Raw genomic sequence first — 72089 nt, forward strand, 5'->3', positions numbered from 1 at the left:
CTCATGGACCCTGCTCTCCATATTTAATATACAATTATTTTTTATATATATTTTTAAATAAACAAAACAAAACAATTGCCCTCCTCCATCACCATTTGTTGAATCCAAATTTCAATTGAAAATTTTAGAAAAAATAACTATATTAATATGTATATATAAGATTATTATAGTAAATTTATTTACTGTGGTAATTATATATATAATTTTCCATTAAGAAAACCTTGTAAAGCATCTCGGATTAAACAATTAAACTTATAAACAAATCATGTTTTCTCTTCCTGATTTTAACAAATCTAAATACAAATCCCCGAATACATCAAAGAAGGTTTCCAATCTCAAATCTATTTACAGATATTTTCTAAACGAAAACAATAGATTCACAGTAAGGGTTTTAGATTAAATAACAGACAATTCAATAATGTAAATTGATTTTTCACAAACAAGGGTTTCAACCCAAATGAATTCTGAAATAGATCCATTAATCATGAAGAAGTCAGAATGATTTCACAGAGGAAACTACTGCGCAAAACTCACGAAATCCTACTTGGATATGATGCTAAACAACAAACGCACAGGGCTCACAAACAATTTCCCCTTCTTTTGAAAACCCTCTTCTCTGAAATTGGCTCCTCCAAATTTGTTTATGAAGAAATGAGCTCTAATTTCTTAATAAAGAGCTTTCCCCAAATTAGGGCTTCAATTTTGCAATCATGTGAAACCCTTTTCTTAATTATGTTATTATATTTTAATTTTCATGCTCAAACGTTTGCATTTTAAATAAAATTAATTTTATTAAATCAATTCCTTTCTCTCTTTTATTAAATCATGAGACATTTTTAATAATATATTTATTAATTTAACTAATAATATTATTTTGAGGTTATTATAAAAATGAAACTCCTAAATAAATTATTATTAAATTAAATAAATCTGATTATGCCAAATTAAAACTTTAACTATATCTTTAAATTTAATTATTTTATTTAATTAATTAAATATAATTAAATATTTAATTTTCTTTATAAATTTTTTATTAAATTAAATCATTAAATTATCTTTTAATTTGATTTCATTATAATTGAAAAATCACAATAGACCTACAAGACTTAAATACAAAAACCCATTATAAAGTACAAAATACTAAATCAAACTCATGGGTCAAAATCATGAATTCACGTTACTTGAAAAATTTACAAGGGTAAACAACTCAAATACTTGTCCTACTTTCTAAGATAATTGGCTTAAGGTTAGGATTTGGACTCAAGGGTTATCTCCCATCTTTTACCATTGAGATACTGAGATAGGGCACACTCATCTTGGCAATTCAGGAAAGTCAATGCTCAGTACCTACAATCTACATAAAATTTGAGCATGTACATACACATATAATCTAAACTAAATAGGCAATGTCGAGGAGTGGTGCATCATGTAGATTCTAATTAGTAGGTGACTACGACTCCCTCCCTCAACCATATCAAAAACATCATACATAAAGCAAAACATACATGTACACCATACACATGCAAGTATAGGGTAAGTATCCATAGAAACTGCATATAAATAATCCATCTAACTATCATCATGAAATAATTGAAATCACTATATGAACATACATGTATCATCATTGAAATAATCATGAACACATGAATAATTAACTCAACACATATATCAACTAAATATGAAATACATCTAATCAAATTCGGTAACCAAGTGTCACTAATCTTAAAATATAATCATAAAATAGACCTAAAAGAATTCAAAAATACTACATAAAAAGTCAACTAGGCGTAGGCATTACACAAAATCCATTCATTTTGTATCTGTTAAATTATTATGATTATAATGTAATTTAAATAATATTTTTTTACATGATCTTGATTGATGTGTATAAAGTGTTATATTAGAGTTATGTGGAAAATTAATCAAAAAATGAAAACATTATTTGATGTTTCCTTGAACATTATGGTTTAGACTGATTATTGTTGTTTTTTTAATGCAATTTTTGTGATTGGTAGATTTGGTATTGGTTTAGTGCAAAATTAATATCTTTTTTGATGATGCTTAAAGATTTAATGATAATTTAATGATGTTGACTAAATGTTGAATGATAGATCTAAAGAAGTTGTTTAAAGATTGAATGATAAATTTAAAGAAGTCTTGAAGATAAGATAATCTCACTTCCTTACCAAAATCATTCCTACTTTTTAGTAGGTCAAATCCAAATCACACAACAATTTATAAATCTCAATTGTTTTTAAAAGGTGATGATTCATTTTGTAACATATTTTGTAAGTTTAAAAGAACTAATTAAGCCGATTGACTTATTGTGGGAGCTTTGCTCCTGGGTTTTTTATTTAATGTTGATCATGTGACAACTCATCAATCTATGATGCAAGGTCTTGTTATTCCCAAGTTTATTATCTTCAACTACTCCTAAACTACAAAAAAGGAATTAAGCTACAAACAAGGAGCTTCATTGACACAGGAAAGATTTCTTTCGTATATATATAAAGTATAATCAACATGATACAGTCATTATATCTATGTTAGTATTATACACTCAACTTCTTTTCTCAACTTTGTTTTTCAATCATGCATCATGCATATTAATAATAAACTATAGTCTTGAATTACATAATAATTAGTCTTGTTTGATTCTTCTATATGTGCAACTATTTAAAGACGATTCTATGTGACCACCATTTCTTTTCTATATATAAATTATAATCAATATGATACGATAATTATTTCTATGTTACTATTATACACTCAACTTCTTTTCTCAATTCTATTTTTTAATCATGCATCATGCATATTAATAATAAACTATAGTCTTGAATTACACAATAACTAGTCTTGTTTGATTCTTCTAAATGTGCAGTTATTTAAAGACAATTTTATGTGACCACCATACCTTAAAAGTATGAACTAGTTAAGTTATTTTATTGAATAGGTAAATGGTTTTATATAATGACAAATTGTCAATTTGTTGCCTTTGTCATTAAATGAATCTCCTCAAATAATGTTTATTTCTGCTAGGTTTTGTATGACTTCTGTCTGAGCCCTTGCTGGTTTGTCACCTACCATACCACATTTACTACGGGATTAGTATTCATTTATAATGGCCTCAGCCTTCTCTAGCTCAGAAGTTGATGCTAGTGTTGGAGTTGTTGCTATTGGAGAGAATGGCATCATTAGATAAGTGACCATGCAAGTTTGTCCCCAATGTGTTCCATGAGGTAATTCTTCTCCTAATATTATTTTGAATGTCAAGGACTTTGATAGTGCATGCACTTGGTTAGAACATCAAACCATCATTGGGTATTTTGTGGGTCACACTCCTTTTGAAGGCATGCTGTGGGAATGGGTTTCCAAGGTTTGGACACCTTAGGAAGCTCTCCTTGAAGGCATTCAAAGCCTTACCAAAGACTTTTTCCTTTTTCTCTTTGGCACCCTAGGCCAAGTTGAACATGTGTTTGTTTGAGGTCCCTAGACTGTTAGGTCCTCCCTCTTGGTTTATCAACATTGGTATTGCAATTTTTTTGTTTCTGATAATAGCAAGCTTAAGGTGCCTATTTGGGTGGAGTTCCCTAGACTACCTATCCCATGTTGGTCCTTTTTGTCAGCCATTATGCAAACTGTTGGCACGGTTGTTTGCCTTGAACTAGACAAGTTTTTCAATGCTTGGCCCTAGCATAGGGTATGTGTTGAGGTCAACCTATCTAGGGACCACAAAGACTCCATGGATATCTAGATTGATGGTACCACCTTCACCCAGAAGGTGCTTTACCTAAACCTTCTGAATACTTATTATTGATGCTAGTCTACTAAGCACAAGATTAGGGATTGTCCTTTGTTGGACCACAACCATCCACCCATTTCAAAAGCCAACCCAACTATGACTACCAAGAAAAATGAATAAACTATAGCGGTGAGAAAAGGAAAGGGTTCATCTACAGCTAAGGCGAGCTCTTTGCCTATGGATAATGGTAGACCTAGCTCAAGCCTAGTTCAACTAGAGCTTTCAGTCCATTTGTTTCCTTTTCCTCTTGTTTCAAACCCTAGAGTGTAGGGGAAAATGTGTGTTCATACTCCTAATCCTTGTCCTTTATGGATTCATGCACCACAAGTGGTGCTAATGATTACATAGCAAATGCTATGTCAATCTCACATACTAGATGACCGTGATGTGTATGTTGATAATAGGGAGAAGAGTAAGAGGGTCATCTCTCTTGATGACTCCTCATTTGATGCTCCCACATTTTTGTAAAACAATGTCTCCTCTCTTGGAGATGAGGATGACATGTAAGTTGGTTTACCATGAATTTCCTCTCATGGAATGTGTTGTGTTTTCTTCCCAACATGAGGCTGGGCAAGGTGGAGTTGCTACTCTTCTATCTCCTTGTTTACTTTCTTCTGTTATTTTGCATGGGTTTAACCCTCTACACATGGTGGTTTGGATTTTGTTGTCTTTTTAGAATCATTTTTTGGTATTGTTAACATTTATGCCCCTAATGATGATGTTGAGTGTTCACACTTGTGGCATTGGTTGGCAGATCATTTGCCACCTGCGACCTAGGTTTTTTGTGGGGACTTCAACATGGTTGAGTTGGCCACTAACAAGGAAGGACTTCTGCCTTTTCAATGGGCAGCTGGGGAAAAAGAGGCTTGGTTTCACATGTGAAACAAGCTAGGTCTTTTTGATTTCAATGCTAGTTGCTACCGCCCAAATGGGGTTTGGCATACATGGTCCAACTTTTGAGCTGGGTCTAACATATTCTTAATGAGACTTGATAGGGCTATGATTTCTGCACAATCCTTTTTTTTCCTTCTCTCACAAGTATGCCCTACCTATCACACCTTATGTGACATTGTCAAATAATTCCCCCATTATCTTTTCTATCACTTGGCAAACAACTCGACCTCATCCTTGTAAAATCCATTTTTATCTCAATACTTCTTTGCTATCCCATCCATCGACTATTACCCACATACTTTGAGTTTGTAGTCTTGAGTCTCGACCCCACACCCAAGTTGGGTGGAATCAATGGCAAAATAATGACATCCTCCATACTATGAGTTTCTTCAAATTTACAGTAGACTGTTGGCTAAGTACCATAGAAGATCTTATGAAGCCACAACTAAAGATCTACATGTGGCCTTAATAGCCCTCGCCATGAATCTGTTTGATGTGGATCTTCAAGTTTGGCTTGCCAATATTTGACACTAAAAGAAAGTTGTAGATAGTTATGCTACTAGAGAAGCTTAGATCAAGGCTCGTCTCCATTGGTTGGAGGTCGACAATCAGGCTTCTAAAGAATTTTTAAATGTTGTGCAGGTTTGTCACTCTGTAGTTGGCATCAAACACATGAAAGAAAAACAACAGGTTCTTAATAACCTGCCAGACATTCTCTAGGCTTTTGTGTGCCACAATGAGTAGGCTTTCATGGCTTAAGGGCCCTATGTTGTGTGTGACTAAGATTTACAAGCTTTCCTTGCTATCACTCCCAATAGGCTTGCTCCTGAGCAATATGCCTTTTGTGAGAAAAATTTAATACTTGCAAACCTGAAGGAAGTTGTCATTTTCGTGGTTAATGACAAAGCCTCTAGTTGTGATGGTTTTCCTTGTGAATTCTACAAAATCCTATGGGATTATATTGGCCCTGATTTGCTTCAAGTGTATCATGAAGCTTACAATTCTAATTCCCTAGGCAACATTATCAACAAGGGTAATATTAAATTCATACCTAAAGTTGGTGATCCCAAGGAAATATGCAACTGGAGCCCTATCACTTTGCTAAATGTCTCCTACAAGATCATTGCCAAAGCCCTCTCTCTTAAAATTTGACACTTTCTCCCTCACATTGTTCAAACTAAAAAAACTAGTTTCATCAAGTCCCAATATATCTTGGATAACATCATTGTTGTTTGGGAAGGTATGGAATGAGCCTAATAATCCAAGTAGCAGGCTTTATTTTTGGAGATTGATTTTGTCAAAGCTTATGATCGGATTGAGTGGTCGTTTATCCCAGCCATGCTTCAAGCTTTGGGGTTTGGTCCAATCTTTCTGTAGTCTGTGTAGATGCTTTTTGGTGATGCCTCTGCTTGCATTATCATAAATGGGAGGCAATCAGAAGCTTTTGGGCTCTTCAAATCTATTTGTTAAGGTTTTCCTCTTGCACCTTCACTTTATGTGCTGGCGGCTAAAGGTTTTGGCTATCTTCTTGCCAACGCCATCTCTGAGGGTCCAATGCATGGCATTTCTCTTCTAGGGTCTTCCATGCAACTTGTTAATGGCAATTTTGTAGAAAATTCCTTCCTTACTTTGGTGGAAGACAAAGACAATATTTCCAATGCCTTGCAGTGCTTGGATACTTTTTGCCTTGCCTCTAGTCTACTATCCAATGTCACAAAACCATTTGTTACAAATAGTCTTTCTTTCTAGTCCCTCAGTGTTTGCAATAGTATGGGTGGAAATGAGTCCAACATGGATAAATTTTTAAGAAATTTGGACATTCCCTTTTCTTTTCAAACCTCCCCCGTGGAGTTGTGGAATGTCGTCCTCACATGGATTGAGAAGAAGTTGGAATATTAGATCACTAAGCCACACTCCCTTGCGAGAAATTTTTAACTTTGTTCTAAAGTGCTTGCTACTACACATGTGTACTACTCTTCCTATTAGGCCCCTTCCAAAGCTTCATACCTCAAGCTTGAGCATCTCCTCCGACTTTCTCTGGGCCTATGATGTTGTGCATCATGATTTTCATAGAGTGGCCTAGGATTAAATTGTTGCTTGTCCAAAGACTCTGGTGGGCTTGGGTTTATCTCTACTCGTAAGTAGGGGATTTCCCTTTGTGCCAAGTGGGTCAGTTGGGCCCTCATTAGAGATGAGGTTTGAAAAATTTTGTTACGACATTACATTTCTTTAGGCTTTCTAGTTAACTGACCTACCTAGAACAGGATTGGCTTTCAGACCCTTCTTGTGACTCCTAAATCTATTTAGATTTAGGGCATTTTTGTTGTTAAGAGCATTTGGAAAGCCTAGGAAGCCCTCAAACCATGGGGTAAAAGCATAGATCTGTGTCACTGTTTAGGATACTAAAACCTATTTTGGTCAAATCTCATTTCTCTATCAAAACTCAATTTTTTTTAAAAACTAAAAAATACCCTTTTATAGATCTCAGATTCAATATCATCATTATATAAATTTTTGAGTGTTTTGATTAGTTATAATATGTTATAATTCCAAAATATTATAAGTCAATATTTCAACATTTCAAAAGATACTCCCTCAAAAAAGGAAACAAAATAGTAAATAATATCAAAAAAAAATTAAAAATATATTTATCTCTAGAGGAGAGACTCCTCTTCATGAATATGTAAATTTTTTTCAAGAAGGTGTGGATTTGATAGGGAAGTTTTGACGGGAGGAAAAAAACTCTTGGGTTCTAACAAGGTCGAGCTTGAGTACTTATAACAAAGAAAGTATATGTAAAAAATATTTATTTATTTATTTATTCCCTAGCTATACATATTATCTATAAGATATTTCTAAATCATAACAGAAAAGGATCATTTGCATATACTTGTTTGACAAGAACTATACCCTATATTTTTTACCATTAAAAAAGCAACTTCAAAATAAAAGAAAATGAATAAATTCTTACTCAAAATATATATAAAAATTTTAGGCATAATATTCATCCAATTCTACACATTTCATCAATTTACATCATCTTCAAATTCTAAACACAAATACAATTTTTTTTGTCATTACTGTGGAACTGTCGCATTTTGATATCTTGTTTCTTTATAATCGGTGACACGAGTTTGTGCTTTTACCCCATGGCTTTGCTAGGCTAGTAATGGGTTCAGAGATGGACTCTCAATGAACCGACAAAATCTTTGGTGGTCTCCCTTGTTTGTTGCTCAAGACGTTTCTTTAGCTAAGATTCAAGGAGCCAGCACTCTGTGCTTATTTTGAAGGGGTATCAAAACTCTCAAGGATTTATTTTCCAGGGTTACTATGAGCCTTCACTCATGTGAGGATCTACAGGTGTAGTTCAAGCTTATCCATGCAGATTGATAGACAATTAATCTTCTAGTTTTTGTGGTGCCTCCCAATTTTTGACAAAAGCTTGGTATTTACTCATCTTGCCCATGGTGGAAAGATTGGAAGTGGTATCCTACCACTCTTATGACTAGTTACAAGCCCAAGTTGGGTTATTGGTGGCTAGTGCTCCATCTTTCAATGGTTGATACTCTCAATCAACGTTGGCATTTGCATTCTTCTTATAAGACTTCTCTAGCACACCATTACGGAGCCAAGGATTGCTCACTTTTCTAGGTGCCTTCTCTTCTAAGGCTTGCCTCTGGGCTCTTGGATTCAGCATCTAGGAGTCCCAGATCCTAGATGCCCTTTTTGTGGTAAGCCCAAAAGCTTTGTACACATTTTTTGGTTTTGCAGGAGAGCCCAAAAGTATTGGCTTTGGACCCATGAATTTTTCAAGGCTTTCCATCCAAAGGATTTCACTTGGCATATGGTTGTGCTAGGAGATCTACCCAGGATTCCTTTTAGATATGTTCAGATTTGGCATGCTTTCAAAATGGAGATTTTGTTTACTATTTGGAAGGACCACAATGTTATTTCATTCTCTCACAACTTTCTTGATATACATGTTGCTATGTACTCTAGAGCACATATTTGTAATAATATCATGATGCAGATTCAAGTACAAACTAACAAAGTTGTGTTGGAGGTGGTTCACCTGCAGGAGTTATTAGCTCATTGGAGAAATGCACCTTGTACAGTTGCCCACATGCCTCTGGATGTTTTTTCGGTGACTGCACTCCTCCTCTTGGTCATCGGCAATGCTGAAGTAGGTCTACATGCTATTTGCACACTCCCTGGTCATAACCTCATCTTTGCTCTCCTAGTGGTGGTGTAGTGCCTACACCTAGTTCACATTTCTATTATCATTACTGAACTCTTTTAGGCTAGTTTATGCTTATGATTAGTGGCATTGTTTTAAGATTATTAGATATTGTTTTAGATTCAGTTGATTATATGATGAGATTACTTGGTACTCCTTACTTCATGTATGTATGATGATTATTACAGTGTTTTCATTTATTGATGATAATTAGTTAGATGGTTTATCATATGTGTTTTCTTATGGATACTTGCCCCATACTACATGTGTATGGTGTGCATGTTTGTTTTCTTTATGTATGGCATTTATGATATGGTTAAGGAAGGGAGTCATAGTCACCTGCTAGTCAGGATCTACACAATGCACCACTTCTTGCCATTGCCTATTTAGCTTAGAATATTGTGTCTGTACATGCATGGATTTTATGCAGGTTGTAGGTACTAGGTATCAACTTCCTTGAATTGCCAGGATGTGCATACCCTATCGCATTATCTCAATGGTAAGAGAGGGGAGATAAATTCTCAAGTCCAAATCCTAAACCTTTAAGCCATTTGTTCTAATTGATAATTAGGACAAGTATCTAAGTCGTGTACCTTCTGAATGTGTCAAATGACATTAATTCGTGATTATAACCCTTTAGTGTGATTTTGTATGTGTTTTTCTTTGATGGGTTTTTGTAATTTATTTTATGAGTCTTTGGTGTATTTTCTATTAATTAAGTCTAATTAAAAGATTAAATTAATGATTTAATTTAATAAAAAATTGTTATGATATTTTAATATTTAATTATATTTAATTAATTGGAAAATTAATTAAATAAAGGAATTAAATTTGAAGATAAAAGTTATAAGAATAAATTTAGAACGTGATAATATTTATTTAATTTAATAATAATATATTTAGAGTTTATTTTTAAATAAATGCTAAATAATATTATTATTTAAGTTAATAAATATTTTATCAATTAAGTTTCGAAAATAAATTTAAAAGTGAAAATATATTAATTTATTAAAAGTTTCGAGTTTGCATGATGTATGCATGAGGTTAAAATATGAGAAGTTAATTTAAAAAAATAAAACAAGTATATTTAATAAAGATATTCTAATTGCATGAAGTACACATGGGATTAGATTTAATAAATTAATTAAAAAGAAGTCAAGTGAAAATGTAATAAAGTTATCTAATAATGCAATTAACATGCATGGGAAAGATTAAAGAAAAGATAAAATAAAAGTTAATTATGAGTTAAAGGTTGTGAGTAAGGAGTTCTCCCGGGCGAATACACAATTAGTGCCCCAATTTAAGGAGAGAACTTTTTATCACAATTAGAGGGTTCATTTTGGGGGAGGGATTTGGGACACGAATTTTAGGAGCAAATTTGGAAGCAAATTTTGGAAGGGAATTTTTGGAAAAAGTTTCAAAGAGAAGTTTTTGGGTGGAAGCAAACTCTCACAATTTTTGGGTGGTCGCATATTAGCATCAGGCTCAAGTAGGGTTTTGTATTTTGATCACTAAATGAATTATGTAATTTAATATGTTTTGTCCACTTTGTGCTTGTAGAAAAAATTGTTTTCTCAAATTTTGTTGCATGAATCTTGCAACCCTTCCCTCTGAGTCTTTTGCTATTCGATTTCATCTATAAATCTAGTTTGAAAAACTATTTAGAAAACCTCGTTCAACAATTAAAAGAAATTAGAATTAAATCAAGAATTGGGTTTGAATTAAAAAGGAATTGAGAAATTTAAATTTGGAAAGGGTTTGATTTTGGAAATGAAAATCTTAGATTGAAAAATTCAAATAGTTCAACTTATTTTTCCTATCAGATTAAATGGCAATCATTTATTTTTAAAAATTATATTTAAATGTTTAATGTGCTTATGGGGAGAAATTGTTTAAAACTATTTTTTATAAAATTGAATATATTTAAAAGAATAAATTTAAATTTAAAAAAATAAATTTTTAATGAAATTAAAATTTTAAAAAAATACATTAATGAGGGTGGAGTCACCACACCCCCACCGCCCACCTTTTATTAGTGGTTGTGGTTGCTTAAGCAGACCACGTATATATTTATGGGAGGCGATTTATTTATTTTTAATTATATTAAATTTTAAAATTGTTAAATTTAAATTATATTAATTTTTTTAATTATATTGAATTTATATTATTTATTAATAATTTTATTATTAAACTATATTAATTCAATTAATATTAAATTTTGTTTAAGTTGTTAATTAATAATGTTATTAAATTTAAGTTATTTTAAATTATTAAATATACTTAAATATAGTTATTTAAAAATTATTAATTTATTAATAGTTTTGTTAAACATTAATAAATTGATAGTTAATAAGATATTAAAATGAGTGCTTAGTCAGATAATTATTAATTAATTAAATTAAAATTAGTTTAATTAAATTTAGTTAATAATGAATATTGTTTAATAAAATTGTAGATTTATATAGGATTGATTTAAATTAAATTGAAATTTCTTATTTAAAAATATGGGTTATTATTTTAATAATTAAATAAATAAATACCCTTTAAGTATATTGATTAATTGACTTGAAATTAAAAGTAGGATAATTGTATATTTTTATTCGAATATATAAATGGGATAAATTTATATGTTATTTAAAGAGACGAATAGGTTAACGTGTAGGGTAAACTATGAAACTTATTTACTTGAAAACATATGTTAAATTAGAAACATAAATATTACACTTAACTCAATTGCATGTTTTCAAATCAAACCAGCTATGAGACTATGATGTGTTCTATGTACTGTCTATGTTTTTGGGTTGACCTAGTTTGACCAGTCATAGGATGTTACCAGAGGCTTGGGGTTTCTATGAATGTGATGTTATGATGATTTGTTCTCAATCTTTTTTAACCCAATCATGGAATGTGATGGTATGCTCTATGATATGGTTGTATTTATTGTTGTTATTGTTAGAATCTGATAAGATTAATAACCCAGAAAACTAGTGCAAAGAATAAATATCTAAACTATGAATGCAAATGATACAAAATCAAAATAGCATCATAGAGTTAGTCTCCAAGAGAGTAATGCAAATGCTAGAAGAAAAATAACATTAAGAGGATGCAAAAATAAGAGATGCAAATACAAGCCAGGTAGCATGCTTATATAGGCTAAGAAGAGGGAGGAGGTGGCAACACCAACCAATGAGGAGCAACCATCTATCGGACTAAAGATAGCAAAGTATCTTCCCAAGATAGCTAATGGATGCTCACATGTAGGAAGGTGACACCTCACAACCATTCACCTAATAAGACATGCTTTATTAACCTAAGCAAGATTATTAAAAGTGTAGGAAAAACCTAGCAAAATAGGAAAAATAAAAAACTACACTATCACCCCCCCCATAAGCGAAGCTTAGGTGGATGTAGAAATGGGTCCTGACAAGTCAAGCCTAATGAGGTACCCATGTACATAAAATTCCCCCAAAAGAGAGAGAAAAGAGACTCCCCAAAGAAAATTAGGACTCCAAGTGAGAGGAAGAGGCCCCCCCAAAAGATAAAGCATCCCGCACCTCTAGCAAAGCTTGCAAATTTTGTCCGATAGATCCACTTACATCGAACAATTTTTCTTCCCTTAGAAAAAAGGGACAAGATCCCAAGTGTGGTTTCTCATCAAGGAACTATACTCCTCCTGCATCGATGTATCCCACTCAAAAATACCAGAAGCCTCATGAAAGGATTGTGTATTTGAGGCAGTAGCAATGAAGATATGTAGAGCATCCTGGAATTGTGAACGAGTCTGCTTGTGTCTGATGGATCCCCAACCCAATCACCTACAAACTACAAGGTCTGTCTAGCCCAAAGTGGACCAGAAGATGGAGAATCTAGAGGAGAATCATCAACCTGTAAATGATGACTAGGAGAGGAAGGAGGTGAGTCCTCTGAATCACTCTCTGCATCATAAGTGGAGGTAGAAGACTGCTCAAGTGAATCTGACCCATTAGAAGATCTATCATGTATTCCAAGTGACTCCAATGTCAAAGTAGAAGGCAACCCTGTGACCATGCTCTGCTGGTTAAGTTGATGCAAGTAGTGGAAGTTAAGATGGCCAAACCGCTCATGCCATAATCTTCTCACATCATTAGAGTGAGTGAGTGAAATAGTCAAAGGAGGATCAGGAACAAAGTGAGAAAACATATAGAGTCGTGACTGATGATCTGCTCTCCCAACTGCAACTGTAGAATCATTGTCCAACTCATGTATCTCCACTGAATTAGGAGTGAACTCAACCCGCTTGCCTAAACCTGTGTGAGTGATCTGGTGTATCGATAGGAGATTAGTTGACAATGATGGTACACAAGGAACATCATGGAATGTGCCATCCCCCACATCAACACACCCTCTCCCAAACACCTCAACAAGAGTGTTATCACCCATCAAAATAGAAGGCATAGTACACAGCTCCAAGGATGCAAGTTCTTCCTTAGATGAAGCCATGTGGTGCGAAGCACCCGAATCAAGAACCCAAGTGGATGGTGAGGAAGCAACTGCAACAAGAGCCTTGCCCTTTCCTTTCCCCTTGTTGTTTTCTTTTGCCTTGTTAGACCCTTCATTAGAACTTTGTTTGATAGACTCAAGAACACTAATATTATTCTTCTCAAGAATGTATGTCAAGTGATCAATTTGTTTCTTCAAACATTTATATTCATCATGACCGAGTCTTTTACAATAGGCACATTTAACCTTTTCTTTCTTAGGCTTATTGCCCTTGGAAGATGGTGTATCAATAGTTGCTTTTGAAGAAATCGATATCTGATCCTTCTTCTCCTCGCTATTCTATTGTTTCTTGTCCTTACTATTGTTGTTACTACTTTGTCCTTGTTGTTCTTTTGTGCCTTGGTTGGCTGCTAAGGCATGTCACTTAGAGGACGTAAGAGTGCCCATCTGGATAAGCTTGTCATGTTCTCAAGTGAGATTGACAGCAAAATCATCTAAAGATGGCATGGTGAATTGAGTACCAAGTGCACCCTTAGTAGCATAGAAGGTAGAGACAAACATAGAATATTCTGAACTTAACTTAGAGAGAATACTAAGAATCAGTTGTTCATCTTTCTTTTCAATTCCACATTGTTTTAATTGCAGCCTTAGTGATTTTAATTTGGTGAAAAAATCTTGGATTGTGTTGAAATTTCCTGGACGTAAACTAATTAATTCATTTTCCAACATATGACCCCTCATTGAATCTTGTGTGCCAAATAGTGTTTCTAGCTTTGTCCATACTTTATTTGGTGTATCCAAAGACTCAATGTGAAATAGCAAGTCAGGAGAAACAAACAAACACAATGTTCCATATGCCTCATCACATTTGTTAAACCACTTAGGCTTGTCTTCATCTTTAGTAGGTTCAGTTTCAAGTCCCATAGTTATCTTATTTAATCCAACTTTCTTTAAGTGAATTGTCATGCGTGATTTCTACTCAAAGTAATTGTATGGAGTTAGGATGGGCATATTTGTTTGATCCATGATGAAGAAATGCAAAGAAATGCTAAAAAGAAGAGAACCCAGCCACGACAATGCCCCCCGCCCCCTCCCCTTTTACTCAATCAAAGAATCCCCCCCCCAAAAAAAAGAAGATTTGGCACTTTATTTTAGTGCGTTTACAACTACTACTAGAAAGAAATACTTAGTGGTCTTGATTTCAATGCATTACAAACCCTCATGAAGAGCATATGCCAGAAGTGAAATTTTGGCACAATAATCAAAAAAAAAAATAGCACCATTGCAATCTACTCAAAAAATCATGCACTTTCAAAAAAAGAATCTCCTTGATACGAGGTCGTATGAGAAAGTTATGGTCCTTCGAAGTTTCCAAAACGAGAACTATGCACAGTCACGGCTGAGAATTTGCAATTTTTGAAGAATTCATGCATGAAAATAAAAAAACAACTCCACTAATGGATAGAGCACAAAAAAATAGCCAAGTTCATAACAAGAATCATCAAAATCGGAGTTCGTATGAGCAAGAATGAGACATTTGAAAACTGTGTTCAAATCTGCGACTGCCAACGGAGAGGGGTATGGCTGTAGCCTTTCATGATCGATTCTAAAAAATATACAGCTTGCATGCAAAATCTAAAAGATACCCAAATGGTTTTTCGAGGCTGCGAACAAAACTTAAAAAACGTTTTTCTTTTTGATGTACAAAAGATGCTACTGTAGTGTAAATTGGATGTCTTTAACAATAAAAAATGGCTCCAAAAATCAAAAAATGTCCCCAACAACCAAAATATGACATGCAAATGCTGGATCAGCTTCCTAAGTCCATCAATGGTATGCTGAAACCTGCAATACTGATTGAAAACTCCAAATATGCAAGTTGGTTGTCAGATTTGAGATTGAAACCCCATAGAAAAATCGTTTTTGTCAAAACTTTTCTGATTCTCAAGATCATCCAAAGATGCAAGAGAAGAACATACTTCATTTTTCAAAAAACTACAAAAAAGTTTATTAGCCCCTCCCAAATCTCTCAAATATAAAAACTAAAATCTACTCTTGCACATAAAAAAGCTCTGATACCATGTTAGAATCTGATAAGATTAATAACCTAGAAAACTAGTGCAAAGAATAAATATCTAAACTATGAATGCAGATGATACAAAATCGAAATAGCATCATAGAGTTAGTCTCCAAGAGAGTAATGCAAATGCTGGAAGCAAAATAGCATTAAGAGGATGCAAAAATAAGAGATGCAAATACAAGCCAGGTAGCATGCTTATATAGGCTAGGAAAAGGGAGGAGGTGGCAACACCAACCAATGAGGAGCAACCATCTTTCGGACTAAAGATAGCAAAGTATCTTCCCAAGATAGCTAATGGATGCTCACATGTAGGAAGGTGACACCTCACAACCATTCACCTAATAAGACATGCTTTATTAACCTAAGTGAGATTATTAAAAGTGTAAGAAAAACCTAGCAAAATAGGAAAAATAAAAAACTACACTAACAGTTATTGCTTTCCAGTCTTCTTATGTGAAGCTGAGGTGTATGTTTATGGGATACTTGACTTAACCATTTTTGAGTCATCAATCAGTTATACTTGGGTTACTTCACAATTGCCTTGATGGAACTAAAGTGTTTGCATGATGTCATGTTGTGACATGTTTGACTTGACCATTTTGTAGTCTTTGATCAGTATTATTTTAGGATACTTTTTGGTTTCTCGTTGAGAACCGATGGATATTGTGAGTTACCATGTGATGCCTTTTAGTTGCTTGTTGAGAACTATTCTAATTATTATGATTATCTTTTGGTGCTTTCCAGTTGCTTGTGGAGAACTGATATGATTATTGTGGATTATCTTGGATGGTTTCTACTCGCTTCTATAGGACTGAGGTGATATATTATGATTATGGATTTGTGCTTTTAAGAGCCTAGGGTAGGTTATCTATTTGCAGTGTCGAGAAGTGGCTTGCAATGGGGGCCAGGGCCCTAAGTGGTTGCCAGGGTATCTCATTGTAAGTTGTTTTAATAAGTGAAAACATTACAATAAATGAGAGTAAAATGAACCTAATAAGATAATTATATGTTCTTGCCTATGCCTTGAGTGCTAGTACAGACTAGGATGGGAGTAGAGAGAACGCTTGGTTGTGACCTTGCATTCCATAGTATGCCTTGTCAGTACGAGAGGATACTAGTGGCCACATGGGAATCACTAAGGACCCTGGAGTCCTAAGCTAACTGTCAGGGTAACTTCTACATGATTCATGTGATGAAACTTGTTTGCTTACATAGTAGGTTTCCTACGTGTCTTTGTGTGCCTCTAGGAATTAGATGTCAACTTGTCTTAGAACCATTGAGTTAGTATACTTTTAGGATTTCTTGGACTTAGAGAGTACTTGTGATATGTGATTTGCTATTCTGCTTGGGACTTGAGACTATCTCCTCAACGTGATGGGAGTGGACCATTTAGGTTCCACGTGGTCAGGTCGTAGTGCTTTTTACTCTTACCATTGAGATCCGTCCGTAATCATCGTGGTTGGAGCTTCTTGGGATGTTGGTTTATCATGTTTAGATGATGTTATTATTGATGCATTTCCTTATTTTGATGATTAGCATGTTAGATTTATTTATGCGTATGTTGTAGCATGTTTTAGGAGTGATGTCCCTATTACTATAGTACCAATGATCTTATCGGTGACTTGGGATGTTACTCGTGGGGAATGGCTAGGGCCCACGATGGTCTAATGATGCTATTGATGATTGCAAGGAACTGCACACTTACTTAGATGTGTTTTATGATGGATAGTTGTATTTCATGATGGATGTTTATATCTTTTATGATGGATGGATGTATCATGTATGGTGGATGGTTTTATTTATTTTACTGTACTTTGTCTCATGGATTCATGGAAGATGATGTATCTTTATTTCTACATATGTATATTCTTTTAAGCCTTTCATACCCTGTAATGTGTACAGTGGATGATTGAGGATTTCGAATTAATTTGCCAAGAGGCATTCGGAACAAATGTATATTATAGACTTTGGACTTTTTGATTATTCTTTCATGTGGATGTGGTAGATGTTAGACCTAGTATTAGATTAGATTTAAATGTAATTCAATGTCATGGGATCCTTAAGAAATGTAACCTATTATTTATGCTTACAGTTGATTGTATGTTATTGCTTTCGCTACTGTGTGTTTGATGTGTATGATTATCTTTCTTGTTTAAAAAAAAAATGTTTGGAAAACTTAGTAAAAATTTAGGTCATTTCTTTTGGGTCGCTTGGCGGGGCGTTACAAGTGGTTTTGATGGCTGTCGTCGCTTAACCTCGCCTTGACGAAGGTTGGGCTCGAGCTGGTCCCTGGTGGCTCCTCTTATTGCCCATGATGCGGGTTGGCCGTTTGCACAACAAGACCCTAAATGGGCTTTCGCTCAATTGGACTTAGCCATTTCTCTACCAGATAAAGATGATGATGTTGTTGCTGATAATGATTGGGCTCCCCTTGAGCCACCCAACAACCCCAAGGACTTCTGGGGTTCTGACGATAAAGACCCACCTTCGGCTGGCACTTCTCTTGTAGTCTGAAGGCTTTCTACTTTTTTCTTATATATGTTTTTTGATGAATAGTTGTAAATCCAGCCTTGTGCCATTTGAACTCACGGGGTGATCTTGTATCCCCCGACCCCTTTTTTTGTGAATATGTATCTTTAAATTATAATTAATGGAAAAGGTCTAGTCATAAAAAAAAATCTCCTCAAACAAAAACAAAAATGTCACCATGTTTCTTCTTAGTTATCAATTTTCTTTCATACACATGCATCGTTGTAGATAGCTAAGTTCTTTCCATTTTTACATGCTACTGTGATGTAGTTTTGTCTTTGTTTTTGTTTTAATAATTGGAATATATGGATATTGGAATATTTGATATGAATATGAATTTGGAAAAAAAATTAAATTAAATTACCATGAATAAGAGACCAAGTCTATTTTGAAAATCAAATTTGATCAATGTAATGCCTCGCTAAGGGAACCAAAGAATTAACCTAAAGTTTCACTAAGTTTGCCAAACAATTTTTTTTTTAAAACATGAAAGATAAACCATTTACAACTTATACTTAATAACAGAAGCAATAGCAACAATTCAAATAAACATAACATACATAACAAGTTACATTCTTTAAGGATCCATTAACGTTGAATCACATCTAACATAACTAATTATGTTCCATCTAATACTGCATCCACATAAAATAATAATGAAAAGTCCAACATTCTTAAATTACATTTTCAATTTCTCAATCATCCACTGCACATGTCACCAGGTATGAAAGGCTTGAAAGAATAAACATCCGTGTAAATAAGGTACATCATCATCCAATATTAATCCATGATGCAATTAAAGTAAATGAAACTACATGTCATACATGATACATCATCACAAAAGATATAAACATCCATCATAAAATATAACTATATATCACAAACATAAATAACTAAATGCACAGTTCCTCCCAACCGTAAATAGCATCATTAGACCATCATGGATCCTAGCCATCCCTCCGTGCGTAACATTGCAAATCGCCGAAGAGATCATTGATATTAACATAGTAGGAATGTCACACCAAAATCATACCACATCACATGCATAAAGTAATCTAACATGCTACAACATGTACATATGAAATCTAATCATGTAAAGCAAAGCATAAGGTATCATCATCTAACATACGCAAATCATCAATATAAGAAACATACCAGTAAATACATCCATCATAAGGTATATTATCTATCATAATGATCCAAGAACAGAATAAAGATAAATACCAACCAAGGATGCTCCAGTCATAGTGTCTCGGACGGATCTCAAATGATAAGAGTGGAAAGACACTACCACCCGACCGCGTGGAACCTAAATGGTCCACTCCCACCATGCTGAGAAGATAATCTCAAGTCCCAAATAGGTTATCAAATCACAGGGAACAAATACTCTCTAAGTCCAGGAATCCTAAAAGTATACTAACTCAAAAGTTCCAATCACAAAATCGACATCTACTTCCCAAAGGCACACAATGACATGTAGGAAACCTACTATGCAAGCGGAAAAGTGTCATAGCATATATCATGTAGAAGTTACCCTGGCAGTTAGCTAAACTCCACGGGTCCCTACTGATCCTCATGCAACCATTAGTATCCTCTCATACTGACGAGGCATACTATGGAATGCAAGGTTGCAACCAAGCATTCTCTCTACTCCCATCCTAGTCTGTACAAGCACTCGAGGCATGGGCGAGAACAAAACAATTATTTTTTTAGGTTCATTTAATCCCCATTTAGTGTAAATGTTATTACTTATTAAAACAAAACTTACAATGAGTTACCCTGGCAACCACTTAGGGCCCTGGCCCCCATTGCAAGCCACTTCCTGACACTACAAATAGATAACCTACCTTAAGCTCATGGAATCATAAATCACCCTAGTCCTATACAAGCGAATGGAAAGAAATACCAAAAGATAATCCACAATAAGAATCATCAAATATCCACAATAAAAATATCAAATCTCCATGAGCATCTGAAAAGCATTCATAGATAATCATGACCACAACAGTTCTCTATTGGTAACTGAAGGTATCACTGATAATCAAAAGTATCTATTGGTTCTCAATAACCAAAATATATCTCAAAATCATACTGATCAAAGACTCGAAAATGGTTGAGTCAAAACATGTCACAACATGACATCATCAAGAAATAAATCAACATTTCAGTCCCATTATGGCGACTGAAAAGTAATCTAAGGATAACTGATCGATGACTCAAAAATGGTTAAGTCAAGTGTCTCAGATACAAATAACTCAGCTTCACTCAAAAAGACTGATAAGTAATAACAATTAGTAAATGCAAACATCTCATAGAGCATTCCATCACATAACTATGGTTGGGTTTATAAAGATCGAGACCAAATAAGATCAACATGCCATCACATCTCATAACCTTCGAGCCTCTGGTAACAACCTAAGACTGGTCAACACTAGTCAACCCAAAAACTCAAAACAAGAAGCATAGAGAAAATACAATGCAAACACATGTTTTGGTTTACTAAAATTACATAACTGAATTAAGTGTAGAGGTTTTTTGTTTTCTATTTGCAAGTATACCTCAAGTGTATTTTATCATTTGACCCACAAGTCAACCCATTTGTTCCCTCGATAATGTTATCCTTCCATTATTTAAAATTACATTCTAAGAATAACCATAAGATAACTTATTTAAATTATTGAACTAGTTCCAATTGACTTTTAGATAAAATCATTCACATTATTCAAAACATTAGAATAATACTTATCAACTTTCAAATAATTAGTTTATAATTTCCTTTAAACACTTCAAGGACAATCATTTATTTAAAATAATCTTCATTGATTTTAAGTAAAATCGATCTTATTAATTATTTAATTCTATTTATTAATATCTCTTTTCTTTTAATTTTCCCTCATTTAAAAATTCATTTACTTAAATTGACTAATAATTAATTACACTTCTTCTACTATTAACTAATCTTAATTAAATTTAATTAGATTAGTTAATAAACCTTATAAAACTAATGTATAAAAATAAGATTTTATTTTAATTCGAACCCAAACCTGAAACAATTTCCAAATCTTGATTCTACTAAGGGAAGATTGCAATAATATTTTTAATTCATTTCATGCTTTGATAGATTATTTTTGTGAAGTTTAAGTACAAAGAACTCTTGGTTATGGAAAATGGAAAACGACTATCATTGAATAAAATAGTCTTAGTATGAAGGCCATATCTCCCTAATGAACCGTTGGATCGAGCCGAATTTGAAATATTTTGCAGAGGGCCAAGTTACGCGAAATCTGACCGAAGCGATCGAATAAATTTGGTCTAGATAAAAAGTTATGAATGTCTGAGTTCGGGTCTATGTAAGGGGCAGCGACAGGGCAGTTTGTGATGAATTTTCCTCATCATAAATAAAACTAGGGTTTCCTAATGTTTCTTTGTAACCAAATAAAAATTAACATACATATCTAGATTCCAATTTCAAAATTGAAGATTCATTCATGGAGTATATTCATACACATATAACAGACACGATGAAGACAGGAAGAGAAAGAGTGCAAATGGGATATGTGAAAATCACGAGTGCACTTGGACACTGATGCTAATTTGTCATGCCTTAGAAGTCCATAAAAAATCTCTTCCTTCTCCAACATTCGCAATCCCTCCAAGATCCAAGCCAACTGAAATTCCCACGTGACTAGAAGTGCTTGAAGAAGCATAGGAGCATGTAGAAACATATGATCATGTAGAAGTATATGAGCATGTAGAAGCATATGAGCTTTTCAAATGCATGTAAGCTTTGAAGCTTGCCCAAACACACTAGGAGAGCCTCTATTTAAAGGCCTCTAAGATGCATCTAGAATGTGTCTAGAAAGAACTAGAAGTAAGCATAACAACTAAGCATGAGTCTTCTCCAACCTTTTAAATGAGTCATAAGATTGTAGACACCATGTGCTCAAATAATATGCTAACTCCTAAGTGTAGACAACTTGTGCATACTTAGAGTGCAAACTTCTGTGTGAGCAAACATTAAAATAATGCACATTAATTAATATAATATTTACTTTATTCATTTATTAAATTTTAAATCTCATGCACTTTAATAAATCCACTTGTTTTTATCTTAATATATTTATATTTTAATCACATGAAATCTAGAATCTTTTAATAATTTTAATATCTTTTCCACTTTTAAATTTATTTTCGAAACTTAATTGCTAAAATATTTATTAGTTTAAATAAATATTATCACATTCCAACTTTAAAATTATAACTTTTATTTTCAAATTTAATTATTTAATTTAATTAATTTCCTAATTAATTAAATAAAATAAATATTAAAATATCATATTAATTTTTTATTAAATTAAACCATTAATTAAATCTTTTAATTAGGCTTAATTAATAGAAAATACTCCAAAGACTCTCAAGGTAAAATATGAAAATCCATTATAGCCAAAATACATACAAAATCAAACCAAAAAGGATTAATATCATGAATTACGTCATCTGACACATTCGATGGGTACTCAACTTAGATATGTCCTAATTTTTGATTAGGACAAATGGCTTAAAGAGTTGGGATTTGGACTTGAGAATTTATCTCCCCTCTCTTATCATTGAGATAATGCTATAGGATACACTCATCCTGGCAATTCAGGGAAGTCGATACCCAGTATCTGCAACCTACATAAAAACAATGCATGTACATACAATATATATACTAAACTAAATAGACAATGGCAGGAAGTGGTGCATCGTGTAGATCCTGACTAGCAGGTGACTACGACTCCCTTCCTTAACCACATCAGAAACACCATATAATAAGAACAAACATGCACACCATACACATGCAAGTATGGGGTAAGTATCAATAATAAAACACATGTGATAATAAACCATCTAACTAATCATCATCAATAACTGAAAGCAATGTAATGATCATCATGCATACATGAAATGTAGAGTTTAAGTAATCTCATCATATAATAAACTGAATTTGAAACAATATATGATAATCTCAAAACAATGCTACTAACCAACGACATAAAACTAGCCCTAAAAGAGTTTGACATTGATAACAAAAATGCGACCTAGGGGCAGTCACTAGAATCAAATTATATAATTAAAATATTTTAATTTTATCAAATCTATTAAAGAAAATCTAGAGATATCAATTTTGAAAACTGAAATGTGAAATTGTAAAAGTAAAGAAAAACCAAATTCAAGTTTATGTCCAATTGAATATCACACATATTTGAACTAATAGACTATCTGGGTTGTAGTTCTAGCATTTTACCTATGTTAAATGTTTATTTAGAGAATAATTTCACCATTGAAAACATGCTCAACCTTAGCATTGAATTCTCTTTATAATTGATTATTCGTACAATTATATAGAGGTATGTCCTTTCTCTTATAATCATATTAGTTAACTTTTAAAGAACTCATCTAAGATCATCACAATAAATATGGTATTAAAAAAATTAAAATACTAGTTTTGTTGATTAAAGTTAAATATTTATAAATAGTAATTTTATTATTATTATAAAAAAATCACAAAATCTTAATTTCTTTAAGGTCAAAGTATTGGAGTTCAATAGATACTTCATTCTAAAAAATTAATAGAATTTTTAAAAAAAAAAATTATAATGAAAATTTATAAAATAAGAACGTTTAGGAAGGCTTTCACTCATGGACTTTCACTCATGGACTAACTGTTGGAGGCACATAAACGTGCAACAGTTGTAAAATTGTCTTCAAAGACATAGAATCTTCTTACACGATCATACAAGCAAACTTAGGCAACGAATCTCCCCAGAAAACGTTTAATTAAATGAAAGAATAAAACAAAATTTAGTTTTAAAAAACTTTAAACCGAATCACCTAGAAACTTAACGGATCCCACTTATGGTGAATGTCAAATAACCTGTGCCAGTTTGACAAAAGTAGCAGCGGCCAAGAATGCAAAATCAATTTGCATTCGAAGTCATGAATTCTTCATTTATCGGGGCTCCCTTGTCGTGTTTCAAATTGGCGGAACGAAAGAGAAGTTGAAACATGTTTGCGTTCCTGCTCAAATTTTGCGTCTTCTAAGCATTGGGTATTATCGTTTTGCAAATAAGTAATTGGCTAGGGGATCTTGAAGATTGAGTGGTTGGGAGTGAAGGATGAATATACAGAGGAGAAGAGTGCAGCTTATACTGTTCGTTGCAGGCCTTGTCATTCTTAGTACGATTGGTATGTACTTCCCCAATTTGAATCCACCGTTTTGCTTTACTCCAGTTTTACATGGTAGGCAGCGGATTGATAATAGAAATTTGTAAAAATTCACTGCTAAGATTTCGAATAAACTAACGTTCGTAAGAGATAACGAGATTAGAAGATCCTTTAAAATTGGCGTCCTGTCGATTTTTTCCCTTCCATCTTCAAAATAGATTAGATATTCTCTGGAATTAAATTGTGATCTCACACTCACTCAGGCAGCGTGTTACTGTTGCATCCCAGGCCAGAATCCTCTTGTTTTGTTTTACAGACTCCATCTTTTGACAAAAAAAAAATGGTTTTGATTATTTGCCTTCCGAGTCTTGATGCCTTTTTAAGACTGTTTTACAATTTTGCTCCTTTTCACCTAATTGGGATCTTAGATTGGGCTTAAGTCGATCATCTATTATGTCATCTGGCCCTATCAAATGAAATATAGATCCCTCTGAATAGGATATAGTATCTTTTAATTAAATATTTCAAATTAACATGTATCTCGGGTATTATAAACTAGGGCTTGATTATTGTAGATATGTTCCTCACCTTTGGTTTATCCCAAATTATAACCGAATTTCGTTCAAAAAGAATAAACCAATTGCTTAGTAATTTCCCTTTGTAGGGTGTAAACTGGGGATATCTCCTGTCAGATTTTTCTAAGACCTACACCTAGCCTCCTCCGTTGGAGCATGTCACACTGAAATTGAAATTTAGTTTACCTCTGAAATATTCAGTCTTTATATTTTGAAGCATTATTTAAACTTCCATCAAATGCATCCAACACCTGCACGAGAGCTCATTCATTGAGATACATCACAATCAGAATTCAATTGTAGTTTACCAATTAAACATTCAGTATTTATGCATTTAAGCACCTAACCTCACTCCTTGGGATATTTACAAGCCTACAAAGGATATGGTAGTTTACTCATTCAACATTCAATATTTATACATTTAAGTATGTGGTCTTCTTCACTGGACTACAATACAACCAGAATTGGATGTGCTAGTTTAAACTTTATTCGTTCAAAATCATCTAGCCACATTCACTGGGGGCATGCCAAAGCCCAAATTGGATGTGGTAGTTCACCTATTGAAAGTTTAAAATTTACGTATAAAGTATTTCACTTCATTTATTAGGCAATGCTGTAAGCAGAATTGGGTATGGAATTTGACCTATTCAATAACTTTACATTTAAGCACCCGGTCTCATTCATAAGGTATACCACTACCAGACCTCAGTGTGGCAGTTTATCCATTCAACGTTCAATAGTTAATATTTATACATTCATTTATCAAGGTATGTGACACCTAGAATTGGTTGTGGTTACTTACCCATATAGCCTTCACTGTGCTCCCCTAGTTTTTGGGACAGGGACAGAAAGAGACAGTGGAACACGTTTCTAGGACAGGTTTTTAAAATTTACTTTTGGAAACTTTTAAAGAATAGCTATTGAAAAACCCTATTGAGAAAATTTAAAATATTCATTTAATAACATTGATAAAGCACCCATCATAGACATTATAGAACCTTAATACGTAACACTAGACTTCAATTGAGATTTCACATGAGAATTGACAATTAGATTTAATAAAATTCAACTGCTTTCACTATAAATGTGCACATATTCTCTATAAACAATGCAACAAAATGTCTAAAGGCTGTAATTTTCAACTACAAGATTAGAGAATTATAGGAAGTATAGTTGTTTTGCATCAAATTCAGAATCTAAGTCAAAATAATTTTGTAGTGACCCCTACCAAAACTGATTGAAAACTTTTGATTTTTGGCCTTGGAAATTTTGTCAAACACTTCACATACAAGGGTCACATGACTGATATAACTTTTCAATTTGCTAAAATGATTCTTTTCTTCAATTTGCATCAATAAGAATGCTTGCAAGAAGACTCCAAATTGTCTAAACAACGACTTAACATGAATGTGCAATTAATTTTGGCAATATTCAATTTATATTTATGATCTAAACATGAGAAATGAACACTTACAGCCAACTGGCATTTTTACAAACAGTTGGTATGCAAACTAACTAACTGATAATAAATGATATTGAATTGCTCAAAACCATATGTCATTCATATATCAACAATTTGCAACAATGCCATACATATTTCAGCCAATAATATGATCATCAAACCCTAGGTTGGCAATATAGATAGTCTAAAAATTACAATACTCTTTCATCTGCAAAATCCTAGCCTTCTTTTGATACCAATAATGTCAAATGGCAAACAAAGACAAGTACAATGTAAAATAGTAAGTGCTGAAGCTATATTTTGTATTCAGCTGAAAACATACATTTCTCAAAAAATATGCCAAATGCCAAATGAGAAGTGAAGAACCTGATTGCAAATGGCTGTAATAATTTTTACCGATGTTGAAGATGCCAACACCCAAGCCAAAATCCACCCAAATCTGAAAATGTACTTCCTTGCAAATTTTCGAAAATGTCTAGGAGTTTTGAAAATTCCTTAAAAATAAATCATGGCATTTTGGAACTCCGAAATGCACCTATCTTTATCTCCTTGATGATAGAAATCCAATGCAAAAATACCCAGAATGATATGCTAAGTAATAAGGAAGATATGAACAAAAATGTGGTTCCAAAGCCCTATCCTGAAGTTCTGAAAATTAGATTAGTTTTGTAGCAAAAACGAACCAGTAGCTATAAATCTTTCCTCCACCATAATTAAACCTTCTAAAAATGTCCTGCAATCAATCCATGACTAAAAATGAATAGTCCTCAAAAAAAGGCCCTCCTACTATAATTTCGGGTCTGCGGAAAGAAGCCTCCTAAAATTTCGGATCTGTTAAAAATGGCTTCCTATAATTTCGAACCTGCTAAAAATGGCCTCCTATAATTTTGGCCCTGCTAAAAATGGCTTCCTATAATTTCGGACCTGCTAAAAATGGCCTCCTATAATTTCGGCCCTGCTAAAAATGCCTCCTGAAATGCTGAAAATGGCCTTAGACCCAATGATGCCCTAGTTGAAGTGACTGTAGTATCACCTCCAAATGTGCAACCCTTCAGAAGATATTCCACTTCCTCAGTTATGCAAATCTAAGGGAGACTCCGTTCCCAAAGACCAATAGACTATCTGAAGACCAACTTGGCTCTACAATAGATTATGTGACTGAATCACAATTTGATGTCAAGAGAGAAATACAAACTGGATGATCAAATGCAAGACCCATAGGGTCTATTTATTCACTTTTCAGTAGCTTCCTCACTTAAACATTCTAGAAGCATCCAAATATTCTTATGAAATAAAGTGCACTTTTATAAAATATTACTTTATAATAAAAAGTGTATCTCAACATCAAATTATAAAATTGGGCCCGAATAAGGTAACTTTACTTTATAACAAACGTAGGCCCACATCACTAATCAATTGTGAGGACAAAATACTGCCAAGTAGTCGTTGGTCGACTCTCTCCACATCACCACCAGTCTATGAGAGCCTGATCCGGCACACTGAACGATGTCAGCCAAAATGGGGACATGACAAATTTCCACTATGAGGAGCTGTCTCATGCAATGGAAACCCAACAAATTCCTCCTATGCCTTCTTATCAACTTGTATAACATCTCCTTTGACTGTCTAGAGTAAGGTTGTTCCTCTTGACTGATTGGATGAAGCTATATCTTGACCACTTCTTCTCTACAATGACAACCTATGAAAGGAGGCTTGTGGCAAATATCAATTCTAGTGCATCCTTTCCATACCATGTCTACCATCTAATAGGGTTGGGTTTGTTGTTTTTTCATAGTAGAAACACAATAAACATGAAACTTGGCCCCAAATATATCACTTATATATTACTGAAAGAACAAAAGTCCGACATGCAATTCCCCCAAACACAAGGCTGAAATTTTAGCAATGATCATCACCAATATGATCTGCAAACAATGATCACTCTCCAAACTTCACAAAATATCAAATCTCTACATGTATATACAAATTCCTTCTGGAAGAATATATAAAATTGCCTTGACCCTTTATTGTCTTGCTGTTACAAAGTGAAGACCCTTTGTTGTTTTGCCCTTTGATTATCTTGATTTTTCAATGTCTCGACTTTTCAATATCTTGGTTCCTCAATGTCTTGCCCCTTCAGGGTGAGGACCCTTCATTGACTTAAATAAAGAATATATATATATATATATATATATATATATATATATATATATATAAAATTTAAGAGAGAAAGATATCTCCTAAAGCTATATCTCCATCACTCCCTCTTAGCTAGGGAGGGGTATCTTTCCAAATATCTATCTCATGGAATCTCTCAACATGACACCCATTTGTGGAAAATATTTTTATCACGAAATCTCTCAACATGACTTCCACCATGGGTACTCCCACATGTGAAAAGAAACATATAGACAATCTTACATCACGGAGTCACACAATGTGATCTCATCATGTAATCTTTCAACATGACGTCCACGATGGCTTCTACCATGTATGGAAAGAAGCATATATACAAATGCTCATCACGGAATCTCTCAAAATGATGTCCACCATTGCTACTCCCATGTGTAGACAAACAACATCTCTCAAGGGCTTTCACCTCATTTTTCTCTCTCATAGTGAAATATGCCTTACAAGGGATTTCTCCTCATATTTATTTCTCAAAAAGAAATATACATTACATGGGGTTTCACCCCATATTTCTCTGTTACAAAGAAATATACAAGGGCTTTCACCTCATATTTCTCTCTGACAGAGAAATATGCATTTCAACACATGATAAGAGCAACTGTTAGTGAGACTTTGATGCAAGAGCATCCTGGGTGTAAGAGCAATCTTACATCAACCAAAAATATTTCATTTCAGTTGTTTGAATAAGAGTTGTCTTAATGCAAAGTTGTTGTCTATGGAGGCTTGCTACTTAGTAAGTCAGTCATACGAGCTTAGAATGTCCTAATTTAAAAGGTGGATGCTCATCTTGGATATATTAGCCTACCAGTTGAGGCTCAATGCCATATCATGCGTATTCATAGATTTATTGCAGATTTTTGGCATGCAATTTTGGTATATAAACTTCAGGCTCACCGTTGAAGGCCTAAATGTGTGTGGATGAGGCCTGAAAACTCGACTAATGTGCACTTACGCAAATTTGAGCTTGAAGTTCAAAAGTTGAGGATTCCAAAAAGTGGTTATAATAGCCAATTGTAGCAATGTTATGGCCTTCCAAAGTTTGGCCGACCAAAACTTCCAAAATAAATGTCAAAAATGTATTTGACCAACTGTATATGTATTGTTAGGGTTTGTTAGCCCTAGGTATTAAGTTTGAGTGTCTAGAACCTTCTGGGTGGCATAAAATTGCCTATTTAAGAAATGCCTGAACATTGTCTAGGATAGCTCTGGGTGATAGTTCATAGCTTTGTCTTGCAAATTACTGTAATGAAGGCGCCCATGCAGGTTAGCATATTGTAATCCAGAATTCTGTAATTTCACATTTGCAGCGATAATAAGAAGCCCATATTTTGTTCTCGCAAATAGTTGTTATTTCTTTGTTTGTGGTATGTGTTTATGGTATTAAGGGGAGCACCCTTCATTAGACTCCTTCTCAATAGAGACTCCTTCTCAGCAAGGGCAGCATTTCGCAGCTTACATTATCACAATAAATTACAGTTGGCTCCAATGTTTGACCAAACATGGAGCTTTCGAAACCACATTGCTTCATGAGCTTGCTGATCCTCTGCAAAGGACTTGGGACTCTCCATCTGCTACTCAAGCTCCCTCTAAATATCTAATCCAATATGAAGCAAGAGTCACTACAAAGTATTTGTACACTTGAACTAGGCAATATACTGGAGATGCTTTGCTAAACGCAAATAGAGAGCCCATAGGTTGCAGCCACATCCAGATACAAGCCCATTCTCTATAAATTCTTGCCTAGAACTAACGCGAAATGAATATACAGAGTCTCTATCGATGAGTCCTAGCTCTCATCTATAGTGTTGAAATAGTTATTTCAACCTTGAACAACACCACATCTAGCAATGGACATCTTTAGATAGACTGAAAGTCTTCAATAGCTCTGCATTAAATAAGAAGTTCGCTCTTTCAAAACTTGCAGTCTGCAGCTACAATTTTCACAACAATACAAAGTTCAAACTACATGCAGTGATGATCATAGGAGACTTTAGCCAGCCTGACCTGGAAATCATACAGTTATCCAAATCATATACGACAAAACAAAGCACCAATTTTATTTACAATATCAACAAAATAATAAAATATAACCACTCTAGTGTCTGTAGCATGACAATTCAAAAAAATTCTTAGTCTTCATTATATAAGAGAGACCAACCTAGTAGTTAGTTAATGACATTTATGACCACAAAAACTAAACTAAATGATAAAGTTATAACAAAATCTACACACTTGGACAAAATCATAGAAGAAAGACTACATTAAACATTCATATGAAACTGAAATATATCATTAACTAATAAGAGAACGCCAATCTTTAACTATTCAACAATAAATAATAAATCTATTCTGGATACCATATCCTGAATTCAAAGCTAAGAAAATACTCATCTCAATGATTATCGTGAAAGGTTGATGTTATCCATGAAAAACCGTTAATGGTATCTTTTGTAGCAGGCACTTCTCCAAATATGAGTTTTTGGAAGAAGTATTTGGCCCCGTCCTCTCTAAATTGTCCTTGAAGAGATGCAGCGAGCTCATCATTGCATGCGTAGATCAAACTCCAAGGATAGTTAAATACTTTCAGCAAGATAATTGCTACTACTTTTTGGCAGATCTACACACCAACGTCTTCCCCAAATCTGGAACACAGAAAGCAAGGGCATCACCCTCAGCTCAAGCATTGAATGACCTCTCAAACACTGTTATCTCAATGACCACCAGCCAAGAAGAAGACATCATCACCAATTACAAGAATTCACAACCCCATCATCTGTGATTGACAAGAGATTGTTGAGTTTCTTCTAACCTCTGTTGTTTCCATCCCCCAATAGATTTGAGTTAGAGAACATAATGTTCCTCACTTTGTGTGGAGGCATTCTTCATCATTATTTGTAGTCAATGCCTTATCTGTATTTAGCTTGCCATCAAGAAGATTCATGGCAGATTGAGTGCAATTTATAACAATGTGCCCCTTCTAATAATAATACAAAATACTATTCTTGAAGGAATGATTTCCCTTCAATGAATAACTAGATTTGGAGGAATGTCGATGCTCAGTTTCCTGTATAGCTGAGTTAGTTTTCTTGGCTCTATCAATCAAGGTAGAGATTATTTCTTCTAGGGTAGCATCTATTTTGTTTAATGCAAAAACAATGTTTCCTTAACTAAGAGATGCTATTTAACAAAACAATTTTGAATCATCATCATCTACTTTGGCCTTTATCCTAGCTAGTTGATTCAGTAGGGACTGGAACTTACTGATATGTTGAACAACGTTGTCACCTTCCATCATTTTCAGTCCTAACAGTTTCTGTTTCAAGCCCATTTTTGCACTTGATGCTTTTGATCCAAACAAAACTTTCAAAATCTCTCACACTTCCTCTAAGTTCTTTGTTAAGTCAATGTGGTGGATGTATGCATCTAAAAGTGCAAGACCAATCGAAGGCATTGCTCTCCGATCCTTACAGTCCACTTTGCACTTTCATGAGGATCAATTGGCCTTGTTGTTCCACTTACAATATCCCACAGATCCATTTCAATAAGGAACAACTGTAACTTGATCTCTCATGTGTAAAACTTTGAATGTGGAAACTTTTCTATCAATAACACAATTTGATTTTTAGACCATTACAAAATGTCTCTTTCTAATTTGTAGCAACCATGAGGAGCTGTCTCATGTAATCAAAATTAGAATCTAAGTCCAAGTAATTGCCACTATGATGAGCTGCCTCATGTAGAATCCCAACAAATTCCTCTTATGCCTTCTTATCAACTTGTATAACATCTTAACTTGCAGTTGGAATCTAGCACGAAGGGGTTTGTTATATTTTAGCCACAAGGTATTATGACAACTACCAACCCCTCTGGTTGTCTAGAGGTAAGGTTGTTCCTCTTGACTGATTGGATAAAGCTATATCTTGACCATTTCTTCTCTACAATAGAGGAACTGACAACCTATGAAAGGAGGCCATTGGCAAGTACCAACACTAGTGCATCCTTTCCAAACCATGTCCACCATCCAATAGGGTTGGGTTTGTTGGTTTTTCATAGCAGAAATAAGATAAATATGCAAAACAAAATAATGCACAATAAGACACAAAATTATCCTGGGAAAACCCACTTGAGGGGAAAACTTGGCCACAAATATATCACTTATATATTATTGAAAGAGTAGAAGAAATACATTTTTCTCAAGTACAGGGCTCAAATTGAAGCAATGATCATCACCAATGTGATCTGCCAACAATGGTCACACTCCAAGCTTCAATGAATATCAAATCTATACATGTACATAGAAGAATATATAAAATTGCCTTGACCCTTCTTTGTCTTACCGTTACAAAGTGAAGACCCTTTGTTGTTTTAACCCTTGATTATTTTGACTTTTCAATGTTTTGACTCAATGTCTTGTCCCTTCAAGGTGTGGACCCTTCATTGACTTTAATAAAGAATAGATTTTATACACACACACACACATACATTAAAAATCTAGGAGAGACATATCTCCCGAGGCTATATAGCCAATGCTCCCTCTTAGCTAGGGAGGTATCTTTCCAAATATCTATGTCATGAAATCTATCAACATGACGTCCACAATGGCTACTCCCATGGGTGGAAAGAAACACACACAATCTTGCATCATGGAGTCGCACAATGTGATGTCGTTATGGAATCTCTCAACATGACAACCACCATGGCTTGTTCCATATGTGGAAAGAAGCATATACACAAGTGCCCATCACAGAATTAGTCAACATGATGTCATCCCAGAATCTCTCAACACGACATCCACTATGGCTACTCTCACATGTGGAAAAACATTATCTCTCAAGGGCTTTCACCTCATATTTCTCTCTCACAGAGAATGATACATTAGAAGGGCTTTCACCTCATATTTCTCTCACAGAGAAGTATGCATTTTAAGTTTAATGCATATAAGAGCAACTGATGGTGAGACTCCCTCTCAGTAGAGACTCCTCCTCAGCAAGGGCAACATTTCACACTTCTGATTATCACAATAAATTACAGCTGGCTCCAATGTTTGACCAAATAAGGAGCATTTGAAGCCACAATGCTTCACGAGCTTGCCGATCCTCTGCAAAGGACTTGTGACTCTCCATCTGCTACTCAAGCTCCTGCTGAACCTCTTATCCGATATGAAGGAAGAGTAACTGCAAAGTATTTGTACACTTGAACCAGGCAATATACCAAACATGCTTTGCCCAATGCAAATAGAGAATCCACAGTTTGCAGTCACATCCAGATACAAGCCTACTGTCTGTAAATTCTTGCCTAGAACTCATGCAAAATGAAAGTACAGAGTCTCTGGTGATGAGTCCTGGCTTTCATCTACAGAGCTGCAAAAGTCATTTCAACCTTGAATGACACCATAACTAGCAACATACATCTTTAGAAAATACTGAAAGTCTCAATAGCTCTGCATTAAATTAAAAGTTTGCTCTTTCAAAACTAACTTAAAGTCTGCAGCTGCAATGTTCACAACAATACAAAGCTCAAACTAGATGTAACAGTGGTCATAGGAGGCTCTAGGCAACCTGATCTGGAAATCAAACAGTTATCAAAATCATATACAATAAAAATAAACACCAATTTCTTTTACAAGATCAATAAAATAATAAAATATGACAACTCTAGTGTCTGTAACCTGACAATTCAAAAATATTCTTAGTCTTCATTATATAAGAGAGACCAACCTAGTAGTTAGTTAATGACATTTGTGACTACAAAAACTGAATTAAATAATAAAATTATAATTAGATCTACATGCTTGGACAAAATCATAATAGATTTGATTTGAAGAACATATTCTTCCTCACTTTGTGTGGAGGCATTCTTTATCATCATTTGTAGTCAATGCCTTATCTGTATTTAGCTTGCCATCAAGAAGATCCATGGCACTTTGAGTGCAATTCATAACATTGTGTCCCTTCTTGCAATAATAATATAAAATTCTATTCCTGAAGGAGCAATTTCCCTTCGATGTATAGCTAGATTTGGAGGAATGTCAAGGCTCATTTTTACCATACATTGCTGTTTCCTGTATAGCTGAGTTAGTTTTCTTGGCTCCATCAATCAAGGTAGATATTATTTCTTCTAGGGTAGCATCTACTTTGTTTAACGGGAAAACAATGTTTCCATAACTTAGAGACATGCTATTTAACAGAACTTTTGAATCATCATCTACTTTAGCCTTTATCCTCAATAGGGAGCAGAACTTACTGATATGTTGAACAATGTTGTCACCTTCCATCGTTTTCAGCCTTAACAATTTCTGCTTCAAGCCAATTTTTGCACTTGATTCTTTTGATCCAAACAAAACATTCAATATCTCTCACAGTTCCTATAAGTTCTTTGATAAGTCAATGTGGTGGAGGTATGCATCTAAAAGTACAAGACCAATCAAAGATATTGCTCTTCAATCCTTACAGTCCACTTTACACTTTAATGAAGATCAGTTGGCCTTGTTGCTCCACTGACAATACCCCACAGATCCATTTCAATAAGGAACAACTGTAACTTGAGCAGTCATGTGCGATACTTTGAACCTTCAAACTTTCCTATCAATAATATAATTTGATTTTTAGACCATGATAAAATGTGTCTTTATGACTAATATGCAACCACCTCCCTGCCGCAAATCAAAATAAGGTCAAAGGTATCGGACTGTGTCAATAATTCACCTTGACTATAAGACTTTTATAACATTAAAATTCTTAAAAAATTACTCTGTAAATAATCAATTTTTATAGAGCGAAATAACAAACCCACCCAAAAACAATTACTGAGAATATAATAATACAACAAGCACCTACTTGATCAGCATAGTAGGAATTGCCTCCACTTACATATATGGCTTTCTTCCAATGAGTCAAGAAAGAATCGAACATTGCTTGTAATGGGAGGTCTACCTCTTAAATAAAAAATCTATTAACGAGACATGTTGCTCTTTGTGCCAATCAGGCTTTTAATTCTACAGTCCTCACCTATGACCTAATCTATAAACACACGAGAGTTAAACTTGAGAGTACTAGCCCAGCAAAATACTTGGGAGTACTTGGCAACTCTGAGAGTACTCAGAGAGTTTGCAAACTATGGTTTTAACAACTTAATTAGAAACAAACATTCCTACCACTAATATAAACCTATAAACAAACTCAAATGAACCTAACAAATATTTAGGTTTACCAACACTCATAAATACTGCATGAGTTATTAGTGTTTGCTTGAACTCACTTTACCTCACATACATGTGAACATTAATTCCCAGCAAAATGAATACGAATATCTGGGCCTAGATTTTCGCAGCAACCTCAGTTAGAAGGCTTTTAGGGAAGAAAGGATGCAATGGCGGTGGATTTCCCATACATTTCAAAACAGATGGATCAACTGAGTTATGGAATTGGAAAGCAAAGGGGAATTATTTCAGCTTCTTGTTATGCTATATTGATGTGAAGTTTGGGGTAGCAACTTCAAAATGTAGGCAAATAGAAAGGTTACAAAGACATTTAGTTACAAACAAGTAGGTACAGAAGAAGAACTAGAACACACCATCTTAGGTGCAAGGAGGTGGAAAACAGGCACAGAAGAATGAGAAGACATGGCTCGTCAGCTTTTCATGTCAGGATCTGTGAAAATGGAAAGGAATTCCATCATAGAGCATATGCGATATGATTGCATGTGGGTCGAATATGTAGATACTCTAAAAGTTGAATCTTTAAGAGCTTCATGTTAGGAGGAATGGATAGCGAAGACAATAAATTACTTGATCAAGATTCAAAGCAGAAGATCCATGATCAGGAAAGATATAAGGGTCATTCAGAAGTAGCATTTGAGGATTGTTGGTTGGGACTTCTGTATTGTGCTAAACAGTTAAAACTCTTGGGTCCCATAATCTGCCTGGTCTCATGGACGCCATTAAAAAAATATTGTGTTCATTCATTGATTCAAGTTAATCCTGAGAAAATCAACAACCGAAGATTAAATGCAGAAGCAAAGTAATGGGGCATTATGTTGTGCCATTTAAATCCACAATTGACATATGTCTCTTTCTGTTGTTTGCAAAGTCATTGTTATTTGAATAACACATGAGTTTTAATTAACTTGGTGGCCCAATATTAACATAAAAACTATAATCATCTGGGCTCACCATAAAAATGAGTAAAAACAGGTGCAGATTTAATGGCTTGGCCAAATCACATAAGGATCTATTGCTCAGGTTTCAACACACAAAAGAGAGTTGCTAGATATCGCATGATCCATTTCAGCACAATGAAGACACATTCTTGTATAAGATCTATTTGTTTTATTATGCCCCTCGTGATGGTTCCAATAAACAATACCTACATTGAACTGCTTGGGTTTATCAATGGAATATTGATGGTCTGTGCTACTACTAAACAGAATAATGAAAATTGCTTGGTGATTTCTTCTTGCTCTTAAGCCTGCCGGGCCAAAATTATGTAGGCAATCATTTAAAATTGTGGGGGTGGCTGGTCCTATTTATAATGTGAAGAATGTTATTAGATGATTTGAAACTTGCAATCCTAGGTCAATGAACAATTAGAATAAAAGTGTAGAGCCCAAAGTGAACCTCCATGGAAACATAAAGGAGAAGTTCATGCATAGAGCATATATCCACCTATAAAAGATAAAGCCATAGTAGGAGACAAACCAAAAAATGAAAACTCACAGAAAACTGCAGGAATTTAAAATTTCATGAGCTGACATGTATACACTCAGATCAGACATCAACAGGTTTATGCAATTAAAGCACTCTAGGCTACTAGAAATTTGGAAAGGGTGTTGGGCATTTTGGAAGGGCACAATAGGTTTTACATTACTTGGTAAAATCAAAGGAACATTAACATTCTTCTGAATTCTTTTGGTCTGAGATGAGAAACTTATTTATAATAAAATTATGATCAATATAATTGTGCAATTATAGAGAACATTTTCATTATGATTGCTTCACTTTAAGTTGGAGCATCATATTTAAATTTTAATAGTCTTAAGAAAACAAAATCAACTTGGAGTTCTAGGAAATTAATATTTCTTTTTCGAATTCTTGAGTTCTGGTTTAGTCATATATGACTAGATAACTAGTGTTATAGATAAGGAACTTTAACTTGGTGAATATGTGATTTATACTTAAAAATTTTGAATGCAGCATTACTACATGAAAGAACAGGTAAAAGCATTTTGTAATAAATGAAAATTGGTGTTATAAAAAAGAAACCCTCACCTTGTGAAGATCTTCCAGACTTTGGTCTTTTTCTAATGCAATATTGCTGCAAGAAAGACATACTGTTATTCTGACTTTGAATACTGTTGTGATCACAGACGGGTAAATCTCTGACGACATTGGTGGTACCCTCAATCCTGTCCCCAGGATGTTTTTCCAATCAAATTTCATACATAGTATTTAGGGCATAGTTCTAGATTTCCCATTTTGTGTTCTTTTGTTATCTTAATCTTCCTAATTGAGTAGTTGGTAGAACATCATATAATTTCTAGATAAGCCGTGATAGCCATGTTTGTTAAAATAATGAAATATGAGAGGTTTAAAAGAGCATGGATATGGTTGAGCAAGAAAACTAGGGTAAAACTGACTAAAGAACGACAGACTGAATTCTTTGAAACAAATATCCCAAAGCATCGAGAATGAAATTATAAATCTATTGTTGAGGGTCAGTTAATCTTTAGAGAGAAAGATAGGGTCAGCATTCACCCACTTCCTCCATAAACATAAGTTGTATGTGACAGAAAATAATGAGAAAACATGGTTTGCTTTCTGATTCGGAGGTTTTTAGCTTCATAGATTAAACTACAAAATATATGTGTCTTGCATCACCATTGGTCACTTTGCTTTTACCTTGTATGTGCAAAGTCGAAAGATTGAGTTTGATTCTTTATTTCTCCTACAGTAGGCATGGAACAGGAAACCAGTCGTTGGCATGGAGCCAGCACAGCAAGAAACTTATGACTGAATATTAAAATAGTTTGAACAAATAAATACAGTTGTGAGGCATGCTAAAACGTGTGAGCTCCATTCATAGTTTCTTGCCATAAATGTATATAGTTACTCATTCATATACTAAGAAACTTACTGAATATTCAAGTAAACTGAACAAATAAATACAGTTGCTGTGAGGTTTGCAGAGATTCTTTTGGAGTCTATCAAGGAAAATTAAAAAATTAAAAGACATGTGAGTACTGCTTGGTTTTTTGAGTTTCTAACTTAACCATATTTTGTACTTAGTCGATAATCTATTAACTTTGACACTCATTCATTGTCAATGTATTTTTCTACGTGCTTAGGTTATTTTGCTCTAATATTATTTAAGACAGCATGTTGAGCTTTCTTTAGGATATTTCTAACTTTGGCTGGTCGTGTAGCTTTCCCCTTTGTACTAATAATATATCACCGATGACCTTTGGCTCTTGTCCTCTGCATGCATTATCTATTTCATCTAATTCTGTATCGTTACTGACATTTCTATGGGTATGCAGCTGAAAAGTGCAGACAATTAGTAGGTGAAGATAGGTCGTCAAAAAGTGGGAAGTTTACATGGATAAATTGCTTTGACATGAGTTCAGGAACACTAGCCTGTGTAACAAAAGAAGGGGTGAAACTTTATGTTTATAATATCAGAGCAGCACATGTAGAAAAGACAAGGCAGATGGCTTTTCAAAGTGCATTGAATGAGGCCATATCTGGAGGGTTAAGTGGGAATGCTGCTACAAAGCAAGCAAAGAAGGTAGGTGATAAAGCAGCAAAGATGGCTTCCAGGCAAGCAAGTCGCATAATTGGACCTATATTGTCATCAGGGTGGGACTTCTTTGAAGCCTTGTACTATGGTGGAACTATTACAGAAGGGTGCATGAGAGGTTCTGGAACATTATTGGGTGCTTATGTGGGTGGATTTAAGGGGGAGCAAACTCTTGGTCGTCTTGGCTATCTTATTGGCAGCCAATTTGGAAATTGGCTTGGGGGAAGGGTGGGGCTTATGTTCTATGATATTATCGATGGAGTGCATTATTTGATGTACAGTGATACATAAACAGAATCCTGCGATGTCACATGAGACATTTGTAAATGACTCTGATAAATGAGTTTAGGGAATTTATGGAGGTGGGGGAAACCTTGATCCAATTAGTTCATGCCAAATGGATAATTTTTTGAATTCTACTAAAAGGATTAGAATTACAGATGTCTATCAACAATCAGTTCTAGCGATGTGTCAAATACATATACTTGGGATTTAGCTCAGTCAATTCGGAATTATTTTCCACGAGGTATGCAAGGCTATTTGTCACGATTGGTCTTACACTGCAGACTTGTGCATTGTATAATTAGCACCTTGATTCTTTAGTCGCTGTTATGGGATCTATACCAGTTGCTTAATTAAAATCAATCCGCAGTAATTGTAAAATTGTAAATTTGTTAATTTGTGTATGCAAAAATAGTATCAGTGATATTTCTTTGTATTTTATTCTGGTTGTTTTATAATACCTTTTTGTAGAGAATTTTAAAAGAGTTGCAGGTATATGGGTTCTGTAGCAGATGCGATTCCATAAGTTATAACTTTTTAATATCTCAAGATACAGATATGGTTGATACAGTAATTACTAAAATATAAATATATTCAATTATCATGCAACTAAGGGTAGATAACTTTACTGAAAATATGTTCATTTTGTTATATTATGTTTGCCTGTATGTCGCTCTAAAGATATATGCATATGTATGGGTGTTGGCGTGCATGCTGTTGGTAGGTATTGGTGAGCACATGCACATGTTAGTGGTGTGTTGGCAAAGTGTGGAGGTCCATGAATGTGTGCGATTTTTGATGTTCAATTTTTCGCTAGCTTTAAATGTTTTTCCATACTGAACACAGCACCATCTAGTGTGGAGTTGTATCCGTATGCATCAAATATGAGCCACATATAGGCACATGCATAGGTACATCTAGATATGATTTCCTTGCGACTTATGAAGGTATTGGATCGCTGTCTAGTTTTCGATAGTAGGGTACATGTAATGCAAAGAGGGAAGGAGGAGCCTGATAATTGTGGTTTTGATCTGATGAATATATTATTGTTGTATCGTGAAATTCAAGCAAGCTTTGTTCTTTACAAAGGACTGACCAAAAATTCAAATAAAAATTATTGAAATTCAGGTAGAAAACTTTTGGAAATATAGCTAAAAACTTAATAGGCAATGAACAAACAATTCTTCCATATGCTCCATGCAAACATATTTGTAATATTAAGATTCATCTTTTACCATTCATTTTGTGCCATCATGAATTATTTTCTAATGTTTAAGGATTTAGAATTAAATTGTCATGGTTCCTCGTCTCAAATGCTTAGAGCATAACCAATCATGATGGACTAATAATTTATCAAGTTTGTATATATCTAATGGAAACATTGCTAAACATGAAAATAAGTGTTTTGTACTTGAGTGTTTGTTGAAAAAGGTTTTGCAAGACTCTAGTTTCCTCTAAAACAAAGGGTTGTTTTAATGGAGGAAAAAAATACAATACCTTGCTCTTTTAACCTTGTATTCTACGCTTGCTCTTGTACATTATCCTAACACTCAATTTGGGTTGTTTTACACATACATTAGTAGCACTCAATTTGCGTTGTTTTACATGTATATTAGTTGGCAATGATTATTCTTTTTCTCATGTTGTTAGGTGCGTGCTCTTTATGATGCACATATGCTATACCTAAGATTTCATAGAGTCATCCTTCACTAATTCTCTAGATTTTTTCAACAAATTAAAAATTCTTTTGTGATGTGCTTAAGTAGGCCCATGGGAACACGATAGGCATATATTTCTTTGGGACTTGCACACCTTGTAGCATATGAACTAAACTTGGGTGGAAACAATGGAGGTAACCTTGGTGGAGGAAAAAATGGTGGTGAAAACTTAGGTGGCCACAACAACAATGTTCCTATAGAACATTGTTGCACAATACCCTGGTTACCTTCAAATTTCCTATTGCTTATTCTACAAACAATGCTCCAATGAAGAATATACCACAATCTTCTCTGCTTATTTTAAGAGGTCTCAATGTTAAAGATCTAGACATGTTTTTATTTGAAGTTGTCATTCTTTGTCATAGTTATGATTTCTAGAGTGATGCACAAAATCTTAAGTTATTCTGAACCACTTTGAAAGATGCTTGATGACAAGTATGAGATGTTCAACAACATTTTCTATATCTTCACCATTGTGCCAAAAATGTGGAGCATAGGCAATGCAGTTGAATCATGCCACACACTGTCTCAAAGGCATGTCACAACCACATAAAAATGTAAAAAATAAAATGAAATGAGTACATTGAAATAATTTTACAAACTCCCGAATGAATATAATGTGTGCCATTACTAGAATGACTTGGAAGCATTAGACTATAGTTTGGACATCTATCGAAGGGAATCTTGAGAATAATAGGATGTGGGAAAATATGAAAGTGCCATTGTTGAAAAAATATCAAGAATATTGCAAGATGAAAGAAGGGATAATATTTTTTGCATGATGCAAAAGGAAGAATTTTAGCCCACAACAATCACGACAACTATCTTGATATTGTTAAATTTTTGTTTCTTAAACGAATTAGAGATGAAACTGTCAATGCATTAGATCTAACAAGAAAAGGTGACATCTCTAAGTTTTGTTGAAAGTTTTGGCATTTACAAAAATTTCTCAACATCTTAGCAGTCGGCGAGGAATTACACAAGACTAATTTTCATGAAATGCATCAAGTACCACAAAGCATGAGATAGGTAATTTACTTGAAGATCTCAAAATCAAATTGATACACTTCATAGTTATAGGAAGTAGGAAGAACTAAAAAGGCTTCAACTGTATTGTGTCCAACTTGTTGTAAGAGTCATGACACTAAAGATAGTTCTTATAATAGGAAAAATCTATTTTCCTTAGAAGTCAGCAAGAACTCTTGCCTGTAAGTACGCTTGACATGGAATATTATGAAGAACTTGTATATTATATGGCTCCTAGGTGACCTTTTCCTTGACCACTGCACCTAAGGATGATGAATGTTTATTTTGTTGATGGACCAAGCCAATCATATTCTTTCTCCAGTCAACTCGAATGGTATGGAGGTTGGAAACAATCTTCATGCTATTCATAATGGACCCATAAATATCCACATGCTTCACAACCATAGCAACAAGAACATATCCTACAATTGTCACAACCTTCACCACACAACATTGCCCACAATATTCATCTCCACCCATGAGCAATCCCTATTAGCAACTAGAATAGCTTCTTCCACTTATATCTTCCTCATTCACTCTATTATGTATTCCATCTTAGCCACCAAAACCTACACCTATACCAACTCTAGTAATTCCAAATCCTAATAATAATAAGTTGGCATAAGTTGTATATGGTAATGAGGCAACCAAATATCCAACCTATCTTGTCAACTCCATTGAGACAAATGGAATTCAATTATACATCAGTGAAATTAATGATTCACTCGAAGTTCCATTAGTGAAATTAATGATTCACTTGAAGAACCCATGGTAGAACAAGTAAAGGAACCTCCGCACCCCAATTGTTTTTAGAGTAAGACAATACAAAGGGAAGACTCTCAACCTACACTTGATTTTATAAATGAATTATGTAATGATAATAGGAAATTCAATTTGGGAACACATGATGTCAAAGAATGAAGAAGACAAGTAGGTAGCAACAGATAGAGAAATTTGATTTTGAAGAATGATGTCAAAGAATAAAGAAGACAAGTAGGTAGCAATAGATAGAGAAATTTGATTTTGAAGAATGAAAATGCAGAATCAGATAGCAAGTCTTGAATGCACAACTTGGTAGTGACAATATTGAACACTTAGGAGAAAGAGATGATATTAGGACTCAAGAAGAGTACTAATATCAAGTAAAGAAGATAGATCAAGAGAAAATGGAGAGGTCAAGCATATGCTCTAGAGAAATAGGTAGCCATAGTAAACAAGAAATTTTTAGTAATGATAGAATATTCCTACCTCATAGGGATCAAAGTCGAAATAAGAGAGATCTGATTTTGAAGAATGAAAACACACAATCAGCTAGCAAGTCTTGAACACATAACCTGGTAGCGATAGTACTAAACACTTAGGAGAAAGAGATGATATTAGGACTCAAGAAGAGTACTAATATCAAGCAAAGAAGATAGATCAAGAGAAAATGGAGAGGTAAAGCATATGCTCTAGAGAAATAGATAGCCATAGCAAACACACAATTTGTAGTAATGATAGAATATTCCCGCCTCCTAGGGATGAAAATCAAAATGAGGAAGAGGAGATGCAGAAATGAGAAAGATATTATCAAAATGAGATAAAGAAAGGTCCATGATGAGTGGACCACAAGAATGATATAGAATGCCCTAGTTTGACTAGAGTTGACCAAGAAGGATAAAGTATTAAAATTAGGTCAAATCAAGTAGAAAGATGATATAGAGGTGAAATGAAGTAAGTATGAGGTATGGAAATGATGAAGACATGAAGGAATGATGATGACCTAATGAATATTCAAGGATTAGACCTGAAAAGGTAAGCTAACTGCATAGAAGTAGACATAATTTTAAAATGTGATTTTGACCATTAAGATGAACTTGGATTTGGATTTGGATTTTGATCCTCAAAATGGATCTAGGACATCAAAATAAGCAAGGGGTGCAATTTTTGCAGAATTTTGAGGTGTTCAAAAAATGGGTCAAAATTGGGTCAAAGGACTATATAAGGGGTCCAAGGGCCATTTTGAACTCATTTTCTCTTTTGTGCATTTGAGAGATTTTAGTGATTTGAGAGAGATAGCAATGGCTTTGGGAGGTATTTTGACTCACCGATACTGATTCAAGCATAGTCAATTGCACAACCAACCTCTAAAGTATGAGGCCCTAGTAAGTTATCAAACATTTTGAGCTCTTTGGTCATTTATTGCACATTTTGACATGTTTTTATGCATTTTTAAATAGTTTTGTGTGAAATATCGTATGATACTTTTAAAGTATCAAACACCTATTATGACAAATATTGCATGATACTTCTGACAACAAAATTCTATCGTACCAGTGTTAGATATTATATCATATGGGAGGCACCCATCAATCACATGACACTGTGTGAAGTATCACACACCTATTATAAGAAGTATCGCACGATATATTATCAACAAAAAGTATCACACCACTATTGTAAAAAGTGTCGCACGATTAATTTTTGAGCATTTCCACATGTTTAGGAGCATAATTTGATTGTGTTACTTTGAATTTCTTACTTGCTTAAATGTTTAAAGTTTTATTTGATCCATCATGATTGTTATTGACATTCTTTTACCTTTTTTTTTGGGTTATGCAGTTTATTTTTCTGGCATTGCTTATCAGATCCCCCAAGGTGGTGGGGTTACGAGTCATATGACATCTAGAAGATGATGAGATTGTAGTATTAGAGACCATGATCTTTGGTTGGCTATTGCATATGCTCCATATCTAGGCGAATGACAACTTATTGACAAATTTGGTTGAGAGTTGACATAGTGAGCGTAAGACCTTTGATTTTCCCACTGGTGAGGCATTGATCACTCTTGAGGATGTGTATCACATCCTTTGTGTACCCTTCCATGGAGATCCAATATGTATGACATGGGTACTTTAAGCCGATGTCTTTGATTTATGATTCCCATATGATGAGTATAGATATGAGCATTTGTGTGTCATAGGTATATTATGATCAAACTTTGACAGAGGGGAGGATAGCTATGCACGAGCTGTTTGAGGATGTTGTACCATCTTAGATTGACATCTCAGCTAGGAGTGACTGATACATGTGTATGGGGATAAGTATCTTGTAGCTTGGCTTGTTTGTTCTCTAGTAGCTTAGGCCCTGTTCACATACATGATCCAGAAGGGCTTCCCTTTGGGTTGGGGGCTATTAGTGGCCGATTTGATTAGGTGGCCTCAAAGGATGGCGTGGTGACCAACTATCCTCTGTAAGGTTGTAGCTTCTATCTAATTGATTTTATCATGAGATACCTTGTTGACTGTAAATCATCTTTAAGATATATATATATATATATATATATATATATATATATATATATATATATATATATATATATATATATATATATATATATATATATATATATATATATATATATATATATAATATTATTATATAATAATATATTACATATATGGTTAATATATTAATATTACGTTTAAAGATGAGTTATACATATAGCTATTTATTAACTAATGATGATGATGATTAACTATAGAGACATGTCTCCTTTCATATTTAGGAGTCTTCAAATCTGCATTTGGAAGACATCAATCACATTGGCCATGTTAGTACATTTGCAGAAAAGATCCATGTTACTTAACATAGTATCAGAGCCTAGTTGCTACAAATGTAAGGAAGTTTTCAAAATATATTTTATAAAGAGCAGAAACAACCATTGAAGCCTTCATATTCTTTACATTCAATGTTTTGGGAGTTGATGGTAATGTTTTATCAAAAGTGGAATTGGTGGGTTTCTTGAATGCATAATATCACACTCGAAAAACTTAAAAGTCGAAGCCTAAGTTTTTCTACAGCTTGAATTTTTATTGTTTACTAATGATAAAGAAGATCAAATTGAAGTATTAATTGGTAGTTTGAATTAATCGTGGGCATCATAGGACACAAAATGAATTTTGCAAAAAAACTTTTAGAATCTTTGAATTCATGAGGCACTCGAGAACAAGTTTAAACATTGTAGCATATAGCAATGTAGATGCCCCAAATCTTGTGCTTGAAATTCTACTGAGACTTATGGTAGCCATACAGATTTCTGTGTATCATATTAGAATTCAATTAAGCTTTTGCTAGTTTTGTTCTATTCTATTTATAAACATAAGCGAATATTATGAGACTCCCTTGGCCGTGGTTCATATTTTATGATCTTCAAATGTGCCTCGATCAAATAATTGCAAAGTTCCGTATCGAAGACATTTTTTGTTTCTATTACCATGATGTAGTAAGTTTCTAGTAATGTAGTATGCCAGTGAATTTTTCGGAACATGAAAAATTTCTGTGACTGGAAGCTTTAAATCTCATGAGTACAGTATTGTTTAGTACCTTGTTAACGATCTTTGTTGAGAAAATGGTGCTCTAGGATCTTTGGCTGGAAGCTATCCATGTGACAAAATTGCTATTAAGAATTTTCCTAAGAAAAGTATTTGAAGTCGAAACTCATCTTTCAAAATAATGGTTTCCAAACCCACAAACATTAGCTCGCGGGTCTAATGTTGGCACCTCCACTCCAGTTCAAGCCAATGATGGTGGGAGTTATCCCGTAGTGATCTAGGCTGATTCATTGGAGTCAGATTACAACTCGTCGTGCTAGATTTGAAAACACATCTCTAGAATGTGGGACTCAATGATGTTAAAGAGTTGGAGGGATCTTGACAAGATGGGAATGCACGATGATGATAGGGAAGGGCATTTCCATTGGGTCTGTACCGAATGGATTGAGTGTCCATGTGAGACAACTCTGATCCAAAAATATAAATGACGGGAGAATGTGGGATCGCACTCAACAACAAAAGACCCAGATTGAGGATTCTTTGTAGTGTTGCAGGTATTCAATATCAAACAAGGTCCCCAAAATAAACAAATAAATTACTAAGATAAGCTAAAGACATTGGAGAAATCATACAAATATAAGGGTGAGTCACCGAGCTCACAAATATGAAGACATTGATTAATATAACATAAAGTTCAAAGGCTAGGTGGCACACCTGCTTTGGTAAACCGAGGTAATATCTATTAATGGGTTCCTTTACAAACCATGCTTAAAGTAAAATATAAAATGAAGGGTGAGTGTATGATATGTCGAGTCACTTTAAATTAAACTAAATAAATAAATAAATAAAAAAAGGGAAAAAAGAGAGGTAGCAGGGATAAATGTCACCTATACGAGGAGGCCCACCAACCAAATAAAAAGACGTATACCTAGTGTTATTAATTTTATTTTATTGTTATTATATAACTAGTAAATTAATATAAATATAAGGAAATAATCAACGCGATTATATATATGAATAACAATGACTAGAATAAAATTAGTTCATCATGAATTAAGTATAGAATAAAATTTATAGTAATTTTTTTGTTTTATAATATTAATACTATTTATTATCCTTCATTATTGTTTTTTATAAGAAAAATAGGTTTATAGGGACCCTGAAACCCAAGAGTTAAAACATATCATAAGGCTGATAATAAGCAGTTAAAGCCCAACCAATAAAAGAAGGCCAACCAAAGGGCCAGTTCAACAGACAAAAAAAAGGCCAAAGGCTAATAATAAATTGATAAAGCCCAGCTAGAAAATGAAGGCCAACCTAAAGGCCAATACAACATACTAACAAACCAACTAGTCAAAAAACTACAACAATCTAACAATCCAAAAGATAGGAAAAGAAAAACAAAAGTTATTCCTTTTTCTTTCTCTCCAGCTCCTACATCGTTTCCACTGCTTCATAGGCTTTGTTAATCTCCTCAGCCATTTGTTATACTGCTCCATGTTGTTGAAGGTAATGTCAGTCGTCACATCCTCTTTAATTTTGGCACTTTCTCTGTCCTTCTCGTTTTTATCTAGAAGACCCCTAATTTTCAGCATTCCAGTAATGGATGAGATATTATCATTGATAGAAGTCAGAATGGATACCATTTGATTTGCTAGATTATGGTTGTAATTTTCTAAATTCTAGATTCTCTTCTCAACCAAACTAAGTTGATCCCCCTGTTCATTGAAATTACCACAATTTGGAGTCTTCCTTTTGTGTTTCAGCTAGCATCCTTCATTATTGTTGTGGTCTCTCTCTTATTTTATTTTATATGAGCTATTTTCTTTCATCTTTTCCTCTAAGATTGTTCTTGCAGGAAAAGAGGGAGACTAGCATTTTATTGGAGAGAACCTTGGAAGAGAGGGAGAAGACCGAGGATGTTATTTAGTTAACCTTCAGTGAACTTGGTCTTATTGATTAAGAGGGAGAAGAGGGAGAAAACCTTACTGAGATGGATTCTCTAGTGTTCAATAAATTGCCGTAATGAAGAGGATCGTGATTTATGGATATACCTCATGACTGTGTTGTTGTAATGGGCTTGCCTCCTGATATATGATGATGATCTTATGCATAATATATGATTAATCAAAAGATATAACAAATACCTTTACATGAACAAAGGCAATTTGAGTTGTTGTGAGATGTTAATGAAGCTTTTAAGAATTCATTTGAACCATCTACAAGTCTCTTTTGATGAATGAAGCTCAATGTATGAGTTGTAGATTCATTCATGTGGCATAGTCATACTCAATCTAGATATTGGCATATTGTGGATGAGTTTGCTTCTACTATTAAGCTCATTGAATGGATGAAAAGAACAAGTTGAAACTTAGAAATAAATTGTCATATTTGATGTAATGTAAAAGCGTTCAACGGTATAAGAGTGGCAATTTTACATTATGGGAGGGAATAATAACCAATGTTTCATTCCCAAGGACATGTTCCATGACCCTCATTGGCAGATAAGTACTTGTATCTTTTACATTTATCTATTCATTTATTTGTAATTCTATACATACTATAAGAGTTATTTGCCTTGATCTTTTCCTTTGTATCTGAAGTTGATCTTGCAAGAAAATAAGAATGGCACATTAGGCAACTTATGAGAGTAGCTTAAAAGAACTTCTGATAAGGATGGATAAAGTAAGGCTCTTGAAGAAAAAATCTTTGACGATTTAAATTATGAGTTGTCTTCTACATTAAGAGAGAGTATGAAACTTCTTTGAAGGCAACACATGAGCTTAGAATATTAATACTTTGAGGGAGTCTAGAAATACATGTGTGAGACTACATGATTTTGATGGGCTTGCTCTTGTGTATATCATGAGGAAGTAATGACTTACCACCAAAAATTCATAAGATTGATATCAGATTTATAGGGAGTTCAAAAGGCATCCTTGGGTGAAAAGAGTTTCTATTAGAGTAACTAGAGGACCTGACTTCCTAGGATCATTGTTTAGAGGGAGAATTTTAAGGTGCAATAAATTGTTAATGATATCTTCTCTATGAGGAGAAGTTCCAAGTGAAATTCCTTGTAATGCATTTTTTTGTGAGAGAATGAGGTGAAAGCCTTTTTACCACCCTTTGAATAGGTTCATGGTGGTTACTATTTCACATATGATATGTAATGAAAGGTGACGATCTTTCATTGACATATATAAACAAAAGGTAGATGATGATTTTATAAATGGTAGAACTATTATCATGGTTCTTTGGGTCAGATTTTGTCGGACACCATGATAACAAATAATAAGAAGGTAATCATTATAAGATGATGATCCTATAAATGGTAGACTTGTTACCATAGTTCTTTGAGCTAGATTTTGTTGGACAACATGATAACGAATAGTTAGAAGGTGACCATTGTAAGGTGGCGATCTTACAAATGGTAAACTTGTTATCATAGTTCTTTGGGTTGGATTTTGTCAAACACCATGATAATGAAATTTTTATGGTTCTTTGGGCCGCATCTTGTCAGACATCATAGTTGCTACTATAGACCATGCTTAAGGTGGTGTTTTTTTAAAAGTAATCAAAATTACTTCAATTGTGTGTTACGAAAGGTGAGAAATTTAGTCTCATAGTGAATTGAATATCATACTAAGATGATATCTCTTCTTATTCTTGAGAGCATAATATATGTTATAAATCCCCCCTAGCTAAGAGGGAGTGTTAAGGTTGTAGCTTCTGTTAGATTGATTTTATCATGAGATACCTTGTTGATGGTAAATCATCTTTAAGATAAGTATATAACATATATAATATAATATGTATAATATGTATTATATATTATTATATAATATATATAATATGTATTATATATTATTATATAATAATATAATAATATATTACATATATGGTTAATATATTAATATTACATATATGTTTAAAGATGAGTTATATATATAGTTATTTATTAACTAATGATGATTAACTATAGAGACATGTCTCCTCCTCTCATATCTAGGAGTCTTCAAATCTGCATTTGGAAGACATCAATCACATTGGCCATGTTAGTACATTTGTAGAAAAGATCCATGTTACTTAACATTAGCGTGAAGATGTACCATGAGCTCCATGAGATTACATATCAAAGGGAAGGACATGGGTTTGTGGTACAATTTTGGCCTAGATTTGGGTGTGGGAGCATATAGAAATAGTGCAACCATGACTACAGCCTAGGGAGCAGAGACATTCCTATATCTATAGATATACAAGCTTCATCCCACAATCTCATAGTGGAAATGTGACCTATTACATGAGACTATTTGATGAGCTATCACCATTTGTATGGAGGCTTTATCAATAGTGTGTGAGGTGGTCAAATGCTTGGGAGTTGGAGTTTACATGTTCTACAACATGCCACTTGTGGGTAGACACTCAAAGATTATTGAACGATTTTCTATTAGCAAAGTATGGAGAAATTTTGGGCATCACTAGGGTATATTGACTAAGACCACAATATATGCCCGCTTTAGAGGTGAGGAGAGTTTGGGTTGGTTTCCTATGTTGGATTGTCAAGAAAATTTGAGAGATGCAACAACACTACAACAAGAGACATGAGACTATAGTTGATTTCATAGATACAGGAGTTGAGCCAGATTATCTCCAGAAGATGTAGAGGCACCTATTTTCCTAGTTCACTAGACCAGATGCACTACCATAGGTAGTAGGATGGGGAGGGGATGGTGGAGATGATAGAGGAGTTAGGTGAATGGAGGTTGACAACAACTCTTGGGGAGCTAGAGGGAGGCATACATGACCACAAAGCTAGGCCATGAGGGAGGAGGAGGAGGAGGGTGAGGAGGAGGATCGACATCTAGATGGAGGAGGGTGGAGAGAGACACTACAACATTTGGAGTCAAATTGTGATGGCAATTTGCAATGATGGTGTAATTTGTGGTCATTTTCATATTTTTTTTGCAATTATCCCTGACAATGTCGCAAGACCGATGTTGTTTTCATAATTATAAAACTAAAAAAAAAACACAATAATAATTTTCCATTTTTAAAAAATTTTAGAGAGAGTTGTGTACAAAAGAGTTGGAGAGGTATGAACATTCTCGTGGTGCCCTTGTGATCGATATATTTGGTTGTTGTGCCCTTGTGATCTCTGCATTTCATTAATGTGCCCTTGCTCTATGATTTCATTGTCATGTTGTGCTCTTGCTTTGTGATTTCATTGTTGCATTGTGCCTTTTTTGTATGATTTCATTTTCATGTCATACCCTAACTCTACGATTTTCTTCATGGTCAAGAAGGGGTGCGTATGTAAATTTTCTTTTCTTTTCCTTGTAAACATGTATGTTTTTATATTTCCTTCTAAACATGCATCTCTTTATATATTTAGGGATATTTTTCTCAAGGTGCTTATTACATATATGATCTAGCTGCATACATATTCTAGAATCCAAATAATAAAATAATAAAACTCACTCAACCCGTGCTAAGTGACTTACCTTAAGATCTTGTACAAAAATAATGCAAACCACGAAAAATGGACCAAGTTCACAAGAAAGTTTACAAAAACATATCATAACAGATATTTTTAGAAAGAAACAAGACATAACCAGTTAAATGGGTCTAGTTGTTGATTAGTTGGGTTGATATATACATATATTTAACTAGGTTATGGCATCTGCAAAGGATTCAACCTCGTGATTGTGCATATGTGTTTAGTGCATTTCTTTCCTATGATATATCTTTGCATTTCATTGTTGTGCCCTTGCTCTGCGATTTGGTTGTGATGCCCTTGTCATCTCTATGTTTAGTTGTCATGCCCTTGCTCTATGATTTTAATGTCGTGCCTTTGTTCTATGATTTTCTTGTCATGTCATCCCCTTGCTCTACAATTTCATTTTCGTGTTGTGCCCTTGCTCTATGATTTTTTTGCCATGCCCTAGCTCTACAATTTTCTTCAAAGGTATGTAAATGTTGGTTTATTTTCCTTCTAAATAGGTGTATTGCATAAAAATGTAATAAAGGGAATAAACACTAAGCAACTAACATCTATTTCTACATGATTATGCAAACTTCAAAATATGTAAGAGAACATGTAAATAAGGATGACATGAAATAACAAGAGCTTAATATACTAATGCAACCCTCATGAAATAACCAAGTGCATGATGATTTCATTGTTATTGGAATGTGGTTTCTCACAATCCCTGCAGCATAACAATGAGGTAGATAGTAGATGTGGAAATGAGGAGAGGGTTCTCCTTTTATAGGAAATGAGATGCAACAAACGGTTGAGATTGAATGCAAGATGGAGGGCTAGGATTTCTCAAGATCAATGAGGTGTCCATGAGGTGGAGGCCAAGTAGACTCCATGTGGATTTAGGGTTTTGAACATTCAAAGGCGAGAAGATGCTCACAGATGTGTGAGCAACCTTTGATGGTGACATGTCTAAGAGGTGTGAGAAGCATGGCTTCTCACACATGTGTGAGACACCTTGATTCTCATGCAAGAAGACAAGTGTGCAAGAGGTGTGAGAAACATCACACATACAACTTGACTCTCATGCAAGAGGACAAGTGTGCAAGAGGTGTGGAAGGCATGAGGAGTGTGGGAAGTGTGAATATCCCTCACACATGTGTGAGCACACACTTAGGATTAAAAGGGGATTCACAAGATGATTAGGAAAACTAAGTGTGATTAAGGAAGTGACTAGGCTTAGAATGTTGGGTTAGGTAGTATAGTGAGGTTAGGTGAGGGTTAAAGTTAGGAGCCATGTGCTCAACTAGGATTAAATTTAATATTTAATTCCAAGTAGGATTTAGGAAAGGATTAATTAAGTAAATGAAGTACTTAATTAAAGTGAATGGGTTAGGATTTAAATAAACCTTAGTTTATTTAAATTAAGGAAAGGCTAGGATTTAGATAAACCTTAGTTTATTTAAATCAAGAAAAGGTGAACATAATTAAATAAATGTAAATTTATTTAATTAAAGGTAGGGTAATTAAATATATAATAAATATCTATTTAATTGGTCAGGAAACGGGTATTTGGACAATTTTAAGTGTCTACATTTTGCCTTGATATAGCATTAATAATGTTATATTAAAGAAAAATAAAATATAGTGGTTGGGAGGATAAGACTAGTAGCATGATGCCCCAATCATGGAAGGATGAGGAAGGATGATGAAGGTGGAAGGGTATGCCCCCTCAAGAGGACATGTGGGTTTATGAGAACATGGATGTTCTCTCGAAATGGATGGGGGGACAGAAGGGAGTGGAAAATGAAAAGAGTGATAAAGTTATGTTGCAATGGCATGAATAACCTAAGTTTGATATTTTATTCAACACTATGCACCAAGGTATGAGGAACCAAGATGACAATGTGTCAAGTACATGATAGAAAGGGTCTAATACAAGCATATGCCTTATGAAACCATGATATAGAAGACCATGATTCTTGGGACAATAGGATGAAAAGACCATGATAAATGCAAAAAAAACTAATGCATACAAGTAATCAAGCGATTATGCACAATAAGCCAAAAGCAAACCAACATTTTGCCCCTAGTCAAGTTGAAAACCCATTAATGGATTGATTGATGATGATTGATTAAGGATGAAAAAGCTAACAATAAGCGTAATGCACATCCAAGGATTGGGAAGGAATCATCCCATGATAATGTTTGAATATGGTCAATGGATTATCAATTGATTGGGTCAAATTGATGAATTGATTAAGGATTGATGAACAAGATTGCAAGATTAGATTGATTGGATTAGTATTGATTGCACAGTGAGATTTATTTTTATTTTATTTTATTTTATGAGAAGTTGGATGAATAGATGAAATTGAAATGAAAGTGGATAAGATTACAAGAATGATGTTGATAGGATGAAGAATGATGAGAGTAGAATATGATTGATTTGATGTGAAAGGATTAGAAGAAGGGAAAATGGATGGAAATAGAGGATAAATGAATTTGATTGAAGTGAGTTGGAAGAAGTAGATCGAATGTGATAGGAATGGATGTGGGATAGAATGGATAGAATGGATTGGGACCAATGACAAGGGAGAGTCAAGGGGTGGTAAATGGAGGAAAAGCAACGTGAGTCGGCAGATGAAAGGAATGGTGAAAGGATATGAGGGGCCAAATGATATGGTATCGAAAAATGCAGAGCCATGGACCATGTTTTAAAGGAGTCCCAATGCCCCATTCCAAGGATAGGAAAATGGAAGAAAACATGGTGGGAAAGGATGCACAAAAATGGAAGGATGTTATGAAGGCTAGCGTATGGAGGAAGAAGAGGCATGTGCTCTGCCAAAGTATGTATGAACATTTTGGTATTGTGCCTCGAATAGTGATCACAAACATGGGTATGAAAGTGGAATGAATAAGGGATATGGGAGGGAGGGTATGAAAAAGGGATAATGATACGAAGGGTATGGATGAAATGTGCGATATGAAGTGGATGGGATGGATGGGATAACCAAGATCAAGGACATATGAAAGAAGGATGAAAGTATGTAGGAGTATGGATGGAAAAATGGATGAACATGACAAGGACTATGGGATGCAAGATATGGATAACATGTCAAGATCAAAGATATGAAAGGATTATGGAAGTATAGAGAAAAATATGTGGACATGGAAAGTAAGCACGAGTGGATGAAAGGAAAGTAAAAGTCAAGATCAAAGATGGAAGTGTGGAAGATATGTATGGAAGTTTGGTACAGATGGAGCTTACCCCTAGTGTAGAGTGCAAGTGGAAGGTGAAAAATAAATGGATGGATAAGTAGAAGTGGAAGATGATGGATACAAAGGGAGGACTCAAGCATCTAGATACATGGATGGGATCCCTCGATATCTTTTCCTTTTTCTTTTTTCTATTTTCAAGGAATTTGTATTATTTTCTCCTAGATGTTGGTAGGATAGTGACAAGAAGGCTGAAGTGGATTGGGGAATGGAAGACAATGAATTATGAAAAGGTTTGGACTAAGGGGGTGGTGTGGATGGGAGGAAGACATGGTTGATGGATGCTAGGTTGGAAGACTTGTGAATGAATGGATGAAGGAGGCGAAAAGACTGTCATTGGCATACACCTTGAAGGGTGATGGAAATGAGGAAATTGTGGAGGATATGTAGGAGAGAGTTTGAATTTTGGGATATAGGAACCCAAAATGGAGGAAGGAGACAATGAATTTAGGATGGTGGATTTTGGTACATAAGGACCCAAAATGGATTTGGAAAATGGAAGCTTCGATGATTTATGAATAAGGGAAGCCTTTGGATTAGCAAAATTGGATGTCATTTTATTCATTGCTACATTAAGTGTCTTTAGAATCCGCAAAATTTTTGCATTTTTGATTTTCAGCCTTTGTGGCCTTTTGATTTTTCTTTGGATCATATTTGTCTTTTCTTGGACATGTCTTTTAGAGGGGACATGTTGATCCTTGGGCTTTTGTGGATTTTTGACTTTATGCTCTTTTTATTTGGCATCAAATTTGCTTCCATTGGCCATGGTAGGGGTATATGAGGATAAATGGGATGGAGAGCTTAGGGATGGTGAATGTTGGAAGGAATTCAAGGATGTGTGCCTTTGTTTATCTTTACTAGGAACATGAGGGGATGAAGTGGAAGAATTGGATATGGTGGATGGAGGTATGTAAGGACCCAAAATGGAAGGAAGGGATGAAGTGTTTTGCTGTGGAACATAGGGACCTAAAATGGATGGAACTGAGGAAGGAAGAAAATGATGGATATAAGGTCCCAAAATGGACTTGGAATATGGAGGATGGTAAGCTTTAGGTTTTGGAAGGAGGAATTTTGGAATTGGAAGGAGTGGAAGCTGTACCAACATCTTGAGACATTATTTCTTCAATGGGATGCTCGTCATTTTCAATACAAGATGCGAGTCTAGGTAGATGGGGTTCATGAGTGGATTGGATAGGTGTGATAGGGTCATGTTGAGGATTAGGATCACAAGTGGTATCATGAAAGGCAAATGAAGGGGTGCTTTGATCTTGACTTAAAAGAGGATCATGTAGCAGAATGAGTGGATCATGAGATGGAGTGATTTGATCTTGACATGGAGGAGTATTAGTGGATGGAGTGGAAGGAATCCCTTCATGAAGTGGAGGATCTATGGATGGTAACTCTTGAGATGGAGTGGAATTGGTAAGATGTGTGGTACATGGAATGCCTTGATCTTGATTAGGAAGGGAATCTTGAGATGGACTAAGAGGGATAAATGGATCTTGAGGGATAGGGGAATGATGGGATAGAGAAATGCTTAGGTCTAGAAGAGAAGAGGAATCTGTAATGGCATGCTTTAGAGGAAGGTCTTGAGATGGAACTGGGGGTATGACTTTGGGTGATTGGCTCTCTTCATTTTGTATTTTACACTTAGCCAAGAATGATGAGAAATACCCCTTATGAGGTGGGGATGATGTTTTTGGAGGATTAGAATTGTGTGAAGGTGTAACTATGGGTAGGGGATTGCATGGAGGGTTGGAGTTGGATGGGACATGAGGACTATGATCTTCGAACCATGGGGGAAGAGGACACATGGCATGGAAGGTGGACTTTTTTTGTTGACTTGCTAAGAGATAATTCTTTAGTTGCTCCATTTTCTTGGCAAGGTCATTTATGATTAAGGAATTGTGTGGACTATGAATGGAATCATATGTAGGTGAAGAATAATGAGGTGGATTTCCCTTGTCAAAGTAATGAACATGAGATGGGTTAGAGTTGGATATGAAGTGTTGAGGATGAATTTGATATGCAGGTTGAACGGGAGATAGAACTCCATATTGTCTTTGAAGATTGTCAACCATTTGATTAAGCAAATTTGGATCCATAGATGTTAGAGGAAGAGTGACAAAAGATTTGATGATGGATGTAATATGAACCTAGGACTAGAAGCAATTTTGAACATTGTTTTGATGTGATTTGAATTGGATTGGACTTGATATTGATTTGATTGAAATTTGATGTGGATAAGGGTTTGATTTGATTTGATAAAAACCCTATGATATCCAAATGAGTGAATGTGAGATTTGAATTAAAGTCCAATGGTGATGACAATGCTCCTATGTGAAAAGTAGAAGATTGATGTAAAGTTGAATATGAATGAAATTAGAAAGATTGATTATGGATGAAGATGTAAATGGATTGAATTAAGAATTGATTAGAAATGACTGAATTTGACAAGGAATTGGATTAGAAGGATGATGATTAGAAGGATTTAATTAAGGATGAATGATGGGATTGACAGAGGAAATTGAATCTAGATGATGATGAATCATGACTAGGATGAAGATTATGGATTAGATTGAATGACGAGGAAATTATTTGGATGAATATAGATGATTAAGATGTCAAGGAATGGTTTGAATGATGAAGACAAGAGATATATGAGGGTGATGAATTTGATGGAAAGAAGAAGTGACATGGAATTGATGTGGACAACTTGACTAAGCGGACTTGACCCAAGACTTGTTTTTCTTGTTTTTGAAATTTTTGGATTTTTTTGGATTTTTATGTTTTATGATGTTTTTGGATTTTTCAAATTTGAGATGCAAAATCAAACAAGGAAATATATACAAGGCAAGTGTAGCCGATGTGTCCCCTTCAATGGGGGAGGGTTTCAAACACTCAAGAATATCAACACACCAACAATCCTATAAGGTTTCAACTAAGATGTACAAGGATCAATTAGAGGGCATCCTCGATATACACAAGGTATGTGAGGCCCAAATCTGTAGATGAAAAAAAATAATACCACACAACCGAGGGGAGACGGTAACCCAAATCTCCTCCTTCACTTCCCAAAGGTATAAAGTTCTTTGGGGCTTAACCAAGAGTGACAATATTTTACTTCCAAGAGAGGTGTCTTTCAATTCACCTCCCGATTTTTATACTCTGCTAGAACACTGGAGTTGAGGTCATCCCAAGGGGTGATAAAATTTCCAAGCAGACCTCCTAACAAAAAGAAAAAACATGACCACTTATTTCTTGTGCACCCAAGATCACCCGAAGGTGCAAGGGGAGAGAATATGTAAGTGGCCTCGGGGTTTAACAGACACACATTCGTTCCCAATGAAACTTTAGCTTTTGTAATCTACTTTACAGACACACATGATTATAGCATACAATGTTCTTTCCAACTTGAAAATGTCATACAAATCAAGAGTTTTCCAACATAAGTAAATCAAGTGTCGTCAACATAAAAAAATTTGATAAGGAAAGAACTAATTCTATTATGCATTCAATATTGTGTGATTGTTCATCTTAAGCACCAAATGAAATGTGTATTGCAATTTTCATTGATCCTTAGACATGCAAGATAATGTTATCATCCATTCCAAAGAAAAAGTGTTCAATTTCTTTATAGCATTCAAGATTGTGTTTGATTATTTTAGCTTTAACTATGCATTCAAAGACAAGTGTTTAGGCATACAAGTTCATTCCAAAAAAGTTTTAAGAAAAAACCTACAAGCAATATGGTTTGTGAGAAAATATCCCTGCAAAAACACAAGTTAGGGCAGTGCAAATGTAGGATAAATGTGAAACAACCCTGCAATGAAAGTGTTAGCACAAAGTTTGGTCTTTGACAGATAAAATAGAGATATAAACAACATCAAAATTTCATGAAATTAGCACCATAATGATAGGCTTAGAATCAGCTTTTTGGTGATATTTTGTTTTTCAAAAATGGAGTTCGTATGCTCAAGTTATGAGCAAAAAACCAAAGGCTGCTCCTTATGGCCTAGAAGGGCATGTGAAATGCTGATGTAGTGATGACATTAGCAACCTGTGAGCTTAAAATTGATGGTTAGAGGCACATCAGGCAAAAAAAAATTTGTTGAGACAAAAAAAGATTTTTTTGTTTGTTTTTCACTTGCCTTTTTTAAAATGAAAAAGAATATTTAAAAAAATAAAAAATTAAAAGGAGGGTGGTTGTAGGCCATTAGAGGTGGGGCGAGAGAGGGTTTCATAGGAGGAGTAGCAGTGTAGAGGGTAGCAGAGGGAGTGGAGGGTTAGGGTTAGTAGAGCAGAGGGTTTGTGGCTATGAAAGGAAGGTTTTGGTGTGGGCAGTGATAGCGTAGAGGGTAGTAGTGGGCTGCGAGAAGGAGGGGCAATGGAGGTGGTGGGGGGAGTTGTTGCAATGGCGGTGGCAAGCATTGGAGTTACAGTGGTTGTGGCCACAAAGAGCGTTGCAAGAGGTGGGATGTAGGGACAGAAGGAGGAGTGGGTGGGGGAGGGTGGGAGTAAGTAGACACGACTGTAGGAGTAAGTGGAGGTGGTGCTCACAGGAGGTCGCAGGGCAGTGGCACCCACGAGAGGCAGGTGTAGGGAGGTGGACAAGCGGGAGTGGAGGGTTCACGTGGGCAGAGAGGAGATTACAACAAGGGTTACAGTGGGTGATCAAGTGGCGGTGGGGGATGGCAGGTTTTTCGGTCGGGAGAGAGTGATTGCAGGGTTGCGCGGGGAGTAGGGAAGGGCAGAGCAGGTGGCCTTTGGCCAGTGGAGGAATCGCAAGGGCGGGGGCGATGCTAGTGGGTGCCGTCGATGGTGGCAGTGGCACCTGCGGGTTGCTACACCTACAAAACAAAAATCAATTTGAATTTTAAAAATATATATTTTTATTTTTATTACTTTTATTTTAAATTTTTTTTAATATATGTATTATGATATAACTATATACGAGATTTTTTTTTTCAAAAACAATTTCTTTATCTGCATTATATATAAATATATATATGATAAAATATATATTTATATTAGCAATATATATATAAAAATGATTTTTTTATAAAGTAAAAAAATGCCTAAATAAGATCAAATGAAACACACCAACACCCTCCCCCCCCCCCCCCCCCCCCCCTTTTTAAGCTAGTTTATCTATCAACAAAGAAGGAGTATTTTTTTTTTTTTTTAGCTTTTCTTAATAACGAAGAGTATATTCAATGTATACGTACCTCTACAACTTGAAAATAAAGCAATAAGAAAATATAGATTGTTTTATGTCAAAAAACTTCCCTTATGTGCTCCAAACACAATGATGGGCTTCATGACTCGATTAGAGGCTCTTCATAAGATTTGATCTCCAAGTGTTTCTTCAACCTACAAGCTCACAAAATACTAAAAAACACATTAGATAGTTAGGTTGAACCCGTGAAGTGGGTCTCACCAGGCGTACCAAAAATGTATTGCATAAAAATGTAATAAAGGGAATAAACACTAAGCAACTAACATCTATTCCTACATGATTATGCAAACCTCAAAATATGTAAGAGAACATGTAAATAAGGATGACATGAAATAAAAAGAGCTTAATCTACTAATGTAAACCTCATGAAATCACCAAGTGGATGATGATTTCATTGTTATTGGGATGTGGTTTCTCACAATTTGTGCAGCATAACAATGAGGTAGATAGTAGATGTCGAAATGAGGAGAGGGCTCTCCTTTTATACGAAATGAGATGCAATGGATGACTGAGATTGAATGCAAGATGGAGGGCTAGGATTTCTCAGGATCAATGAGGTGTCCATGAGGTGGAGGCCAATTAGACTCCATGTGGATTAGGATTTTGACCATTCAAAGAGGGGAAGATGCTCACACATGTGTAAGCAACCTTTGATGGTGACATGTCTAAGAGGTGTGAGAAGCATGGCTTCTCACACATGTGTGAGACACCTTGATTCTCATGCAAGAGGACAAGTGTGCAAGAGGTGTGAGAAGCATGGCTTCTCACACATGTGTGAGAAAACTTGACTCTCATGCAAGAGGACAAGTGTGCAAGAGGTGTGGAAGGCATGAGGAGTGTGGAAAGTGTGAACATCCCTCACACATGTGTGAGCACACATTTAGGATTAAAAGGGATTAGCATGATGATTAGGAAAAGTAAGTGTGATTAAGGAAGTGACTAGGCTTAGAATGATGGGTTAGGTAGGATAGTGAGGTTAGGTGAGGGTTAAAGGTAGGAGCCATATGCTCAAATAGGATTAAATTTAATATTTAATTCCAAGTAGGATTTAGGAAAGGATTAATTAATTAAATTAAGTACTTAATTAAAGTGAATGGGTTAAGATTTAAATAAATCTTAGTTTATTTAAATCAAGGAAAGGCTAGGATTTAGATAAACTTTAGTTTATTTAAATCAAAGAAAGGTGAACATAATTAAATAAATGTAAATTTATTTAATTAAAGGTAGGGTAATTAAATAAATAATAAATATCTATTTAATTGGACATGAAACAAGTATTTGGAAAATTTTTTTAGGTGTCTCTTTATATCTCTTTTTAAACATGTATATTTAGAGATCTTTTTTAAGGTGCTTATTACATTTTAGCTACACAACAAAAAAATTGATCCAACTATATAGATATTCTAGAATCCAAATATTAATAAAATAAGACTCACTCAACCCATGCTAAGTGACTTACCTCAAGATCCTCCATAAAAATAATGCAGACCAAGAAAAATGGGCAGAGTTGATAAGAAATTTTACAAAAACATATCATACTAGATATTTTTAGAAAGGAGCTAGCCATAATCATGAGGCTTAGTCCCTTGTAGAAGCCTCTACCACAATGACATTACCTATAAACCTTGCAAAGGATGTTGAAGTGGTTCCCAACATTGAAACACTCTTATAAGCATTTGATACTTGGGATCATCGCAGGGACACTGTGCCAATACTTGAAACACTCTTATAAGGATTTTATATTTGGACTGCAAATTCTCAAAGACACTTGCAAGTGATTCTAATGTCTTAGCACCTGCCACAACACTTTCCTAGATTCTATCTAGTGGCTCCCATAATATCCTCTATGTTGTCTAGTTGTTGTTTTTGTTGTGCAGTCTCTTTGTAAAGCCACTCCTTTTCTCTTGTTCCTTCAATTTTTATTATTGAATAACTAAATATCTACCTCTACCTTATCTAAAATCAACTTTATAGTGTGTTGTAACTCTGGCATAGACATTTAATCATCTGTAGCTTTCATTTCAGCATTCAAGTTTTCAAGATTGGTCAACACCCTCACTTACAAACCTCTCATGTCAAGCACTTTTTGTACTATTTCAACACCATGTTCTTGCTTCTGAGCTAATAGTTCTTTACATGAATTTTCTTGAAAAACAATAATTTTGTTGAACAATTGTAAGCTCTTAGAAAGTGCATTGTTATTTTCATGTGTGTGTGTGTGTGTGTATAGAGAAATCTTATGGATTGTGGATTATGGATTATAAACCAAAATGAAAAGAAAACAAGACATTAATCATTCCCTATTTGTTTTGATTGATTGTGGAGAGTTGTGTGTGAAAGAAGGTGGAAAGGTCCGAACGAGGGTGTAGAGCTCTAAACATTGGTGGTTATCAATGGAGATCTAGGATTTTGTTGCCATTCCCTTGTGATTTGCATGCCCTTGCTCTGCAGTTTTATTCAAGGGGAGAAGAGGTACCTATGTAAATGTTCTTTTCTTTTCTTTCTAAACATGTATCTCTTATTCATATAAAATAGCTCTGGTCAGATTCAAGGATAATTGATTATGATGATTGTATGCATATGTGCATGTATGTATGTAAATCAGTTCACTATGTGAACTTCTTTAAATGCATACATATACAATTTCATAGTACTTGTGCTAAATTAAAGTAATCATTCATGTCTTAAATTCATACAATAAATTATCCTTGCATTCAATAAAATTTATTCATACCAAACTAAGTATGTAGAAATATGTACTTATAGATTATATTATCTCTTTGTGATTGAGTAAAGATCTCGTGCATAATATCATCCAGGTAATAATTAGATGCATTCACATTAAGTCATAATAGGATCGAGCAGATGATCCATTTATGTTACTTCATACTTGTTTTGTTGAACATTTTGTTTAACATAATCAGTAATACTAGAATTATATAGCTACAACTAGTACTCTTTTTTATTTTATTTAATCATATACATTTAAGACTATTATTTTTCTTAAAATTAGACTGTATATTTGATATCACTAAAACACAAATATAGATCTCTGATAGTTAGCTTTTTTACTTTCAAGATCTTCATATTTAATGTAAAGAGTTTCCACTACTGGACAGTGGAATAGCCACAATGTGAAGCCACATAGCTCATGGCTTTTTCCACCAAATTATATTTTTATTATATTTTCATCCTTCAAAAATATTATAGGTGAATGTTCTTTTGATTTTTCATATATTTAATAATTTGTCATTTTTTATTTCAGGTAATTTTCTATTATGGGATAGAGACATCTATCATAAGGATGTACATACCAACTTTGATCATCCCACTTTCAAAGATGATTCCCTTATCTAATTAATGAAACTAATTGCAACTGACACCTTGATTTTCTAGCAACTTGCTTGATCATCTATTCACACAAACAAATCATCCCATATCCATAAACAACATCTAATCTTCTATAAATCTCTCTCCTCTAAAGACCCAATACATGGAGCCATTATCATCATGCGTAGACTCACTCTCGTTAGGAAAATTCAATCAAAAATATTCATAAAAAACTAAGTATGCATAAATCTATACTTTAAAATTATATTTTCTCTTAGTGATTGAGTAAAGATCAAATACAGTTTTCCAAAGTGACGAAATTGCATATGCAGATGTATGTATGTATGTATATTGTATCTTTCTATCTCATTGTGGCACCTTTGTGATCTCTATATATGTATATTTGTATGTATCTATATACATATATACATACATACATATGTATGCATATACATATATATACATATGTATATGTATATGTATATATGTGTATATACACATACATACACACACATATGTGTGTGTGTGTATGTTTATATATATATATATACACACACACACATACATATACATAAAGAGAAGCTTCTTTAATCACTTGCTAGGGGAAATATATAGAGATACATGTTTAGAAGGAAAAGAAAATAACATTTGCATATGTGCCTCTTCTCCCCTTGAAAACAATTGCAGAGAAAGCATTATTATATTTGGGCTCGAATACCACAAATTACATCACCATTGCAAATTGCCATCACAATTTGACTCCAAATGTTGTAGTTCTACAAAGGGCATAGAGATCACAAGGGCATGACATGAAAATAAAATCGTAGAGCAAGGACAGAGAGATCAAAAGGGCATGACAATGAAATCTAAAGATCACAAGGGCATGGCAACAAAATCTTAGATCTCCACTGATCTCCACCAAGGGAACGACAACAAAATGTAGAGATCATAAGGGCGTGACAATGAAATGCAATGATCACAAGGGCATGACAATAGAATCTCCACCAATGTGCAAAGCTTTCCACCCTCTTTTGCATGCAGCTCTCCACAATCAAAACAATTAGGGAATGATTTATGTCATTTTTTTTCATTTATATCTAAAATCAACCTCATATTGTGTTGTAACTCTGCCATAGGTATTTGATCCTCAATAATTTTCATTTCAACATTTCAACATTCAAGTTTTCAAGTTTCCTATTCATTATATAGTCCTTTCCACCCTAAAAACCACTTTACTACTTCATTAAAGTTAGGATTTGAACAAAGCCTATATTCCAGAATCCAAAATATAAAACAATAAAGCTCACTCAACTCGTGTTAATTGACTTAGCTCAAGATCTTGCAGTAAAATAATGTAGACCATGAAAAATGGGCAATAAATTTTAGAAAATCATATCATTGTAGATATTTTTACAAAAAAATAAGCCATAACCTAGTTAAATTGGTTGAATAATTGATTAGTTGGGTTGATTACAAATTCTTGTAAAACTGTCATCAGATTAGGTACAATAAAAGGAACAATCAACTATTCTTAGCTAGCAAGATCAAACATAGTTTTTCAAGCTGATGAAATTACATATGTAGATGTATGTATTTACACATGTATATATAGAGAGATCTTGTGGATTGTGGAGATCTAAGATTTCATTGACACATCCTTGTGATCACTACATTTCATTATCATACCCTTGTGCTCTCTGCATCTCATCGTCATGCCCTTGTGATATCTGTATATGTATGTATGTATGTATGCAGATATATATACATATATATGTTGAAAAAAGATTTAAACAAGTATGTAATGTGTTTCAATCATTATTTTGTCATTGATGTTAAACCTGCTACTTGTTGGTAAGACAATTGATCATATGATTTGAGTACTATCATTTGTTTGATTGATGAAGATGATTTGATCAAATGAGGTAACAATAACACCTGAAGGAAAGGTTGAGTTATGATATGAAAATGAGTAAAAATATTAGTTAAGACAATGATATTATAGTGGATTGCTAATCTACTTGAGGGTACAAAGGATGGCTACACTGATTAAGTTTAGAAGAACAAGGTAAACAAAGTTTCTCTACCAAGCTTAATAATTTGCATAGTAGGTGCCAAGCAAAGTTAGTGCAAGCTAAGAAAAAAAATAGTTGGAGCCTAGAAAAGTCAATTTTAGTGTAAGTTGAGTGACACAATGTAAGCCGAGTATAGTTTAGTTAATGTCGAGTGATTTGATAGAGAATGTCGAGAAATGCAATATGTGTTGAGCATCAGAAGCCAGTCATTATGAGAAAGATCAATAATTCGATGAATCTAAGCTGACAAGTTTGATTTCTTGAATTGTGTGAGCCATGTGGAAGATAAGATTGATGAGTTGGTGGCACAGAATACATGGTAAACCATTTTGAGGTGAATTCAAAGAGGGTTGAAGAAGAATATTTTAGAAGAGAATGAAATGAAATGAGGAGTAGATTCATTAAATCCTACCTAATCTAACCTAAACCTAAAATGGACGATGGAGGATGAATATCAAAAGATCTTAATTCTCTATTTATAGAGATGGCTAGTCAGAAGCAAAGGCTTTCATGTGCGAGAACCTAAGGAAGACAAGGAGTCTAGGGTATTGCTTCATTTAGTGACCTAAGAGAAGAGACTACATTGACAAGCAAAGCAAGAAGGCTTAAGGGTATGGATGCTTGAAGGGTGAACAAGCTATCAGAGCTAAAGTGTGTGAAAGCCAAGCAAAATGGAGGACTGAAACACATATTTTTAATCTACAAATGGAGTTGTAAGTTGTTATACAATCTAGCCTTACTATTACTTTCTAATAATTGTACCAGTCTAGGGTAAATCCTTTGGATTAAGGTTGACCTAATAGTCATTTGTAAATCCTTTAACCAGGTGGCATTCCAAGTAAATGATCTAAAGTCCTCTATCAAGGCTCACTCCTAATAGGGTGATTGAAATCCTTTAACCAAGTCACATTTAACAGTGTGCATTGTAACCTTTAATAGGGTTTGCCTTTCATGGAGCATCACTTCAGAAGAGTGAGAATGAGTAGCATGTTACTAGTGTTTTTTCCCAAATTGGGTTTCCATGTTAAATCATTGTGTCAAATATGTTATTGAATCTATTATGCTTCATCATTATATTTCTGCAAAGTTGATTTGACAGTAACCTACAAGTTTAAGTGATTGCATAATCTTATGGATGCATGCATGATAAAAATGTTTTATGGCTATGGGTTCACTAAACTGTGAAAAGTTTTAATTGTACATCTAAACCTTGGATAACTAATTCCCCCCCCCCATTTACTCTAAATAATTCTAACAATATATGTATATGTATGTATGTATGTATATAAACAAAGAGATCTTGGCACAACAGAAAAACAATAAAGCTCACCCAATAGGTAGCATGGCCATGTGTATTGTCACAAGCTTTTAAACTATACTATATAAGAAGTGAGTTAGGACATGTATAGTTTAACCTTACATTAACTGTAAACCACAACACAAAGGTTGCATGAGTGTATTATAATATTTTAATTATAGAAAACTACCTAATTTGCTGGAGTGGGTGTATGATTGCGAATAGCTATATTAGGTGAGTAAAGTTCACTAGTGGTTATAGGAATACAACTACATGCAAATAATTAGAAACTAGAACTATATATTTGTTAGATTGAGTAGTTCAAAGGTCTTCATCATGTGGATATGGGTATGTAGGCAGCCTAGTAGGAAAAGTATGCCTCTAGTGTGCAGACAAGTTGGACATAGTTAGGTAGCCTTGGACATAGTTAAGTAGCACTTAACCATCTATGTATGTATGTATGTAACTACTATTATCAACTTAAAAGTACCATTCACATGTTCGGGGGGGGTGTGTAGTTGAGCTTACACCTTCAGAAACACTTCATTTCCATTATTTATGCTCTTTGAATCAAAAGGTATATAACTTTATCACTTGTAACTATAATTTTCAAATAGTACAAACCACAATAGTTTCTTATAATTCTATGGTTCTCTTTGTAAGTTTATAAAATTAATTGCATTTATGTACATCATTTTCAAGTTTAATATTTCTCTTTTTCCTGACTTACAGTCCAATAATTTTTTTAAAAACACATACTGACTAGTTGGAGATTGAGCCAAAAAATTATAAGAATGATTTTGCCAAAAGAGCTAAAAAAAATGATTATGCACAATAATCATCTTTTTATGTTCTTTTTGGCATAGTTGTTCTTACATTTTATGATTTTTGGTGAGAACAAAACTCCAAACTAATCAAGTAGGTGATAAGACCCATTTCTTTATTTAATAGAAATCCTAGAATATATCTCATTGAGTTTATTTTTATTTGGTTTTGGCTAATACAAACTTTTATTTCAAATATATGTTTTTTTTCCAAATCCCATGATTTCTAATGAGAAAATCTAGCTGAAATATTGTATAAAATCTTAGAATATATCTAATTTTGTTAAAGGAAAATTTGTTCAACTTTTTAAAGAGTATATGTATTTAATGCTTGCTTTCTTTTGAAATGGGGTTTGAAATATGTTTACTTATTTGCGCCTCTTAATTGTAACTATGTTTTCTATTTGCTCAAGAAATACGAGTTTTTGAAATTCCAATTTGACTTCAATTAGATTTAGGAAAATTAGCTAAGATAGGGTATTAACATTGTAGGAACATGTTGGAAAACTTAGTGGACTATGTTATTACTTGTTCTATGTTTGCTAGTAAATTCAACTGGGATATATGGATCTAGCAAACTTAGTATTTTATGCCTACCTTATTAAAGGTTTACAAGAATTGTAGATAAATAACTTGATTTAAATTTTGTAAGTTTTGAATTGTATTGGCACACTCTCCCTATGAGGATCCCAAGTATCTACTATTGTTGTTAATTTGGTAAAGTTGTTGATTAGCTGGGTTGATTACAAATTCTTGTAGAACTATCATTAGATTAGGCACAATAAAAGGAACAATCAACATTATTTTTGTGTAGGATCTCAAGCTAAGTCACTTAGCACGGGTTAAGTGAGTTTTGTTGTTTTATTATTTGGATTTTGGAATATGTATGCAGTTGGATCAATTTTCATGTTATGTAGCTAATATGTAATAAGCACCTTAAAAAAGATCTATGTATACATACATACATAAATACATGTACATGTATGTATGTACATACATACATAAATACATGTACATGTATGTATGTACATGCATATACATTTATGTATGTATGTATCATGTGGAGATCTAGGATTTAATTGCCATGCCCTTTGTTAGGATTAACATCAGACAGGAATAACAATTACATGCAAATATAAACAATATCAAAAAATAATAGATCACATAGAAGAGAATACAAGACACCAAGATTTAACATGGTTTACCCAAACCATGGGCTACGTCCACCAAACAAGAAGTCTAATATTATTATGATCCAATGATTACAACTTGATTACATTTCATAATACCTTACAACTCAATACCACTGCAAGAAGAAATTTTGCATCACATAATAAAATAATCACTAACCCTAAGCCCTTTTATAAAAGTATTTTTGTTGCTTCAAGGCTATAATTAATTATTACATATTGGCCCAAAATCTTGATAAAATAGGGCCCAAATTTTATATTTTCGGGCCGATGCCCCAAACCCCAAAGAATTATGAAGTATGTATAGTACTTTCTTGATCAATCACCACAAACTAACAATCTCCCACTTGGGGACTGATTAGACTCCTTGCTAGACAATAATCTCCCACTTGAAGACTGATCCTATAGCTATGCGACTACTTCATGGGGCTCCCACTAGATCAAATTACCCTAGACTTTGCTATTCATTTATTATGTTTAGTCTAGAAGACCAACCGAAGCTAAAGAGGAGTTCAACTTCTCCCTTGTCACTACCTTTGTAAAAATATTCGCTGAACTATCATCTATATGTATTTTTTCTAGCTTTATCTTTCCATCATCTAGAACTGATTGAATGAAATGGTATTGCAACTATATGTGTTTTCTCTTTGAATGTAGAGATAAATTTTTTGCAAGTTGAATGACACTCTAATTATCTATAAAAAATAATTATCCTTATGAGGTTGTCCCAATTCTTCCAAGAAGAAATAAAGCCATATCATCTCCTTGGCTGCCTCTATAGCAATATCATACTCTTCTTATACAGTGGATAAAACATTAACCTTCTACAATAGAGAAACCTAGCTCACTATTGCTCCAACAATAGTAAATACATAACCTATAGTAATTCTCCTAGTATCAATATCGCCTCCCAAACCTAAGTCAACATATCCCTATAAATTAGTAGTAAAGATTTCAAAATGTAAGTAGTAAAAACTTCAAAATGTAGACACTTACTAGATATTTCTCTCAAATATCTGAGAATCCATTTGATTGCATTCCAATGATCAATGTATGGATGATTCATATACCTGCTAACAACTCCCACTACATGTGCAACATCTAGCCTTGTATATATCATAGCATACATGAAGCTTCCTATAGCTAAAGCATAAGGTACCTTGGAAATCTTATCCTCCTCTTCTTATGTCTTTGGACACATTTCTTTAGTCAACTTTAAATGACTAGGAAAAGGTGTTCTAACAACTTTAGCATTCTCCATAGAGAAACATTGCAACACCTTCACTATATAATCAGCCTGAGATAATGTCAATTTCTTATTCTTCCTATCTCTATAAATCTTCATACTAAGGATATGTTTTTTTGCCCCCAAATCCTTCATAAAAGATGCATGTGCTAACTAGCATTTAGCCCCCTTAATGTGATCCATGTTAGAGCCAGCTACAAGCATATTATCAATATATAAACATAAAATAATGTAGCTATCATCATCCAACCTCTTAAAGTAAACACAGTGATCTAAATAATGTATAGTTTTATGTTATACTGTAAACTTGATTGGTGTAAATCTCAATTTTCTTAATCTTGAAGATGAAAATGTTAAGATGCTGATATTAAATTCTAGATTTTATTGATGATAATTTTTTGAACATAATATATCCTTGATTATGTATTATGATCTGCAGGTGTGAAAATATGATTGCCATTGTTATTGATCTACTTCACACTACAGATCAAAATGTGTGTGTGTGTGTGTACAGGCATATGGATGAGAAGACGTGATGAAAGATCACATACCAACAACCCAATGGTTATGTGTTAGGTCACAACATTTGACAATTGAAAACAATCATTAGTTAGTATTAATGTTAAAGCTTCCACTCACAGTGGTAAGCAAACACCACGTAATATAATCTGCCAACTATTACATGAGTGTAATTTGTATTATTTTGTATCGGCATTATAAGGTCTACGTATGTACTAAGTTATCAGCAGAATATAATAAACATGTGTCATTGGTAGTATTAAAATAATTATGTGCTATCAAAGGTATAAACAGATTACATTACATTATATTAATGCTTAATCTAAACTTGGGTATATATATGTATGTATGTACGTATGTATATGTATATGTATATGTATATATAATATTATATATTTATATACATAATAATAGTAATAATGAGACATATATATATATATATATATATATATATGTATGTATGTATGTATGTATGTATATGTATATATATATATATGTATATATATATATATGTATATATATATATATGTATATATATATGTATATATATATGTATAGATATACATATATATATACATATATATATATATATATATATATAAAATTACAGTAATTAGTTATGCAAAATTTATTTGGGGATAGTCATAAAATATATAGGTTCAATTTCACACAGCTAACATTTTAACACTCCCTCTTTAGCAAGGGAAATTGAATTAAGTTTAACAAAAAATGTAATCATTATGTTTTAAACTGAGAGAGAGAGAGAGAGAGAGAGAGAGAAGAAGGAAAATATAATGGATTTTCATGGTGTCTGGCTATTGCCCAAAAGACCCATGAAGGTTATCAATGTGTCCAGCAAAATTTGACCCAAAAAAAAAACAAGGATAACCCAAACTTCCAAAACAATGGGTTTTCATGGTGTCTGACTATCATCCCAAAAGACCCATGAAGGTTACCAATGTGTTCGACAAATCTGGCCTAAAAGATAACAACAATTTTAACCATTGTTTGAAAATAGATCAACTAA

At 34.1% G+C, this 72089-nt stretch overlaps 1 protein-coding gene across 1 annotated transcript; it reads left to right on the top strand.

The window, feature by feature from the left end:
- Positions 1-23883: 23883 nt before the first annotated feature.
- LOC149561602 (uncharacterized) lies at positions 23884-39966 on the top strand. Its single transcript, XM_089825199.1, has 2 exons — positions 23884-24249; positions 38989-39966. The coding sequence occupies exons 1-2, from the start codon at positions 24180-24182 to the stop codon at positions 39537-39539; spliced, it is 621 nt and encodes a 206-aa protein (XP_089681325.1). The 5' UTR covers positions 23884-24179; the 3' UTR covers positions 39540-39966.
- The last annotated feature ends 32123 nt before the right edge of the window (positions 39967-72089 follow it).

This window comes from Cupressus sempervirens, chromosome 4 (assembly GCF_028749045.1).
Source record: "Cupressus sempervirens isolate cs-2001-9-10 chromosome 4, ASM2874904v1, whole genome shotgun sequence".
Lineage (NCBI taxonomy): Eukaryota > Viridiplantae > Streptophyta > Pinopsida > Cupressales > Cupressaceae > Cupressus > Cupressus sempervirens.

Excerpts from the sequence above, each read along its gene's own strand:
- LOC149561602 (XM_089825199.1), top strand. The coding sequence starts at position 24,180 with ATGAATATACAGAGGAGAAGAGTGCAGCTTATACTGTTCGTTGCAGGC. Across the intron at positions 24,250-38,988 it reads TGTCATTCTTAGTACGATTG|CTGAAAAGTGCAGACAATTA; the intron begins GTATGTACTTCC and ends ATGGGTATGCAG.